The sequence below is a fragment of the Amphiprion ocellaris genome, chromosome 1 (assembly GCF_022539595.1).
Source record: "Amphiprion ocellaris isolate individual 3 ecotype Okinawa chromosome 1, ASM2253959v1, whole genome shotgun sequence".
Classification (NCBI taxonomy): domain Eukaryota; kingdom Metazoa; phylum Chordata; class Actinopteri; family Pomacentridae; genus Amphiprion; species Amphiprion ocellaris.
Window position 1 is genome coordinate 37032543 of NC_072766.1, and position 59763 is coordinate 37092305.

Consider the following 59763-nt stretch of genomic DNA (forward strand, 5'->3'; position numbering starts at 1 on the left):
ACGCCTTACTATACTATGTCGAAAAAAAAATGCGATTTTTCAACATGTTGTAAAAATGTGCCATATGAAGAAATAATGTAAAGGAGGCCATGAAAAACACTCCAGACAGGGTTTCTTTGAAAACAAATCATCATGAATTTTGGCGCAACAAAAACGCCATAGTATACTATGTCGAAAAAAAAAATGCAATTTTTCAACATGTAAAAACATGCCATATGATGAAATAATGTTAAAGAGGCCGTGAAAACACTATGGTAAGGTTTTCTTTGAAAACAAATCATCATGAATTTTGGCGCAACAAAAACGCCATAGTATACTATGTCGAAAAAAAAAATGCAATTTTTCAACATGTAAAAACATGCCATATGATGAAATAATGTTAAAGAGGCCGTGAAAACACTATGGTAAGGTTTTCTTTGAAAAAAAATCATCATGAATTTTGGCGCAAAAAAACGCCATAGAATAGTATGTCGGAAAAAAAATATGATTTTTCAAACATGTTGTAAAAATGTGCCATATGATGAAATAATGTAAGGGAGGCCGTGAAAAACACTCCAGACAGGGTTTCTTTGAAAGAAAAATCATCATGAATTTTGGCGCAAAAAAAAACGCCATAGTATACTATGTCGAAAAAAAAATGCAATTTTTCAACATGTTGTAAAAACGTGCCATATGATGAAATAATGTAAAGGAGGCCGTGAAAAACACTCCAGAAAGGTTTTCTTTGAAAAAAAAATCATCATGAATTTTGGCGCAAAAAAAACGCCTTACTATACTATGTCGAAAAAAAAAATGCGATTTTTCAACATGTTGTAAAAACGTGCCATATGATGAAATAATGTAAAGGAGGCCGTGAAAAACACTCCAGACAGGGTTTCTTTGAAAGAAAAATCATCATGAATTTTGGCGCAAAAAAAACGCCATAGTATACTATGTCGAAAAAAAAATGCAATTTTTCAACATGTTGTAAAAACGTGCCATATGATGAAATAATGTAAAGGAGGCCGTGAAAAACACTCCAGAAAGGTTTTCTTTGAAAAAAAAATCATCATGAATTTTGGCGCAAAAAAACGCCATAGTATACTATGTCGGAAAAAAAATGCGATTTTTCAACATGTTGTAAAAATGTGCCATATGATGAAATAATGTAAAGGAGGCCGTGAAAAACACTCCAGAAAGGTTTTCTTTGAAAAAAAAATCATCCTGAAGTTTGGCGCAAAAAAAGACGCCATAGTATACTATGTCGAAAAATGTCATTTTTCAACATGATGTGAAAACATGCCATATGATGAAATAATGTAAAGCAGGCTGTGAAAAACACTCCAGAAAGGTTTTCATAGTATAGCCTTTGGTCTTAAAACATCATAGTATAGCATGTCGCTCTAAAAATGTCATAGTATAGCCTGTCGTCCAAAAAACGTCATAGTATAGCATGTTGCTCAAAAAACGTCATAGCATAGCATGTCGCTCTAAAAAGGTCATAGTATAGCATGTCGCTCAAAAAACGTCATAGTATAGCATGTTGCTCAAAAAACGTCATAGTATAGCATGTTGCTCTAAAAAGGTCATAGTACACCATGTCGTCCAAAAAACGTCATAGTATATCATGTCGTCCAAACAACGTCATAGTATAGCATGTCGCTCAAAAAACGTCATAGCATAGCCTTCGGTCCGAAAAATGTCATAGTATAGCACGTCGCTCTAAAAACATCATAGTATAGCATGTCACTCTAAAAACGTCATAGTATAGCATGTCGTCCAAAAAACGTCATAGTATAGCATGTCGTCCAAAAAACGTCACAGTATAGCATGTCGCTCAAAAAACGTCATAGTATAGCATGTCGTCCAAAAAACGTCATAGAAAAGCCTTTGGTCCACAAAACATTGTTTTGTCCCGGCTGTCTGAAGTAGGTGAGGAGCAACACAAAAACAGTCCAAACGCTGGTTTCCAGAGGGTTAGACACATATTTATTTGAAAGAGTAAGTTTACAACAACACAACATGTGAGGGGGTTAAAAGCAAATGGGAGTTAGTAAAATAAAAATAAACAGAACTAAAAGTGAACTTCATGTTGACATTGATGGGCATTCCAACCAGGAACAAAGTAAAAGATCATCAATACTAAAAAAACTCTTCCTGTTCACCTCTTAAAACCCAAAAACACACCGCAGTAGCACCCTAAACTAAAACTACCAATGGGTTCCCTGTTTTCCTTTCTGAACAATTCAAAAGTCCCTCTCTATCTCCCCACACATCCACCAACCACTGGAACACATCTCCAAAGTTCTGCCGGGCCACCTCAGCTTCCCCTCAGAAGAAGTGCTGCCACCTGCCAGATGAAGGAGCCTTTTGAGAGGCAGCTGGCATCCTGATTGGACTGTACTTTGGTCTGTTCCAATCCAGCTTCAGCTCCAGAGACGGCAGGCGGGACGAGTCAACGGAGGCCTGGTGGACGAAGGCATGGAGCTGAGTACAATCCAGAAAACAACAGAGGAGGAGTGCAGGGCCAGAACAACCAGAGTAGCATCGTATGTCTCTTAGAAAACATCATAGTAGAGCCTTTGGGATGAAAAAACAGCATAATATACATCGTATATTGTACAAATAAGTCAAAGGACAGAGACATACATTGTAGAATTGTAGTAATTGTGGGCTGACTGATTTACTGATTATCAGTATTTATTTTTTTTACTGATTTACGGTAATAAATACATTTAAAAATGGTGCTACTTTGGCCCTGAACCTTGATCTACCTGTGGTCGCGCTGTCTTCTGGAGTGATTTGATTGGTTATACGTCACGACTAAAACTCCTTTAACTTAACATCTGTAAACAAAACAAAAACGTATCAACAACGTTTTCTGTTAGAGTTTGTGTTCTTCTAAGTTTAACTCCAAGATTTTAAATGCTTTCATTTACTGCAAATGAATATACTCCAAATGTCTCACTAATAATCATTATCAGCCTTAAAAACCCACAACACACCCCTCTATACTCGACCACACTTAGTACAGTCCGGTTCCCCCTTCTATAAATCTGCTTGGAATCTGCCACTTCCTGTTTGTCAAAGTGGCCTTCTACCTGGACAGGTTTTGTTGGAGCTCATGCAACAAACATTTTGGGTAACAGCACTTTAATATGGATGGATGACACTGAATTAGAGTCTGTTTTAATGAGACTGAGTTAAGATGTGTAGCTCTGTCATTAAATCGTAAATTATTTCTCAGAATTCACAGAGGAAAGTCTGAAATGTTTGGTAGGTTAGCGTCCCACATGCTCTTTGGCTCAGCTAAAGCTAACTCTCTCCAACTTCTGGATCTCTTGAGTTGCTTGTTGTTAAAATATCTTGCTGTAGGTACTGAAGCTCAGGAAGTCTGAGATGTTTGTTCAAAATAAGCTCATTCTCAAGTCTGATCAGAACTGTCCTCTTTTGTTTGAACTTTCCCTAAACTTAGGAGTTAATGACAGAGCAGCACATCCAGACTCAGTCTCATTAATGTAGAGATTAAACTTCAGTGTCATTCATTGATGTTAAAGTGCAGTTTTTCAAATGTTTGTTGCACATGCTCCCGACCAAACCAGTCCAGGTGGAAGATGATGTGAAGAGAAAGCTCCAGAGGATGAATATCACACATTTACGCTGGAAATAAATGTCCTTTAATTAGACATTGTCATGCAAAAGTTGGATTTCCCTTTAATGATGTTCAAATCTTTGTTGAGTGTTTTGTTGATGTTGGTTTCTAAATGTTTTCTGACACTCGGCCCCAAAGATTAAAACCTTTTACGGCTCACAAGCTGCAACAATTCACATATTATCAACTATCTTTCTGACTAAACTAAGATAAAAAGTGAAAAACTGCCTAATTCCTGCATCATGAATGTAAATCTTTTTGGTTTTTGTGACAGTAAACTGACTATATTTGGGTTTGACATTTTATAAACCAAAACAAGAAATGAATTACTGGAGAAAACAACAGATTAATGGACAAAGATGATGTGTTTTCCAACATATATGGCTGAATTACTCCAAGATTATAAGATATATACAATTTTAATTCAATTTTATTTATATAATGCCAATTACAGGTCATATTGTCTTAAGACGCTTTATTTTTTATATTTTTTTTGTCATATTTAAAATATGACAAAGTAAGAAAACCTCTTGACTAATCCAATTTATTATTTGGTTTTTAAGAGACTAATCAACAATTAAAATAACTTTTACCACTAAAACTAATAAACATGAGGTCAAATAGAAGGAACAGTTTTAAATACTGCAGTCCCACGACGACAAGAATGAAGTTTCTCAACAAAAACTAAATCTGCTGGTGGATTCCATTAAAGTCCGAATAAATGATAATAAAGTGTGATACTAAAGGTTTGTGGTGCTAAAAATGTCAAAGTAAAGATATCAAGTTGAACATCTGGATGGAGGTTGATAAAAGTTGACCTCCCTTCATTTCTCTGGAGCGACTCCATGGATTTTATGGATGGTGGTTAAAGACCTGCTCTTCTAGATGTCTTCCTTCAACACCTCTTCATGACAACTTGTTCTGCCTCCGACCTCGTGGAAACTCAAGAAACTCGGGAAAACCTGTCGAGACTCGAAGAACCTGTCGAGACTCGAAGAACTCGTCGGGCGGGTGAAGGTGTGGTGGGTGGTGGGGAGAGGTGGGGGAGTAGAGGGGGGAGGCCGCCACCCACCTCTCCGCCTACTCTCCGCCCTGACTCCACCCAGACTCCGCCTTGGCTCTGCCCACGTGGTGACTTCAGCAACTACGATGACAAAGGGACGACGAAATCATTTCTTTTTATCTGATCTGTAGCTCAGTGAGTTAAGGATTTGCCTGTGGAGCTGCAGGTCACTGGTTCAAGACCAGACCCTTCTTAAGTTTTATCAAAATCCTGACAAAGACAAAGAAAGAAAAAGGCCGGTGGCGGGTCTCGAACCTGCGACCTACCAGTTGGTAGTCTTCTTCTTATCCTCCTGAGCTACTCGCTCAGATACTAATTCTTCTTTTTTTTGCGCATTTATCATCTATTTTTTGTCGTGTTTGAGTTTTTTTTTTAACTCGAGTCTCGCCTCGACCGTTTTTCTCAGGAGGTTGGACTTCAGCCTTTGTGCTGGAGGGTGGAACCCTCAGTTCCAAGACTTTCCAAAGCCTCCACACCTCCCAAGTCCTCAGGACCTGAGCTTTCAGACAGTCTGAGGGCTGAAATTTTCAAAGTCCCACAGTAGTTCTCTGTTAGATTTAACTTTCAGAAAGTCCAAGGACTGATATCTTCTAAGTTCCTGAGTACTTCTCTGTTAGTTTGAACCTTTCCACAGTCCGAGGACTGAAATCCTAAAAGTTCTTGAGTAGTTCTCTTTTAGTTTGAACCTTCAGACAGTCTGAGGACTGAAGTTTTAAAAGTTTCTCAGTACTTCTCTGTTAGTTTGAACCTTTCCACAGTCCGAGGACTGAAATCCTAAAAGTTCTTGAGCAGTTCTCTGTTTGTTTGAACCTTCAGACACTGAGGACTGAAATTTTAAAAGTTTCTCAGTACTTCTCTGTTAGTTTGGACTTTATGGTTAACAGAAGTCTTAAAACTTGTGACTATGAGTCTTGATTTCACATTTAGACCATCCATCTGAGTTCTTCTCAGACTTTCACCTGTGGGTTTTTTAGATATCCTGAACAAACTTTGATTCTCTTCATTGAACAGTCAAGTTTGTGGAGATCAGAAGGTAACATTAGTTTGATAAATGCCTTCAACCTCTAGTAGACTTTATGGGAAATCAGTTTTCTGAAATGAGTTCTTAGTAAATCTGTCCACAATCGAAGAACATAGAAAGAGGAAATGTTTGAAGAAACAACTTGATGTTTTCATTTCAGACTAGAAAACACTTTCAGACCTTTATCTGTTTTTGCTCTTTTTGATCCTTTTATTGTCGCTTCTGTTTAATTTGATCTTCTAAAGTCTAACTGGTGTCTTTTCAAATGTTTTGTCTTTAGTTTGATTCTTCTTAAATGTTTCGTTTTGCTCTTTTCTCGCCTTTTATTTTCTTCTGTCTGATTTGATTTTGAAATGTTTTGTCTTTTTAATGTTTAATTGTTGTTTTTTAAAATGTTTTGTCAGCTTGTTTGAAAAATTTCCTTTTCTTTCCCGATGTTTAATTTTTCGATTAAATCTTTAAGGTTTTTCTTTTTAAATGTTTTACCACCTTTTAATGTTAAATTTTCTTTTTAAATGCTTCATTATGTTTTCTGTTTAATTCCTATTTAAAGTTTTTTGTCTTTAAGATTTAATTTTCTAATCAAACATTGAATTTTTTTTCATTAAATGTTTTGTCTTTTTAAAGGTTTAATAATCTAATTAAATGTTTTGTATTTTTTTAAATGTTTAATATTCTTCTTGTTTAATTGCATTTTTTACATGTTTATCTAAAATGTTTCATCTTTAACATTTAATATTTTTGTTTAATTTCATAATTACATGTTTTGTATCTGTTTAATTATCTAATTAAATATTTTGTCTGTTTAATATAATTTAATTGTATTTAATGTTTAATTTTCTTTTTAAAATTTTTATTGTATTAAATGTTTTTCCTTTGATTTAATTGTTTTTTTATGTAGTTTATTTCTTTAATCTTTTTTTCTGTCAAGATTTTAACCCCAACCTTAAAAATGAAAACCCTTAAATCATAATGAAAATACTTCTGTTGTCACAATCATGAGTTAGTCAATTATTCAGTTTATCAATTCAACTTTATTTGTTTAGCACCTTTCACACAGATGACAAAACTAAATGAGCAAAGAGAAAAAAAAACTATGCTAAAACTATGATTAAAACTCAAACATATTTAAAAAAAAAAAAAAAAAAAAAGATTTAACATGGTAATAAAATATGTTGTGTCCAGGGGATGGAGGGAGTTTATTGAAGTCTTCTTGGGCTCACATGGGAAATCATTTAAAATAGAAACTTGATATTGAGTCTAAGGAAACTGCAGAGCGACAGAAGAACCAACAATATCTCCTGTTTTCTCCTTTAATGAGTCGATTCTTCTTGTGCTTTCAGACCAAAGAACTACAGACTCTTCACAACCTGCTCAAACTCTTGGTATAGGACCTCACCACACGGGTCAAGAAGGTTTCCATCTCATTTCTACTCTGAAGCTCACCTTCTCCTGCTCAAACTGCTGACAAATGTTTCTGCTGCTCTAAAGTCTGGTCTCCAGAACTTCCTAAAAACTCTCAAAGTCTCTTCTGCTGCAGGTTGCTTTGTAGAACTGTTGCAGAAAACCTCACTAAACCACATGGAGGGGCCTCAAGATAGTCGTCCAAATGAAACCGTACAAAAAAACCAAACTAGCACAACCCAAACGCTAAAGTCTCCTGCAGCCTACCAGAGAACCTCTGAGAACAGAGAATCAGGACAGGAACTCTTACCTTCTGGACAACCAACGTTGGTTCACAAACAAGAATACAGAATGTGTCTGACCAAAAACCTCTGAAGACTCACTACAGCCAGGATAAAGACACAACTCAGCTGTACCAAATCCACTAATCACTGCACACATTAGCACCATGTGCTAACTGTGGCTAAAGAACCACATTTAACAAGACAACTATCCAGTACAAAGCCCTAAAACACACCAAGAAACACATTAAAGACGATTTTACTGCTGGAAGCTGCAAACCAACGCCTAAAAAACAAACTAAAGCAACAGAACCAAACCCAGTTCACTGGTGAAGAGAAGCAGAGGAAATGTTTGTCTGCAGCTAAATAAAGCAGGAAGACACTGAGCTGCTCAGGTGTTCCTGATAACACCAAGCTGCTCAGGTGTTCCTGATAACACCAAGCAGCCACCTGGACAGCCAATAGGAACACAGCCACCTGGACAGCCAATAGGAACACAGCTTACTGGAAGTCCAGAGGGCTGGCTTAGTGAAGGAAATTTAGTTTAAAGTTGAAGCAGAAAGTTAACAAAGAAAGTTGAAAACCACCTTCTGATCCCTGAAATCTCTGAGTTTTCACACAAAGAACACCTGAACATGTCAAACTGGTTCCATAGTAGAACCATCATTGTAAAAACGTCATAGTATGGTGTGTTGCTCAAAAAACATTACGACCCAGCTGTCTAGGGTTGCCGAGGAGCAACACAAAAACAGGACAAACGCTGGTTTCCAAGGGGTTAGGAGGCTATTTATTTGAAATAAATAACAGCAGCATGAATCTCAAACGTCATTATGAGGAGTCTGGATTGAGGTTTCTCACTTGATAATGATCAAAACATGAAATTTAGGTTGGTTTCAGGAAGTATTCCACCTACAAGGTCCTCAAACATCCACCTTAAAGGAACATTCCACCAGAAATCCTTGAACATGCACCTAAAATGTTGGTTTGACCGAGTATTCCATCCAAAATCCTCAAAGGAATATTCCACCTAAAACCTCAAATATAGACCTGAAAGGGTGATTTAGAAAAAATCCTTCAATGTAGACCAAAAAAGTTAGTATGGAAGAATATTCCACCTGAAATGTAGACCTGAGAAGTTGGTTTGGAAGAATATACCATCCTAAACATCCTTAAATGTAGACTAAAAGACGGTTTGGAAGAAAATTCCACCTAAAATCCTCCAATGTAGACCTAAAAGATTTTGAGGATAAAGCATTTAGAAATGACCCAAATCTCCTCAGTTTTCTTTGGAACTTGTTTTTGCTACTATTCGTATCTGACTCTAGTTATAAAATAATGAATTTTACAGTTATGGAATGTTAATGTGAAAGTTTTGACAGCTATTAGCTTTCTCAGCTTCATAAAAAAGTAACAAATGAAATTTGTTCATAGTAGGGCCGCAACTATAATTTTTAAAACATTTTTATCATCATATGTTCGATCATTCTTTTCTTAATCAATTATTTGTTTGGCCTCTAAAATGGTGAAAATGTCAATTTGTGTTTTCCAAAGCCCAAGATAATGTCTAAAGATAATTACTTTACTGTTGTAGAGGAGCAGGGAAACTAGAGAATATTGAAATTAAAGAAGCTGGAATCAATGAATATTGACTTGTTTTTTTTCCTTATAAATGACTCCATCCCATAAACAGATTATCAGGGATTGCTCTAATGGTTGACAACTGATTAATGAATTGATTGATCATTGCAGCTCTAGTTTAGCATTAAAAAGATGTGAAATATACACTCAAAAATGTATGTAATCATTCATGTAACCATGTAATTTGCATAATAACAGAAAGGTAATAAATGCTCATATGCACCAACACAAAACGACAAAAACACACAAAACAACGAACTGAGCAAAACACAGAATTACAAAAACAAGACAAAAAAGCTAGACAAAAAGGAAACACAAAGCGACAAATGAGAAAACAACAAAAACATGAGACAAACAACAAAAGTCAGAGAAAAAACAATAAAAACAAGACAAAATATAAAAATGAGACGCAAACGACACAAGCGAGAAACAAAATGGCAAAAACATGAGACAAACGACAAAAGTCAGACCAAAAAAACAAGACAAAATATTACAAAAATGAGACACAAAATGACTAAAGAACAATGAGCAATCTAGCATTTTACTTTATGAACAAAACAACGTCAAAGTCTACAAATTATTTTAAATTTATAGTTTTACAAAGTTACAATCTGCAGTTAATGTCTTCTCTGTAATTTTTGTTACAAAGTCGTCCTGCGGGCCGGATTGGAACCTCTGACGGCCGCTTTTGGCCCCTAGGCCGCATGTTTGACACCCCTGCATTAGGTGATTTCAGATGTAATGACCTCTTCCTTCTTCTTTTTTCCACAGCTCCAGTGACGTTGTGATGGTAAACAAACCGGTGAACCTGCCTCCTGTCTGCTCTGAAGGCCCGTTTGTCCTGCTGGGTTCCTCTGCTCTGCTCTGCTCTGCTCTGCTCTGCTCCACCTTTGGTTCAGGTGGAGGTGTCTGCCGGCCGCCTGTAGGGGCTGCACCTCCGCCGTCTCAGGTGGCCTGGAAACCCCCATCTGCCCCCTGCAACACGCACTGAAGGCTTTATTTTTGGAGCGGCCGCGGGCACTGTGGCTCGCTCCCTGAGCTCCAGTTCACTCCGGGATGAGACGGCCCTGCGGCACCCTGAGCCGGGATTAACGAGCAGGGAGCAGTTTGTCCCGACAGCCGCTCGCTGAAGGTAAACCAGTCAAACTCGGTGTCTGTTGATTGACAAGCCGGCGGTTCTGCGGCGAGTTCCCGACCCGTCCGTGTGTCGGGCGCTAACCTGCAAACGGTGCATAGGATTTGATAGTGGCACGTGCACGATCTGAAATGTTAAACGCATGAGGCATATCAGACATTATGTCCACGAGAGGGAGAGCTTTGCAAAGCACTTTCTAACCTGTTGTGTGTTTCTGCACAAATGCAAGCATGAGTCAGCAGTTAACCAAACCGGCACACTGGGTAGGCTTTTAACCCTCCTGTTGTCCTCATTTACGGGCACCAAAAAATACTGTTTCATTGTCTGAAAAAAATCCAAAAAATCTGCAAAAAAATTACCCAAATTTCTGAAAATTTGAAAACCTTCAGGAAGAAAATTCCAATAACTCCTTTAAAGTTTTATTTTAAAAAAATCCCCCAAATTTGGCAAGAAAATTCTTGTAAATATTTTTAAAAATTAGTAAAAATTTTCCCAAAAAATGATTCAGCAAAACTTCTAATAATTTCTTTAAGAACATTCACAAAAAAATCAACCAAAATCCAGCAAATTTCGCTGGATTTTGGTTGATTTTTTTGTGAATGTTCTTAAGAAACCCTTTTAACATTTCTTTTTTTCCACCAAAAATGTTCAAAGATTTCCCACAAATATTGAAAATGTGGACATCAGAAGTTTTACTGTGAAAATATATTTCTTTTTCTGCATTTTCAAACTTTAAAACGGGTCAATTTTGACCCTCAGGACGACACGAGGGTTAATACACTTTGCTGCAAGTTTCAGATAAATAAATCATCTCCTCCTCCTTTTTTTTTTTTTTTTTTAAACACCAAACTGTTGTTTACCTTGCAGCCAAACCAACAAAACACAAGCAACCCGTTTCCACCTCAGGTAAGACTTCCACACTCAGACTCCTCAGTGGCTCCTTAATGGAGTTCTTTGAAGCTCAACAGATTGAGGTCACGGCACAGTTTTTCCACAAAGCTAATCTTATACTTTCCTCTTTTGAGAGCTGGGCAGTGGAAGCCTCCCAGATATCCAACCCCAGGGCCATAAAAGGGGGCTTCTCATGTGTCAGCTGGCCTCTTGTCACTGCCACTGCAGGAGTCACTTTGACAACAGGGATTCACCGTAAACATTTGCTCAGAACCAGGCAAACATGTCTGGCGGCGACGACATCTCTCAGGAGGTCCGGTCAGAGAGCCGGCGCAGCTTTAAGTCACCAAACCGGTGCTGGCGAGACAGAAATCAAATTTTAGGAGAAATGGTTGGTCTGAATTACGAGGCTCAGCACTCGGTGGGAGCAGCTTTGAGAGGATTTGGGCCTCGGATTGATTTCCAGCAGACTGAGTTGAGGACGGCAGGCAGCAGGTGTTGGTGTCAGGATGTTTGCTCTTATTTCCCTCCGTCTAAAATTAGACGGCGGACCTTTTCTAGAGCCACCAGCGATCCTCCGATATTCAGACAGAAAGGGAACAATTCAGCTCAGGTTGCCACTCAAGTTGAGACAAGTAAAAGTCCAGTAAACAAACCCAGCTAGATTGAAATACTGAGATCTTTGTCTGATTTAGAAGAGTGCATGTTACATTTATTGTCTGTTAATTACACCTCAGACCTTTGACCTCCTTCATATTGTGAGCTTGTAGTGTCAGTGGTCGATGAATTTGGACTCAATTTACTGCTCGTCATGTTTTAAGCTTCTTTGGTCATAAACATTAGCTTCCTGCTAAGACCCCTCCTCCCCTCGTGAACCTCCTCACCCTCCTGTACGCATCAATCATCTCGGTTCAGCTTAACTTTTATTTCCTGCAGAGGTCATTTTTAAATCCGACTGTCTCCTTGAGAGACTATTTTCATAAGTAGATTGTCATCATTTCAAAGTAGCCTTGCCATAAGCAGCGGCTTTACGTGCCTTTCTATTTCCACTGGCGATGCTCCTTGTAACCATGCAGCATCTTCAGGACCCAATTAAGAGATCTGAAACCTGCTAATGAGCCTCTTGTCATAGGAGCTCATAGTTTTCTAAAGCCAGCTGCAGGCTTGTCTCGGAGCCATTAGCACAGGTTAAATCAGTGCAGCTGGCCGGCAGCTGAACACACTAAACTGGCAACAGAGCAGAAGACGATGAGAGCACCAAGGCAGTAAATCAACAGGAAAAAACCAAAAAGCCTCGAGGAATCAGTGATCCGTTACATGGAATTTATTTCATGGTAATCAAAGATACATTAAGACATACACTGAGACGTCATTCACAGGATAAAAGGAATACATGTCCAGATTAAACAGGAAAACATCCACCTGCTGATACTAAGAGCTGCAGTACAAAGAAACCGGACTTGAGACCTGAAGTGAACTGAAAAGGCGTCTGCAGTTCATTTCAGTTCACTTGAATGAAGGTAAAGCAGCTTCAAGAACCAAACAGAGAAGTCCAGGTGTCTCTTACTGAAGCTCTTAGTTCTACTAAGACCAGGATGACTGAGAATCTACAAACATATTTAGATGTTTTGCTTCACTACATTTTGCAGAATTAGAACAAAGAGTCACAGGAAGTAACAGGATTTAAAGGAGAATCCTGGTTCATGTCAACCTGCTTATTTCTCATTAATGGTTACTGTGGTTTGGGCTGCTTCATAGGAATATTTATACAGGGTGATCTCGGTTTACTTCGTCATCGTCCTACGGTGTTTCGTCATTACGTCCGAACTGGTTACAGGGAACTAGTTGGCGAGCGGATGAATACGTTGTCTCACGTGGCGCTTTAAGACGGCTTTGTTTACATTCGCTGGTGATACACCACCTTGATTGTGCTGCATTCACTAACTTTTTGCCCTTCTTTATGGCTCCCAAGCGTAAGTCAGACTCTTCTGATGACAGTCATCTTCATGGAAATTAAATGATCATTGGTATTCATGACTTTTCCAAAGAACTGATCGATATCGTGATGCACGTAACGGCTTTGTTTACATTTTAGCCGGAGTTCCGACTTACGGCGAAAATTGACTTATGTCGCGCCATAGGAACGGAACTACGATGTAAGTCAAGGACCCCCCCCCCGTATTGATGATTAATCTATTGATTATTTTCTAGATTAATCCGTCAGATGTTTGGTCTCTGAAAGGTCAGAAAATGGAGAAAAATGTTGTTCAGTGTTTTGTTCACAACCCAAAGATATTGAGCTTACTGTCACAGAGGAGGAAAGAAAACAGGAAATAATGAAGTTTAAAAAGCTGCAATTTAATCTTTTTTTTTTTTTTTTTTTTTATAAATAGAGCCAAACCATTTGATTATCAAAATACCTGGCCTGAATCCAACTAATCCATTAACTGCGAGTCCAGGTGTTGAGATAACTTTAGGCCCCAAACCTGAAAGACTTTGTACTTTTTCCATGAATCATTTTGAACATTTGTTTTCAGTTTGACTGAAAGTAAACAGAAATTAGACCCCTGGAACGGACATTTTGCTAACTTTATTGTTTTTACTGACAGTACGGTGAAGCTGATTGTTGCTCCAGCTGCTCTCGGTCTTTTCTTCCAGCTGATTTTGTGAAGATGAAACACCATCTGTAGGATGTTTATCAAAGCTGTAAATTCATTAGTCATATTCTCACAGCTGGAATTACTCTCATCCAAGAACCATGCAGCAAAGTTTCCTCCTCCATGAGCGAACCAGTTAGTCTTGTTGTCTTCATCTCACAGTGGACGTCAGATGTAAACAAACCACTGCACTCAGGTGGACAAGCTGGTGATCAGGTCAAGTATCCCCAGATGGAGATCTCTAATGCAGTTACCAAGATGTTCATTCCAGACGGATCATTTCTGTGTTTAACTACAGTCAGACTGAAAACAAACATTTAAAAGATTTGTGTAAAAATCATTTTTCTTTGTAAACACCCATCTTCTCATTTCTCCATTATCCACAGTGAAGATGAAGAGTGGAAAGTAACAGACACGTTAATGAGAAGTACATCAGGTTGAAATAAACTAGAATTCTCTTTTAAGTACTTTTCCAACCTTAAGCTTGAAACAGAACGGTGAAGTCGGTGAAGTCAGAGTGGCTGATTTATTTTTTACCCCTTTATCCAAACATGCGCTTCACAAATCTTCATAGAACTGTCCAGCTGTAAAAGAAGGAAAAGATGAATCATTTTAAGTTAAATAATGATCTTAATTAAAAAGCTATTATATCTAATTAATAAAAACAAGCTGTGATTATTTCGGTGGCTTCGCAGAACCCCGGCACTGAAAAGGTTCTTTCTTCATCTTTATTATGGAACTAAACTCAACATTTTCAGTTAGTCAGTGAAATAATCTGCTTCCTTATCGAGTTCATTTTGGCTCCAGTTTCAGTCTTTTGATGAAAATCTGTTTTAGTTGGTCACATTCTAGTCCAATGATTGGATCTTTAGTTTTTAGATCATCAAAGCACTTTGAAGCTCCAGCTGTTGTCATCTTTGTGTGTGGTTACCATGGTTACAGACGTTATTCTCCTCAGTCACAAAGTTAATTAAAGCTCAGAGTCCATGAAACTCAACAGACTCTCCTCAGTAAAATTTGAATTTCCAGCTCACTGAAATAGATGAACATTAACTCTCCTGTTGATAAATGTTGGCTGCTGCCTGGATGTCTGTAGTTTGTCTCACCATTTTGTTGCTGCTTCTTTAGTGTACATTGTAGATAAAATTGTTTCTTTCAACAACCCTCTGATAACACAGACGTTACTGAATGTAAACAGCTTACGTAGATTCAGCTGCGAATCTGCTGAATTTAAGAAATTTGTGGACAGCAGAAGAAGCTTTGGTCAGCAGCTGCAGTACGATTCACTGAATGTCACTTTGCATTAAAACATTAATTAGCTCATTTGTCCATTTGTCGTTTGTCCATTTTTGGACAAGAACTTACCACTGTTTTAATGAAAGTGTTCTGTGGAATCAAACCGCAGCTCCAGAATCTCTTTCATTTCGTGGATTTATCAGTTTGACCTGTTGTTAATTAAGAAGCTCCTTATATTCAGTAACAGTGATGTTATGAGAAATGAAACAAACCTGTGAACTCAAATCATTCACCAATTACAAGAAGAAACAGCAACAGAATAGCAGAGGCAAACTGTAACTGTAGGCATATGGGTTCTGTAAAGCATCTTGAGACAATCTGACCTGTAATTGGCACTATATAAATAAAATTGAATTGAATTAAACATGCAGGAAATCTGTCATGGTGGCTAAAGAAATAATTTTGTGTAACTGTATTAAAGTCATCCAGCCTTTTAGGTTCTCTTTTCAAGTTAAACCCAGTAAACTGGATGTCAGAGAACAAGTGAGGGAGTCATGACTGAAGGCTGCTCTTCACTGCAGACAGCACATAGTGGCAGTAATGCTAATAGTAGAAGGGTTTGGAAATGATACCATCAACTGGATTTACTGAGTCCATCTGCTGTATCTGCAGATCAGAAGGACACGGAGGCCAAACTTCATCCATTAAGCACACCACAGACCAGAATAACAACTGTAACCATGATAGCCTCACACTAAGATAGAGACGGTTGTAGATTCAGGGCTCGACTGACTGATGAAAAATTAAAAATGCAAACATGAAACTAAAATGTCATGAACTAAAAATAATTAAAATTTAAGGACAACGAGGACATTTTAATCAAAAGACTAAAACTGGTGCCAAAATTAGCACAAGGAGGATCTAGAGTATTGTGATTTCAGAGTAAGATTTTTTTGTTTGAAATGTTCAGATGATAAATACACTACTGTTCTAAAGTTTGGGGTCATTTAGAAATGTCCTTATTTTTGAAAGAAAAGCAGTTTTTTTCAATGAAGATAACATTAAATTAATCAGAAATACAGTCTAGATATTGTTAATGTGGTAAATGACTATTGTAGCTGGAAACAGCTGATTTTTAATGGAATATCTCCATAGAGGTACAGAGGAACATTTCCAGCAACCATCACTCCTGTGTTCTAATGCTACATTGTGTTAGCTAATGGTGTTGAAAGGCTAATTGATGATTAGAAAACCCTTGTGCAGTTATGTTAGTACATGAACATGTGAACATGTAGTTAAAGGATAAAATTAAATCGGTTGCAAAAATGAACACAGCTTTTTGATGAATAATGTGAGAGTTCTATTTCGGCTGCAGATAAATAGACTGATGAGCGTTTTCTGTCTTTGCAGGAGTGTGAAATGCTGATGGAAGTCAGCTACAGTAACGGGCTGGAGCCTGACCTTTCCCAGCAGGATCCTCCACCCTTACTGCCAAAACCGGGCAAGGACAACGCAAGGCTTCAGAAACTCAAGAAGAAGAGAGCCAAGAAGAAAGGCAGCCTCTCTCAGACGCCCATCCCCTTTCGCTCCTGTTTGTCGCCTGTCAACGAAGCGAGCACAGACCTCGAGCACAGCGACCAGTCCAGCCCACCAGAGTCGGTGTACATTGCCGACCCCTCGGTGTCCAGTTTCCCCTTTGGCTCCTTGTACGATCACTCTGCACCTGCATTCCCTCCTCCTCAGAGCAGCCCTCATGTTCAGACTGTTAGCTTCCCCCCTCCGTCCTACGCAGCTCAGATCAGGACTTCAGAAGATCAGGTCGCTCCGCTGTACGAGTGTTCCTCTTTCCTATTCGACGAGGCGACTCCTTTCATGATGCCACCTGAGCAGGTTGCAGCGCCGCCTCTCCCTCCTGCTTTCACCTTAAACATGACACCAAATTCCCATGGGTCAGTCTCAACAGTCGCTGTGTCGCAGCCCGGCCCTAAAATATCAACTCACAGCATGACCCTATCCCCAGCCGCCCCCAGCTGTGGCCCGACACCTTCTCAAGTTGCAGGCCTACATCCACTTCCAAACACTCAACCTTTATTTCCCAGCCAGAGGGAGACAAACGCCGCCTCAAAGGATGACCCTCCCAGCCAGACGTCCACTCTGACTGCCAGACACACCAGTAATGGCAGCTTTGCTTTAAGCCAGATGCCCCCCGAAATAACTGCCTCAAAAATATCACTTGTTGAAGCAGTGACGGAGACGAGGCCAGAAGCCGCACCGGCCAGGATTTATACATCAAAGGCAACATTTTATGAGATCTCTAAACCTCCCTCTATGCAGGACCTCTCAGTAACAAACCCAACCTACCAGGGAGCATCGTTATCTGCAGCGTACAGGGAGAAAACTGCTGTTTCAGTGCTAAAGACTGATCATTCTTCCTCCTGGACTCAGTGTGGAAGACCTAAGACTCCCTCGTGCACACCAGCTCGAGTATCTACACCCATTTTTGAAATCTCAAAACCGAACCCGCTTTTATTTGCTGCAAGTCCTGCTTTCAACTCATCCCAAGACCTCCAAGCTCCTGCAGTTCTCAAGGAGGCTCCGAGACACAAACCAGCGATTCAAGCTAGCGCCACAGGAGACAGGAAGCAGCCTGATGTTAATAACATAGCGACCATCAAACAAGCCAGCAACTACAAAGAGATACAGATTCAAAATACACGAAGGAGTACAATAAATCTGAGCGTTACCAACAATGAGCTGTACCAAGGAGAGAACACAGCTGCTCCTGACTTCACTCTGGTCAAACCAACTCCAGCAGAACCCGTCACCCTGAATCTAAAAACAGACCAAGTTTCAGAAAACAAAGCTTCATTGTTGCCAAAAGTTCCATCATTTCTTTCTGTACCACAGAATCTAAACCAAATGCCAACACCTTCGAGTCCGAGCCCAGCATTCTCAAACTTTCGTCCTCCTGTAATCGATGCTCGCAAGTCTTTGACGTCACTATTGGAGACTCAGATGTCATTAGCAAACTCAAAGCCCAAATCACGGTCTACATATTATGGGCTCACTCCAGCTCAGTATGCTGCTTACGGTGGAATTAAGAGCGCCGCATCACATCACAGCCCTGTACCCCAAAGGATTAATGAAGCCTCTCCAGACAAAACCCACCAAAACGAGTCTGTAGATGGATCAAAGCCTGAAAAACATCTCAACGGGCACGAGGATCTCCCCTCTTCAGTTCACAGTTCACAACCTGTGTCACCTCCAGAGCATTCAGAGCTTCCAGCTGAGCAGATCGTCACATGTAGCACAGATGTCTGTCAGGAAAGTCAATCTGAAGCTCACAGTATTGGAATACAATCACTTAAAACTACTAACGAGGACACAATAAAAGCTGAGCTTCCTCTCAGCTCGGCTCAGAAAACAATGCAACAATCCACAAGTGATGTATCCCCACCAAAAGCCTCTTACTCTGAGGCTCCAATACCAATACCTAAAGCAGGTGAGGTACACACACAAAGTGCGGCACAGTTTTCTATAGAGGCAGCGCTAAAAACTAATCCAACGCTGACTGATAGCAGTGGCCTGTCGAGTTCTTCCTCACCCGTAGTGAAAACAGATTTAAAAGCAGAAACGCAGCATGAAGCAAAAGTGATAGGCAACCCTGATAAAACATTTCCAGTTTCACAGCGGAATAAAAAACCTACAGGAGAACCCACAATTCTAAATGCAAATGAACACATAACTCCAGTCCAAACTTACCAAACTGTTGGTGGAGTCATTCCATCAACAGTTCATGGTCTCAACGCTCAACTCACTGCCAAGCCTGTTCAAACCTTAGCTAACAGCCCAAACTTGATTGTCCAAACTAATGCCACAAAGTTAGAGGCCAAATTCTCAGATAATACCACAATAAATAGTCCCTTCAACTTAGGACCACAACAATCCAACAAACTGGTTTCAGAAACCCCAATAAAGTCCAGTAAGGTCTTGCACAATCAAAAGGAAGAGGTTTACCAGCAAATCAAAGTAAGCAGTGAGGTTATTCTGCCCAGTAAGACAAACATGGGGAACATTTTGCCTTCTATTGCTGCTAATATGGAACAAATCATTGATAATACAAAAACAGAGCCCCAATTCATGAATAATCCCTCTAATGAACCAATTATCGCCAGCAGAGAATCCTTGTTGCCACATGAGCCAGTCACAGCATCGGTATGTTCTGCACACTACAGTATCTGCACTGTATCTTCAGCTGAGAAAAAGTTTATACAACCAGTCAATGCCATCTACAGTACTGTTCAAACTTTAGAAAATAACATCAGTTTCCCTCCATCAAGTGCACCAAATATACCTTCTGTAAATACTATCTTACCAGGTAAACCAACCACACAGACTAAACTACCCACCCTACTTGCTTCTGTACCCAAATCACCCAATTTCTCTGACATCAGATTCTCTTTAAACTCCTCAAACATGCCAAAAATTGAGCCTAAAATGCCAATAAATACTAGCGAGAATATACTTGTAAACACACAAACTAGTACTGGTTCTGCTGGCCAAGGAACAAGTTTGTACACAGACTCAAGCAGAACTGCACAAGCAACTGAAGCTACACTTAAAACTGAAGACACAGAAAAGTCGAGTAAAGTAAATATAGAAGGCAAACTCCCAAAGCTTATGAACACTGACACTAACAGAATTAGAAGCTCAGCAGTAGACAAAGATGTGGATCCACAGCTCATCACTGAAAGAATAGGTTTACTGCCATTAGAGCATCTTTATGCTGCACCTGTCAAAGCAGAAAACATCCAAACGAAGTCTACTGTAGAAACAAAACCAGCTGCTTCTAGTATTTCAAAACGAAACACCACAAGCAGCGAATCCAAATTATCCAACAAACCAAACCAACTGAAGTCTTTAACAGGCACTGGTCCGCCTGGACAACCAGGAAGTGTAGAAACTATTCAACATGAAGCTGCACAGTCAAATAAATTCAGTTTGGGTGGAAATATTCACAATATTCTATCAGTTGAAACCAAATTGTCCAACAGACTTCACATGGAAACTATCCCACCAGTGACTGCAGACCCAGCAGAAAGCAGTAAACCAACATTTAATACTGCGCAGGTTAGTAAACCTACAGTGCCTTCTAGCCCTACCATGAGGCATGTTGCACCAGAAAGTCCTGTAACAAAGCCAGCCATGAGTGCAAAATCACTTTTAGGTTCTGTTGATGGTAAAGTAATTGCTGAGAACAGATCACCTGAGACACCTGGATACCAAATTAGCACTAAAACTACTCTAAAAGAAGAACATTCTTTAATTCAGCCAATTATAGACAATAAAGCTTTAGCAAGTCCACACATGAAAGCAAAACATTTGGTAGCAACTAAGACAGAAACAATGACCTCCATCTCTAATACATCTGGCATGAGTGTAGACCAGCAAACCAGACAAACAGCAAGTCACATGACAGGAAGTAACACTCAGACATCAGTGAAGCAGTTTACTGAAACAAAAAGATCTACTGAAACCAACATTCATACTGTAAACACTCAAACTCTCTCACATGTTGCTTTAAATAACCATCCTGCTATAAATATTCAGCCTCTCAGTGAAGCCACCAGAGATTTTAAAGTCCCTCTGAGTCCTGCAGCTACAACTAAACCTTGGAATGCAACAAGAGCATCACCTCTACTCCAGCCAAGAGTGTGTCATACGCCTAAACAAGCCTATACCCCGACCTTACCCCAGTCCTCTCCAACTCCTGTACCTTTAAACCATTTGACAGAAACAAAACCAGCATCAGTCATAATGAAAGATCAAATAAATCCTCCTGTTACACCTGTTCAAAATAATGTACCTACAGTTCAGCCGTCTGCGAAGACAATCACTGAGAATATCGCAAAAGCAGAAATAAAACCACCACCAACAGCCCCTGAGGTTAAAGAACATTCCCAAATGCAACTACTAAAGAATATTCTAGGATTAAATTCCAGTAAAGGAGGAAAACTCTCCTCACTGAACACTGAAGCTAATGGTCCCGCCAGTCCAGTTTTAACTAGTAAACCTAATTTAAAACCCAAACCTCCTGCTAAGCAAACAGAACCAAGACCTCCCTCCACTACAGTAGAAACAAAACCCCCAGTTCTATCTACCGAATCCTCAAAGTCTCTCCCTGATCCGGCCCAGGTTAACTCACATACCAGTAATGATCAGCCTCCGACAGAGAAACCAGTAGAGAGCATTTCCCCCTCAAAGCCAGATACTGTCATGAAAGCCTCCATAGTTAAAGCCGCTGTGATTGATTCTGCCACTCCTGCCTCTCTGCCTCAGGCCTCAGTCTCAGTCAAAGCTCCGTCCCCAAACAGAGGAACGTCACCACCATCTCAGCCAAAAACTGGGCTCAAAGGCAAGGACGTTCTGAAGACCAAAGCTACAGCAGCGCCGACGGACGCCCAACCCTCCACGAAGTCAGCGACATCAACTGCATCTTCAACTACTGACAAGAAGGCCGTCACTATGGAGACGCCACCGGCACTGGCTGAGCCGAAGGCGACCCAGAAGCCCAAAGGCCTGAAGGCTAAGCTCAGCGGGTGGACTCGGCTGAAGAAACACATGGTTGTTGAACCGGAAGAGCCACAGTTTCCGGAGCCGGAGGCCAAACCTCAGGCTGAACCCAGCGGCGGCAGCAAGGAGAAAACGGATCATGTCGAGCTGTCAGCTGATCAGCAATTAAATCAGGAGGTGATCAAGAACAAACAGGGTCCCAAAGCGTTGAAGATGTGGGACGCACTCCTGTTTCAAATGTTCTCCACCAAAGAGCGAATCATGGACCAGATCAACGCCACCAAGAAAGACTTGGACACCAAAAAGTCCTCGAAAGAAAATCAGGCCGAAGTTCCTTCTTTTGTGAACCGCCTGCCAATTTTACTGTACAGCCCTCGATTTGATGCCAGGAAGCTGAAAGAAGCAGCAGAGAAGCCGCTCACGAGTATAGCGGCAGTTTTTGAGAGGGGGCTGATAAAGCGTAAATCTCAGGAGGACGAACGGAAGGACTTCAACAGAAAGGCCCGAGGATTCGGCTCAGCAAAAACTACCGATGGGACTAAAGAGTGAAAAGTGATTTTGTCTGATGTAGAAAGATGCTGTGATCTCAGATAGGACGGCTGCATAGAAACATGAAGGAATTGTGAAAAAAAATTTGAAAAAATTTAACTATTTGTGGATTTCTGTGAGAAAAAAATTTAAAAGGATTTTTTTTTTTTAAGTCAAGGCTGCAGTGAGGAGGCAAATTATTCTGGAAGGAAAAAGAATTACCCTGACGTGACTCGATGCTGGAGCTATGCCATGGTGTTTAAATTTAGGTTTTGCTGAGATAAAATTAATTAGCTGGTGTAAAAGTTACCTTTTAAAGCACTTAGTGGTCAAGTGGTACAGCTTTAATACAAAGGTGCCATATTTGCACTTTTAATAAAATCCAATTAGATAAAAAAATGAAATAAGGAACATTAGATATTCTTCTCTCCTTGGTTAGATTAGTCTTTTCATTTGATGAAGGCCTAGAAGTAGCGCTGAGTGCACGTAGCTCCTGTAGATTCTTTTAATAGATTGTTTTATTTTTTCGTGCTCGACCTTTTTCTATTTTTCTAAACAAAGTAAGGCTTTTAATATGCACCGCTGGTAGGCTGGTAGCATTTAATCTGTGTAATAAATAGAGCTTTTACATTCCTGGAACAACAGGGCAGATGGGTTTCATAAGAAGGTAAACGGAGATGGGTTAAGGGTGAAGGTCAGAATAAATTTAGGTTCCTGCAAGTTGGGTGTGAATAGAGGGTGATGGCTGTACGATATGAGGATGGGAATATGGAAAAAAAAACATGCTTGGCATAAAGGTGCAACTCTTAGGGCTAAGCTCATGTTTTTGGCCATGCTAGCAAGTCTGGAAGTGTCAGTGCCTGTCTGTTGGGCCACCAATTTGGTCTTGATTGAAACAGCTTTTGTGGTTTGACATTAAATTTCAAACATTTAGACATTTTTGGTTTTGGGTGAAACATCTTGACATCTGTCGGAAGCATCTGAAGGTCAAACTTGACAATAAATTCTCAAAACTTTGTACTGAAATTTGTCCAAAGGGGTAAATAGCTGCTAAATTAATGTCTTACTATTTTAGCCTCAGCTGTACTTTATGTTCAGTGCCAGTTCACACACCATTGCTTGCTAATATACTGGAGTAAGACTGGGAACTTTTTAAACTTGCTAAACATTAGCATGTTAGCGCCGTCACAGTGTGTAGCTGTGCTGAAATACAGAGTTGCTAGCATGGCTGTAAACTGTTAATGTCCATTAGACTCCACAGTAATGGGAGGAAAAGTCAGTCTGTAGTGTTTCAAAGAAAATCCCCCTGCCTCCCAGAAAGAGTGAATGTCGATAAACTAAAACTTTTCCAGTGACGTGCTTCAAATGTGTCATTAAGTCATGAATGTATGAAGGATTTTAAACTGCAATCCAAAAACACTGGAGATTATTTTCATCCAACAATGAGGACATGATTAAATATTTCCACCCGGAGTAAAAGATAAACTGCTGTAGTTACTGAACTGTTTTGTTGGTGGATGTTCTGAACAGCATTAGAGTCTAGATGTATGTAGGATGTAGCAGTGACCACCAGAGAGAAGATGAAGAGGCCTGATGTAGACGGACAGACTGAAGGACAAAGAAATGAAAACATTAGATGTGTGAAGCTGGTAGCCGGTATTAGGATGTTTTAGTTGGGACTCTTTTGTTTGTCTCTATTCTGGATTCTAAGAATGGTTGTTTTCCCAAAGATCGTAATGTGGAATTTTTTTTCTGAGGGCGATTGAACCCTCATGAGCTGAACACAGCCCCATTTATTACACAGATGCTTCACATGTTTTTCTTCACTGTGTGATTTTTAAAAATGCATAAAGTGTTGTGAAACTCTTGTCTTGTATTTGTCTCTTGTTTTTAAAGGTCTGGTGGGTTTTATGAGGGATTTTCTCACCTGACTGGTAGTTTTCGCTGCAGCCGCTGTCTGCAGAAACCTTCTCATACTTGCCGTGACCAGCCACCACGAATTTATATCTTTTACCAGACGAGCTCTCCTGAAGTCCAGTAGATAAAAACAGTATTACAAGTTCACAATCATTCACGTTTACTCTTTATGCAGTGATTCATGCTAACAATCCAGAACTTCTCAGACCTCCTGGACAATGTCAGATTTCACCACGTTTCAATGGGCAGATATTTGATATTTTTCTCCTCATCTTTGTTGTTAATTTGTTATTGCTGCCTTGAAATTGCAGCAGATAAAAGAGCAGCAGCTTAAAGTAATGACAGCACAAGCTGTATTTAATTTCAGTTACATTTAAAAAACTGAAAACAGCAGTCTCCTTTCTGTGGGACTCATTTATTAGTCACACTTTCTTCTTTCTTTAGAAAAGTTTTTGTGGCATCTCTGAATGAACCACATAAAAATCATGAACATAATGTTTTTATTACAGTGATAGGAAACCCACAGTGCCTGTAGTGGTCCATCATGGTTGTGTTAGACATGAGTTGTGAGCAGTAAAACTTAAGTGTCATTTTTCCTTCTTGGACTGTTTCAATTTCAGGGTTTTGCAGTAAAAAAAAAAAAAAAAAAAAAAAACATTTTACACAAAGAAAATGTGCCCTTGTCCCTTCAATTATTTAGTGACTCCTGAGACTAATCTTTTTAAACCTTATTTGTGCAAAATTATTTGTGCTGAACTTAACAAGCTCACTTACTCCAGGTCACAGTGGAAAACAGTGTTGCCGATTAATGTCTTAACAGAAAATAATCAGTAGTAGTGTTGTTAGTAGTTGGTTTAGTGTGCGTACCTTTCCTTCTCTTCCAGGAGATAAAGTGTCACCAAGACTCTCCCATAAATTCTTCTTGTTTAAAACACCTCCAGGTTTTATTTCCTGAAAACAGAACGAGAACACAAAACAGTTTAACTTTGCCACAACTTTAACTTTGCCTGCCACAAGAGGGCGAATGTCTAACGGACCAGATAAAAAGAGGCTGGAGTTTGAAGCATAAACGGGGAATAATGTGGAGTGAAAGGAGATAAATCAAAATATTAGAAAGGTTAAAGATTAGAAAGCTGTCAGACATGTAGAGAGCTGAGAAGAAAGATAAATGGACAGAAATAAACTGATTTTGATTTGACAGATCAGCAGGAAAAACTGGATTTAATGCTATACAGAAGAACTTAGAATAATGTAACTGACATTTATGATTATTCCACCATTAAAATAGTGTTTTTGTTCTTTGTAGGAGAGGCTGCACTCAGACTGTCAGCACTCTGAGTGGGAAACAACAGCACAAAGCCTTTGGCAATGAAAGCAGATGGTACAAATTAATGCAGAGTGCCGTCATTTGCTTGGAGTTATTACTTTTGAAAGAAAGAGCAGCAAACACCATGAAAAAAGTGGATCATCTTGAATTCAAACACTTGGAAAACGCCATTTAACACCTCGGTACGCCCCAGCTGCAGTATGTGTTGTAATAAACCACACAGCTGGTAGAACGTGAGGAAGGATGGCTGAGAACAAGCTTTTAAAACACCTTTCTGAGACGACTGAAAGAAGCAGGAGTCATGTAGACAACTTTTAAATGTAGACTCAAACAGACAAACAACTTTTCCAAGAGATGTAGAATTAAGCTGCACTGATTCCTTCTATTAATGCTCTAGTATGTGGGATTTAGTGACATCTAGCAGCGAGGTTAAATATGGCAAACAGCTGAATGCTAAGAAAATCTATTCAAATTAATTTACATGTGGATCTTTAAAAGCATAAATTAAACCGTGTTGAAGATGTAAAGTTGCACATTTTGCCAAATTTTCTGCATTTCCTGTCCAAACTGGTTGTTGGCATCTAAAAACGTTGCTGCATGTCAGAGAACTGACGGCTGGTGGGAACAAATGGTGAAAGCAGAGTGAGATGTTTTGTGCATGTTGTCAAAAGATAAAAAGAGGAGAGGTACTGCTAGAGAGACGAATATCCGACTTACTGCTGGTTTGGACGGCGAGCTGCACCTGCTTCCATCTTCACTTCCTTTCACCCACTGATGGATGAGATCAGCCACGCCGACTTTTAAAACATCTGCATCCTGAGACGAATGAGAAACACATCAGTGAAGTTCATCTTCATGGAGGCTACAAATGACCAAACTTTGCCAAAGTCTTTCAAATGGATCTGCAAAACACACTTCTTGTAATGACCTCAGGATACTTTAAGCACCTTGAATCTGTTTGAAATACATTTTTTTAACCTTTTTCTCCAAAACCTGCTGGTGGGTTTGAAAGGTTTGTTATTTATTTATTTATCTTTGGTAAAATTGACAAAATTACACCATTTATCTGAGCTATAAACCAAAAACAGCGAGAATCTTTTCTATGGTCCTTGAACTATTCATCTCTGAATTCTTTATTATTCAAGTTCTATTTCTAAATCTGCCAAAAATAAACCATTGTCACCAAATGTTGTAAAAAAGAAATTAAATAAAATTCTGCACTCTGGAAGCAAAATGAAAATGTAATTAGTAAAGTAACTGCAGTGAATAGAGTCATATTTTTTTCCAGTATAGGTAACACATGTAGGCAAATGTTTTACATGTTGATTCCATATTTTTTCATTTTTTTCGCAAAAGAATTTAAATAAAAATTCCACTTCTTTAAGATTTATGGCATTCAAACTGTGTCATACTGTAATAACCACATTTCTGACTTCTCTCTCCTTTTAGACACAGTTGTTCTGTTTCTATAAAGGTGAAGGGCTTTATATTGAAGTGAAAAACTAGAGTAAAAATGTGAATGTCAGGCACCTAGCTAGCTTAACTGGTTGAGTGGCTGACCAATGAACGGGGCAATAGTCCCCAAAGCAACAGCCTGGGTTTGATTCCAGCTCACAGCCCTTTATCGCAGGTCTTCCCCCGATTCTTCTCCCTACTGTCCTGTCTGCTTTTCTTCTAACCTGTCTAATAAAGCCAACAAAAGGCCAAAAAATAACTTTAAAAAACAAAAAATATGACTACGAGATATGCTCAGAAACTGCTTGACATTCAGAATGTTTAGAGACTGAACAAGGTGGAATCCAGAGGTTTCACGAATAATTTAGAAACAATTTTAAACATCCATCGATTGGACTTGATGGATTAATGAATGAAAAATATAAATTTGAGTGTAGCCAAAGTCAAGAAGCTGCTGCTGTCACCATGGAAACAGTGTGACAACACTTCCACAGTAAACATGTTCTCAGTAACATTAATGGAGCTTTCACCTGTGAGTTTTCTTCTCTGAACGACGACTAAACTTCTTGACCTAAACCGGAGCAGAAGCTTGTAGAAGTCAAAGACAGATGGAGTTTCTGCTGCTTCTCACCTTGGACGGAGCGACTGAGATGGGGTTCTGGTTCCAGGCTTCTCCGGCTTCAAACAGATTCTTCTTGGATGCGACTGGTTCTGAGGGACTCGTCAGGTCCGTCAACACCTGACAGCCTGATCTGCCTTCCTTACAGGCGACCTGGGGAAAATAAAGTGAGGTTCTGAGCATATTTTTAAACATTTTAGGTCAATTCAGAGACTCTAGTAAGAACTGAGGTGTTGTTAAACCTCGGTGTGAACCAAAGGACCAAAATAATGTCAGATTAAACTATGTGTTGATAATAATTCTTTATGTCTAGCATAGGATTCCTCTTTTTTCTGTGTTTCTGCATTAGAAATGATGAGTCTGAGATGTTTGTGCTGGACAACTATTAGGTGTTGGTGAGTTAAAAGCACCTGGGTTCAATTCTTGCTACCTTGTAAATCTATTTGTGGAGGGACGACAGGAATGTTAGATGTGAACGTTTATAAATCTTAGCAGCTTCAAGTTTACAAGGACCACAAAACACAATAAAATGGATTTCCACCACCTTTTGACTTTTAAACTCTCATGTAAACAACACAGAGCCACGATTCAAGGCTTAAATGGTAGAAAACAGTTGTGACACTAAACGTATAAACATAAATTACTGAGATTATTAATCTCCATAGAAATATGAGAGCAAATATCACTGATAACAACAAACAAATTACACTTGATTCATGTTAACAGTTTACATTATTTATAAAACTCTAAATTTTCAGATTTCTCACACTTCTCACCTAAAAGGCATCACATTACAGAGTGATTGGTTTCCAGTGTGCTCAGGAAACCTTTTGTATGATAAAAATGTCTCCAAACTGGCAAAAATGTTAATTTTTCAGGTAGGAGAGAGTGGCGTAAAATGATCCAGTTTTTACTTGAGGTGTCGCTACAGTATTGTCTAAAAATAAAACATGTAAATATACTTCAGGATGTGGAGCATCTCTGGGAATAACTGATTTGGATCTAAAACAAACAGTTTTTAAAATATGACTGTCCAAAAAAGAAAGTGTTTTCTTGCCTCAACTTGTAAATTAAGCCTTTGGAGAAAATATGTTGGGGTAAATTGTGTCATTGAAGTAAAAGTGAAAATTTTATACCTCATATGATGCTAAATCAAAGCAAGACAAATTTCATACCAAATGACTTCTTAAAAGTTGTATTTAAAGATAAAACGTACAACTTTAAGGGCCAATTTCCTTCAATAAGGCCCACAGATGATAAATTTTGGAACAAAATCCTGTTCAAAATTAACTAATTTTACTTTCATTTTTACATAATTATAGGTGGGAACCAGTGGCTCAACTTAAACCCATGACTCTGGCTCAGCTAGTATCAATCATTAAATTAATTCATCTGTAATTAATCTGTATGATGCTTTCACAGTTTTCCATATTTTTTTTTTACCACTTTTATCTTCATTAAATTAAGCTTTTTCTTATACTTGTATTGCATTTGATTTTATGAAATCATCTGGCTTAAAAAGATTACTTTTTATTTTGTTTATATATGTGGTTTATTTGACATCATGTATTCTATATAATCTTTTATTCACATGTTGCTGAGGATCCAAATATCACTAATCAGTCAGTCCACAAATATCTCCTGTCAGCTCAAGGAAAAAAACCTCTTTCCATGTGGTTTTACCTCGAGAGCGTGTGTGTACTGTTCCAGCTTCTTGTCAATCTTGGAAACAGGACCAGGCGGAGGCGTCTTCTTTATACTGCTGGTGCTTTAGAGGAATGAAGAAATGATTATTTGTGGTATCAGTGACAAATGGAGGCAGATTCTGTACTAAAGCACCAATACAACCAATACAACTATGTAAAATACTCAATTACAAGTAAAAGTCCTGCATTAAAAACACTACTTAAGTAAAAGTACATCAGCAGAAAAACAGAGTTAAAACATTAAAATAAAAGTCCTGGTTTGGTTCCTCTGACTGATATTATTATATCTGCCATCATTATTTTACTATTAGTGAAGCATCAGTGTGTCAGCAGCAGTTTACTGTTGAAGTGGAAATCTGTCTGACTTTTATATTTAGAGACAGAAGATACATGTGAGGCTCCAAACAGGATTAATGGGAGAGAAACTGAGAACAAATGAAGTTCTGATACACAAATCTGCTTCCAGTTTTTCTCTGATCTTTGATTTTTGCTGAGATTTTGGGTCACTGGAACATTTACTGAATGAGACCATATGAGAAGTTCAGAGGGAAAATCCGTATTTTGTGGAGCTGTTAACAACTCATAGACATGTTTACATTATTCTTTGTGTCAAATCTTCAGCTTAAAGTAACTAAAGCTGTCAGATAAATACAGAGACGTAGAAAATACAACATTTGCTTCTGAAATGTAGCGGAAGGGAAAATGTAAAGCAGCAGAAAAGCACCTCAAATTGTACTTGAGCTACTTTCCACCACTGCTAATGTATATTTCTGTCAGAAAATCTAAATGTTTGAAAAAGACTTTCTGCTGAGAAGAACCCACTAAAATGGCTGTTTCAACCTGCATAAATCTCCAATAATCAACAGATTGTGATTTCTGCAGTTATATTATTAACACTGTGTGCTCATTCTTGTGCATTCCTTCTAATTCAGACTCACCTTCTCCTCAGAGACTCTGTTCTCTCTGTAATCTGAGGAAAGAAAAGAAGACAAACAACAGCTAAAACTTACAAGAATTCTCCTTTTTTAAAAACCAGCACACATAAATAAGAAAAACAAAAAATAAATTCAAGCGTTGGTATGAAAAGCACAAAAAAAAGACATGAAACACAAAGATCAAGTTTCTTCTCAGTCACAGAAACCTTCTTTTCATACATTTGTACATTGTATTATTACAAATCTAATTAAGTATCAAGCAAAAGCTGCCGTGATGAGTTGTTACTCCTCCAGTTCAACATCCATCAAGTCAAGACACTTTTCAAAAGCGATCAATGATCCGGAAACCTTCACAAACATCTAGTTTCTCTTTTAGTAACTTTTTTCCTTGTATCTGTTCAATAGTTGATCTGTTGGTCTTTAAACGGTCATCAATGTTTTCCCATGAAGAGGACAAAGATTCTTCTCTCTTCTCTTGATAAACTTATGAGTACAACCTTAATGGAAAACAACCCAGAGTTTACTGATGTTTGAACTGACAGCTGCTGACTCTGGGTGTGTCTGATAGTTACACGGAAACAGACCTGCGCTGTTCGACCTTCATCATTCTGGAGGAAACACTCACCGTACATTTTCCGTCTGCTGAGACTCTGCTGTTCACTTCATCCTGAAAAGAGAAATAATGAGTTTACATACAAAACACTGCAGAGCTCAGTTACACTCAAACAGGTTGAATGTACAAAATATCTCACAGATTTGCTGTTTTTGTTTCTCTTCTCCTCCATTTTGAACTCATTTTTGAAGTGACTGGAGGTACAAAGTTGTAAACAAACACAAGTCCATCTTACACTTTACGTCTGACACACTGCTGAGTTTACAGAATACGTTTATTGATCCCCGAAAGGAAACTGCTTTTATAGCAAATGTTATTGATAGCTTACTGATTAGGAGCTTGAACTCTGAAGAAGTAAAAGTCAGCATTTAACTTATTATTGACCATATCTGCTGCTCAAGTTAATGATTCCTTGAATCCCTGGATGTACAGTTCTTAATATTAAAGTGAGTGAAACTGACTCGACCTGAAGCTTAAAGACTAATTCAAGGTTTCTGACTGATGTGAACTTTATTTGAGCTGCAACACGGTTCCATCAGTTTGCTGTATAGACAGATGCATTGACCTGAATCAAAGGTAAAAAAAACAACAACAAGACAAGAGGCTCCTGTGGGAGTTTCTAGCAGCTGGTTGCAGGTTGGACTGCAGCACCGTGTCATGAGCCAGACACAGTGGGTGGACATAAACAGGCTTTCTTCCCACCGTGTTTAGACTCTGTCAATGGAAAGCTTGTAATTAAAACAGCTCCATAGTCCTGCTTCAATTCCAGCTCTTTAAATGAACAATTATAAAGGTGCGGATGACGTAGAATCTAATTGCAAGTTTCCTCATAGCAAGCATTTGTTTTGTTTTCCTGGCACATAAACACTCTGTGTGCTCGTAGAAAAGTCTGCATGAATCCATGCAAACACCACAAATCAGTCTTAATAAAGAAAGGTAAAGTTGAAACAATAACGTCCCAACCAGTCCAGTTTTAGCAGGAAATGTTCTTAAACTTCATCATACTAATCAAATCCAATCCAATTTATTTATATAGCGCATTTAAAGACAACCCGAGTTGATCAAACTAATGCACATTTTCACAGATGTGCAGACAGAAATTCTAAGAATATAGTAGACAATATAAAGTATAAAAATAAAACTAGTAAAAATAATTATTAAGACAAAATAAAACAGTATAAAATACTGGAGGACCACAACTTGTCAGATCAATTTCTAAATTAAAAATATATATAAAATATTAGGACCATAAGGAACAGTCAAAATTCATTGCAAACATGCAAGTTTTGAGGATTTTCTTGAAAATATCTGTGAAGGAGGAATATTAAATTGAAAGAAGAAAGTTGTTCCAAAGCTTTGGAGCTGCTACTGCAGAGACTTAATCTCATTTACACACCAGCTAGATTGTTAACCAGTTAAAAGAACCCACCATCCTTTTAGGATTTCTTTTAAATATAAATCTTTGCTGTAAAATGAAGTCATCAGTGAGTGTAAGTCTAGAAAAACCAACCTGTAACCAGAAAGTCACAGATAAAGTATAAAATCAGTGCCTAAGCTGTGGAATTAAAATCATAAATACAGTTGAATGTGACATGTGAGACATGCAGGATACTTACTGGGTAAAACTGTATGAGGAGTTTCTGGAGGAGCAGCAGGAAGCATGAAAGAGAGAAAAGTTTTAATATTATTAACACATGACTGCATCATTTTATCATCAATGAGTCATGACGGGGCTGCACAGTGGTGTAGTGGTTAGCACTTTCGCCTTGCAGCAAGAAGATCCCTGGTTCGCGTCCCGGCTTTCCCGGGATCTTTCTGCATGGAGTTTGCATGTTCTCCCTGTGCATGCGTGGGTTTTCTCCGGGTACTCCGGCTTCCTCCCACAGTCCAAAGATATGCTGAGGTTAATTGATTATTCTAAATTGCCCGTAGGTGTGAATGTGAGAGTGCTTGTTTGTCTGTATATGTAGCCCTGCGACAGACTGGTGACCTGTCTAGGGTGTCCCCTGCCTTCACCTGAGTCAGCTGGGATAGACTCCAGCCCCCCCCCCCCCCCCCTCCCCCCAGCGACCCTAGTGAGGATTAAGCGGTGTATAGATAATGGATGGATGGATGGATGATTCATGACATTAATTTAGAGACATTAATGACTAACATTCATCTACAAAAAGGACCAGAGCTGACACTTTTGCCTCAGAACACTTCGATCATTAGACATCTGCAGTAAGATGCTGCAGATGTTTTATCAGTCTGTGGTAGCAAGTGTCCTGTTTTATGCTGCAGTCTGCTGGGGAGGCAGTATAAAAAACAAGGATGCAAGGCGTCTGAACAAACTGGTTAAAAAAGCTGGATCTGTGGTTGGAATCAGATTGAACTCATTGGAGGATGAGGTGGAGAGACGGGCACTTAGAAAGATGGAGGCCATTCTGACAAACATGGATCATCCACTTCATATCAGCCTTAATTAACAACAAAACATCAGTGGTGGACAGCTCCAATGATCTACTGTACCGCCCTGCAGCCTCCTCCACCTTAAAGAGACTTGATTCAGTGGATCTTGCTTCACGGCGTTTCAATTCAAATGTAAAATCTCTCACTCACCACTGTATTCTCTATGATCTGGTTGGCTGGACATCACTAAGCATTTGAAGACAACAAAACTGGAACATGTTCATCTATAAAGCTCTGCTGAACAAACTCCCAGAACACCTCAGCACCTTCTCACTTTCAGTTCTAGTAGTTACCATCTGTGTGCCTCCAAGTGGTTGCTGTTGAATGTTCTCTGGACTCTAATAGACCTAATAGACTCTGGCAAAACAGCGTTCTCTTATCATACACCATGATCATGGAATAATCTTCAAAACACAATAATTTCCACTAATGAGTTTAAGAGTATCATAAAGAATACAGTGAAGGAGGAATATCAGTGCTTTTCTTGAGAGGTCACTGCCCTTGAATAGTTGTCAACCTGTTTTATTGTTAGTTGTTTATTTATGTATCATGTATCTGTTTTATGTAACTTTTAAATTTTGTATGGCTGCTACCTTGGCCAGGTAGACATGTCTCCTTGTGAAAGACATTTCTAATCTCAGTGGGGCTTCCTGGATAAATAAAGGTAAATTTAAAAAAAATAATAATAATAATTAAAATCTGGTTGACGAATAGGGATAGCGCCTACGTACAAACAGTATTGTTGTAGTTGTCCCAGTGTGATAAAACTAGCAGATGTTACTCACACTGGACACTCCACTCTTGAGGAAACCCTGTAAAAACCTGAAACCTTTTGCAGACCACCTCTGGTTTTCTGAGATACCTTGAACGTTGGACTCATGGGGCCGTAGCAGTTTAAAGTCTCTTCGCCTTCACTGCTGCTGCACAGAGAAGCTGCTGATCTTCTGTTCACCTCCTCACTCCTCCGGTCGCTGCTCTCCTCCGATCTCTACAACAATGTACAGAAAAACCAACATGATGCTTGTACTTGCCGGTGTTTTCAGTTATTAATTTAACCTCTGTGGCAGGAATTGGTGCTGGTTTACAGTGTTCCCAAATGTCTGTTCGGTCTCTTTCACCCTGCTTTAAATTATGTGTCAAGCTTGTTCACGCTGCTCGCTCATGCTGTGTTATTTGGTGGCAAAGGACTAATGAGTAACTGGCAAAGTGCCGGTGCTAAAAACTGGAATTTGTTACAGCGTCTTACATCATTGCTGCTTTCGTCAGGCTACATTTCATCTCAGCCAAAGCGGCATTCCTCTGCTTTATTGCTTTCAGATTCGAAGCCAAATTCTATGTGCGCTGTGGGTTTTGTAATAAGCAGGCATGTGTTTGATGGAGTCTTTTATGGAGCACAGGGAAAAACGGGGCATTTTTTTTTTAGTTTTGTCAGCAGACTACTGCGTAGTAGTTGTCTGAATAACCTCCAACTTCTCAACACCACAGTGTGTTATAAGATCTGCACAGAATATCCAGTTTGTCCTGATGGAGGCACCTGGGTGGTGATGTCTGGACATTAAATTTACACTGTGAAACTTTGGACAGCTCTATGGAAGAACGTTTTTACACATGTGAACCACAATTTCTTTGTTCTTGTGCAGAAATTAAATGCAGCACAATGAGAGAACAGAAATGTTTAAATTGCTGCTGAAGACCCACGTTTTTGTTTAATTCAAGTTTTATCTTTATCTACTTTATCTATTATTGTGTTGTATTTTTTTTCCTCTTAGTATTTTATTACCATTATTTAGTTTAGTTGTTTAGCCCAGTTGGTTTTAAATTTTGTTTTCTAAATAAATTTGACTTTGAAAGCAGCATGTAAGAGACTGGAAGAAAGTTTTGGAGTCAACAGTTTGTTAGTTGTCCATTAGGTTTTTTTGTTTGAGAACTGTTAGTTTAGAGTGTAGCAAATTCAATGAGAGTCCAAAATGGAAATGATTCATCCTCTGGGGAACATGAGCGTGCTCAATGGATTTTATAGTTGTTTCACTATAAGATTTTGTCATGTCTGGTGTAGGAAAATAAACTGCAGTGTGACTATGCTGCAATGGAAAATATAATCCAGCCAACAAAAACATCAGGGTTTATTCCCTGGGTGCAACATATCTCATTATAAAAGTATGACTATACTGAAAACCTCTAAAGGGAACCTTGAATATCCACAGAAAGTCTCATTGCAATCTAGAGTCCGACTTACTTTGATGTAGATTAAGACAATAAAATACTATTAGTAATAGCAGCAGTAGAGCTAACACTCATAAAGCTAACCTTGTTTTCCATCCTCTGCTCCTCCTCTTCCTCATTTCTCTGCTCCCTCCTCAGGCTGAAGTCTTCCTTCTCTTCATGTGTGAAGTTCAGCTCTTCTTCCTTCTGATCTTCTTCATCTTCGAGGGTCTGTCGGGTTTCTGCTGACCTCCACTCTCTCTGCAAAGTTGGCTGCATCTCCTCCTCTTCCTCCCTCTGCACCTCCTGCTCCACCTCCTCATCCATCCTGCAGGCTCCTCCACTGTGGAGGAGACAAACTGATCAATGAACTGTAGATACAGGCCCAATCCGAACACAGCAGAAGAAGATAGAGTGGAGATAAGGGAGATACTAAGTGTATGAACTAATGTACAATCTGCATCACAAATCCAACAGATTGAGTTGAACTGCACCAATTCTGTCAAGAGGAGGGTCAAAGATACAACCAGAAGTTTGTGGACGGAAACCAAAAGCACCTAGATGAGCTGAAAATGGCCAAAAGGACATTTAACCAAACAACAGAATTGTTGTACGTATATTTTTGACCCAGCAGCTTTTGTCATATTTCTAGAAGACCTTACATAAATCCACAAAAGAACCAAAATGCATGATTGATTTTATTTCCTGTGACAAAGGGGCATGTGTTTCAATAATTTCATTATCAGAATTTCAAAGTTCTAAGAGTCAGTGGAAACTCAGGACAGCCAAGTGTACGTAAACTTCTATTCATGACCGCACAATTTTGAGATACTTGAACTTCGTAATTTTTACCTCTTTTCTCTCATTCATCACTGCAAGGCCCCTCTGATTTGCCTTGTGACCTTCTGGAAGGGTGCGACCCCTACATTGAGAACCTTTAGAATAAAAAACCCAGCTGTATGCAAATCATTTAAAACAAGCTCTAAGTGAGGAGCTACAGCTGCTAAATATTCAGACACTAGTGACATTTTACTTTACACTTACTAATGAAATTTTACTATTGGTATTGTTGCATTTTTAAAGAATCTGAGTCCATTTTCCACCTTGTGTTACACAGTCTACATGTGAAACTCAAGCTAAATGTTTTTTCCTGTAAACATCTGACTCTTTAGCATATATATTTAATAGTTAACTATTAGATTAAAAGCTGTGTCTAAAACTATTCCAACCAGATTCAATTCTGGTCCTTTTTGGTGTTCAAGCCTTTAAGATTATAAGTGTCAACACCAAAATAAGTCTCACGTCAAGTCAAGTCACTGCTTTTTACACAGAACTTAAAACAACAGCTGCTGTACCAAAGTAAAAAAAAAGATTATGATTGGTGTTCCGAATTAATCCAACAAGAGAGTTAAGACCCTTTAGTGCTATTTATGGTGTGATTGTACCTGATCACATCATAAATAACACATTGATAATTTATAAATAACTGCTGATTTTTTTTATATTTTCCCCAATATGTCATTGACACATTAGGGATTAAAACCCCACAAAATTACATTTTTAATTATATTTTCTGTCACTATAACTCACATTAAGGCAGAGACCCTACAGTGGCAATAATTATGGAGAACCTAACTAATACACAGCTAAGACCCTACAGTAATGTAAATTGTTATTAGTAGTAGTAATTATGGAGATTAATATAACAAATTTAAAACTTTTAATCTACAAAAATATACCCAACATATCCAAGGATGCCTTGGATTGCCATAAACAAACTTTGTTTTAATTTGTTTTATATATTTTTAATGTTGTTTTTTGTGTGCGTTTTCTTTTGCTTTATTGCCCAGTATTCTATCTTTTGTAACACTGTTGTCATGTCAGCTAATACTGATAAACTGGAAGCCTTGTAAAAAGACGTAATGCAACATATCCAACTAAAGCATCTAAAAAACAATAATATCCTCCGTCATCCTTAAGAGGAAATACGGGGATCTGGAAACCTTTAATGGACTATTTTAATAAGGTAAGCTGTTTACAACTACAAAGACATCCTATGACATCATTTATTACCATCTGCCAAAAGTACAATTATATAAGGGACTAATAAATCCATGGAACTGCATTTATGCATTTTATACTGCACTAAAGAATGCATGTGTTGTGTGAACGCAGGCATCTACAGTTTGTATTCATGTAAAAGAAGTTATAAAAAGAGCAATTATGTTTGCCTGCAACATACAAAAGGCAGCTCCTAAAATTATTAGCAACTTCTAAGGTACAATTATGATAAATTAGACAGTATTTTCCAAACCCGGAGGGCACCTGGTGTCCATTAAATGCTCTTTAAAAGTCATTTTAAAGCTTCACCGTCACAAAATCCTTTACTGCCATGATTTAACAGACTACAACTCCTATATTCAACATCCTATACATTCAGGATAAAAACAGATCATGTAACTAATGTAATGTTCCAACACTTCATTTAAGAAACCATGACTATGTGACGTCAACATGAGAAGCCAGGAACGTAAAATCAGGTAAAATATTCCCAAAACAGCTGCTGCAGTGTCTTGTTGAGATTAAGAAAAAGGTTTCAGGAACGTTTATTTAAAAAAAAAAAAACCTGTGAGACAAAAGCAGACAGTGAGTGGAGAACCCACCGTGGCCTCATCGTCCCTGCAGCCAGGTAGGACGTCCGGTCAGCTGGTCGTCCAGCGACGTGCTGCAGTCTGGTGTCCTGCTGCAGGAAGACCGATGAGCTGTAAGACGTCCTGGTTTCCTTTTTGTTGCTGGACATCTAGAAAGCAAAGAATAAAATATGTTAAGCCGCAGTGATGATAATCTGTGTCTGGAAAGAAGGACAGAAGTTATCATGTCTTCTGCGAATTTACTTTAGCAACATGTTTTAATGAATAATTAGCCTGGAGCTTGACAACATTTTAAACAGTGATTTCAAGAGCCCATATTCTGCACATTTACAAATTCCTAATGTTAAATTTGGGGTCTATTAGAACATGTTTACATGCTTTCATGTTCAACATTCACATTATTTCAAACGTGGCCCATGCAGAAGTGGCTCTAGTGAGGAAAAAATGCGAGGCAGCTGCTCATTATTTGTTTGAGGGTCAAAACTAGCTGCTAGTCAGGTGTTATGCAAATGTGTTGTAAAGTGTATGTAAATAAAGGAAGAAAAGCTCTGATATCAAACAAGGTGTTGCAGAAAGGAAAAGAGAATAGCTTCCTAAGAGGTGGACTGAAGATGTTTTACACACACAAAAAGACTAAAAGACATTTAAGGAAAGGGAGAAGCCCTAAAAGCTTAATAAAAGCTCATTAAGGGCATCAATAGTTGCACGTTTTAGTAGCGATGCAGGGAATTGAAATATTTCTGCTTATGAATAATACTTACTTGTTAGGATTATTTGAGTTATTTTGTCTTTCACAGGGTAAACTGCTCAATTAAAAGCTATTACAAACTCCTCCTGAAGAATGACAAAGTCTGGGCCATCATTCTAGTCAATGTTTTTAGTGAAATTTCACAAAATAAAATCACAATTATGAGTAAAAATTTGCTTCAGGATGCATCAAGTTCGGAGCATGAATGTCTGTACAAAATATCATGGAAATCATGACATAATTAGACTAAATGATCGACATAAAACCACAAGACTAAAAACATATAAATAACCAACCCAGCCTGCTGCAAAACCTGCAAAAATTGAACCAACAGCTGAGAATCTTTTTTTGTTTTGACACTGGCAAACACATCAGACATCAATAACAACACCAACTCCTTTAAGAATTTAACAGCTCTTGTATTGAAGTACTCATCTGCTGGACCTTCTCTGCAGGTCTTGTTGAAGCTTCATGTTTCCAGCTGCTTCGTTCTGGTTCTCCTCCTCCGTCCTCCTGCTGCTCTTCTTCCTCCTGCTGTTTCTCCTTCTCTGGTTCTGCTGGTGCTGAAGCTCTCGGCCGTCTGGTCCTGCAGTCGTCCTGAACCTCCTGTTCGTTTCTGTTCTCCAGTCTGTTGCTCCAGTCGCTGAAGCCTTCGTCCTCCTCCAGAACCAAGCAGCAGCTGGGCTTCAGCTCCTCATCTGACCTGAATAGAGAGTTCAGAACAGTTACCTCTTAGTGGGCAGTGTAACTACTCTGGTCTAATATAGTGAAGGCCACGGATCAAATGGATGTCTTTTAGCATTTATATTTCTCCTCAGTCAGCCGACACCATGAAAACTATGAAAATAAAGGACAAACAAACATTTCAAATACACAAGGTATCATAAAAAGTGTCTCTGATTAAACAGATTCCAAAAATAAGTTGCAAATACGGCAGCTTACGACAACAATATATTAAAATCATCCACACAAAGCATTTTAACAAATCATGCAAACAAATATGAAACAAACATAACTTAAAAGTCACAATTACAACAGAATAATTATGTAGAATAGTTAAGTTTTTAGGCCATATCGTTTCCCTCTGCAGCTCTATTGTATGACTCTCATGTACATTCTGGAGGTACCATTTTTAACATCTTATTTCTTGTGCTTTGAATCTGTTTTAATGATCATTCAAATTTCAATATTTATGAAATTATGACAAAGTAATAAACTTGAAACTAAAAATCTAAAAATCTTTTGGACAGTTACAAGCACACTGACTGAAGATGCTGCCTGGACTTGAATTAGTGGGACAAAAGTTCAGTTTCCAGGCCTAGATGAACCAGTTCACAGCACATAAAACCAGTGGCAGAATATGCTTTACTTAAGTAAAAGTATCAACAAAAAAATGTAAAAATACTCCATTACAAGTAAAAATCCATCTTTAAATATCCTACTTGTATTACGTATTATGTACAGAGGGCTAATAGGTACCGGTTGGTCCCTCTGACTTACATGTTACCTCATGTAAGTGCAATTTTGAGGTACTTGCAATTTAGTTTCTTCCATTTTATACCACTTTATCCTTCCACTCCACTACATTTCACAGTTAATTATTGTCCTTCCAACTAAACTACATTTATCTGACAGCTCTAGTTTCTTTTTAAGATGCAGCTTTTACACAATTGATAATTTAACACAACTTAAAATCCAACACAGTTTAAGATTAAATCCGTTTACAACCCCTTTGCGTCTTCCACAACACTGTTAACAACTCGTAGAAATTTCAGAGTTCTATGAGCCAACAGCTCCACAAAATAGTGATTTTTTTCCCCCTCTTTCCTCATGTTTTAATTTCAGTAAGTGTTTCAACGACCCAATTAATCAGTGAAAATCAAAGATTAGAGAAAAACTGAAAACATATTTGTGTATTTTTCTTCTTTCCTCTCCCATTAATCATTTTTGCAGCCCTCAGATCTATCTGTTGCTCCTGAATATAAAACTAGACATGAAGCACTTCAGACCTGCAGACAACAGTAACATGCTGCCGACACACTGATGATTGGCTGTTAATAATATAATGATGTCAGATATAATACATGTATCAGTCAGAGGAACCAAACCAGGACTTTTATTTAAGTACGATGTTCCATGCAACACTTTTGCTTGTAATGGGGTAGTTTTACTTTGTTATATTCCTATTTTTACTTACGTAAAGGACCTGAATATCTTTCCACCTCTGCTAATTAATCAAGTACAAGTTTGAGCTACATTTTTCAGACAGCATGAGAACTTCCGCTACTAATATGAACGAACTAACAACACGGTTGACAGGGTTTGAGTGTTTATCTGCTGCTTGGTTTCTTTTTCAACTGACCGAGAGTCTCTAATGTCACTCAAAGGTCTGTACAAGTGTTGAAATAAGGCTGGCAGGTGGTAGACGGACCTGCAGCTTCAAGCTCCACGGCAACAGAGACAGGAACCATGGAAACGACAAACAGAGACACTGCTGCCTCCTGTTTCAGGTCAACTCAGATCAGCAGCCTGAAACTCATCAGCAGCTACAAAACAGATGAAAGGGGATGTTTTCTGCAGACAACTTCCAGCAAATGTATTTAGACATATTTTCAACAGCACTGTCATGAAGTTCATACATGGTGGCTGCCATTGCACTGCTGGATATTTAGATTTCTTCTGCATAAATATTTGCACAATTTTCTAAAATAGCTAAATAAAATATGCAAGATCATAGTGCTATTTAATGTAACTTCTGTAATTAAAGCTTATTTATATTTTTTAGATTCAAATCTTACTGTTCATATTAATTCAAGCAGAGAGGGAATCAGTCACACTTTGTTAGTTTGCAACTGTTCCAACAACTGCCCAGCACAGTTTAGCATAATTAGGTAAGATGAGTTAAGGAAGAAATTATCAGTTTTTCATGTGGACATGTAAGAAAGTTTACCTGATTAAAGCCATGAAGCTAAGGAGTGAACAATGCAGTATTTGATGTGTACTTTAGTTCATAGTTTCAGGCGAGGAGGATGTTTCCCTCGAGATGCCTCCTCTAACATTTCTGATCAAACAACCAGAAGCTGATGCTGCAGCAGCTGTTTCAGCTCGATCACCTGCAGCATCACTGCACTGTCTAACAAGCATGTTCCCCTGTAATCAGCACTGCAGTTGATGGAGGCTGAGCTGTCAACATGATGACAGTTTACATCTGATCTGTGCTGCAAACCGCTTACTGAGAGGAACAGGAAGCAACATCCAGAAAAATGTTCACAAACCAAAAGTTCTTTTTGGTCTAACTGGCATCAGACTAATTTATTAAGTTTCACTACATGATCTAATGAACATTCAAAAGTTATTAGTCACAACTTAGAAACAGATTTGTGACTGAACAGCAGAGCACTGAAATGATCTTTAACTGATATAATTTGGACCATCAGTGAGATTAAATCTTTGTTCTCAATGATATATTTGTTATTTTTAAGTTACACAAATTGTTCATTATGTAAAAGAAACATGGTGCATTTTGTTTTTTTATTGCAAACCTAAATAAATATATCCATATTGCATTATTGAAACTACTGTGCACTTATGTGAAGCAGAAATTCAACTAAAAGTGGCATCTATGTGTAAAGTTACTTACAAATAGCTGTAAGTAATGTTGAACTGTTTCTTATGAAGATGATTTAGAGATTACGTAAAAATCCTTTATTTATGCTAAGTTCTTAAGAATGATTGATCGTGCAAAAAAGAAACTTTAGCTGTACCATAGGAAGGGATTTATTTTAGATTCAGATTTCATATATCTGGTTGTAGTTTAATGTAAGAAATGATGTTCAGGTCTGACAAATGTTTCACCAAATCCCAGTAGCAGAGGACATTTGAATAATGCTTGCATGCTGTTGCGATACTCATTGTACTTTTATTCATTGAACATTTAAAAGAAAAGCATTTGTTTTGCACTATTCTGCAGAATTTTATGCATCGTTCTTATTATTTCTATGTGCTCAAATAAAAAAAAGTGAAAATCAGCAGCCACACTACAACACATAAATTCAGCTACAGTACAGAAGGGTGTATTGTGAAGCAAGTTTGACATAACCCGGCTTTGTTTGTGTTAGCTTGTTAGATAAAACCTAAAACCCCAGTCAGAGATAATGGGCATCATGAAGCTGGTTATCAACTAGGTTTTCTTACTCTGTTCTCTGGTTATTTGCACATTACTAATTGCACAGTTTTTATTTTTTTTTATTTATATTTTTCTGCCTACTTTCACACCATCTACACAGTTTTTAGCTTTAGCATAACATTTGTACACAATGATGCCTTTTAAAAGTTTTTATATCTCTATATCCCATGTGCTCTGCTCTTATCTTTTATTTCTCTATATTCTGTATGTTTAACATGCTGCTGGTTTCTTGATAAAGTACCTACCTACCTACATGAATGGGGGAGTTTGATGCATCATTTTACTCTGTTTCGGCACAAAATGAACCAGTGTTGTGTAAGACAGGAATGCTGATAGAAAATTCAAACTTCATACATTTCAACACGATACTCAAGTGTATTTAGCTCTGACACTGTCTTATAATGACGAATACATGGTACTTATACGTAGTTTTTGGCCAAATCCAAGTTGAATTAATGTTACTGACTGAATGTTCTCTGAGATCAACACTAATAGATTAATTAATTAATTTCCTATTCTGTTTTCTACTAGCTGCAGCACCACCATTAACAATGTGGAACAAGCATAAAAATGTATGTATGCATTTTCTGAATCACTACCTGGATGCTTGTAGCTTCCTGTGGAAAAATGGTGCATACAGCTTACAGTTGATTTAAATCCCAAACTCTGAACAAACTTCCTCTGGATCAGGTTAGCTGTGCAGCACCAGTTGCCATGATGATCTAGCAGGTTAAAAGATCTCTGTGACACTGAAAACTCTGACTTTAGATTCAACAAACCTCACTAACCAGCCTGTAGCTCTGTTTCTAGTCTGATATTTACACATCTGTAGGGCCTGTGCTGAGGCTTGCAGTGAGTCTGGTGTATAAAGCTGTGGCAGTACTAAAGCTTTGTCGTACTCACTCTGTGTTGTGTGTGCGCTCGTTGTGTTGGAGGGGCTCTGGCCAGGAGGGGCTTCCCTCTCCTCGCTGCTTCTCCCTGGCTCTCCTCCTCCGTTCACGTTCCACCTCCTCGGCATCCTCCTGGCTGCGCTGCGCCGTCACCCTGCAGTCAGAGAACACCGGCAGCCCGTCAGACTTTCATATTCACTCTTTATAAAACTCATCTGGACATATTTAGTGTCTCCGGACATCTTTACAATCAGTTCCAACAGTGTTTGGCTACACAGCGTAACCTATGGCTTGTGAGGTTTAGGGGATTAAATCAGAGATCAGTGAGCCTCTGGTTAAGTCACCATGAAGCAGAAAACCACAAAGCAGTTATTCAGTAGATTTCTTGACATAACTGTCATCTGTTTGTTGCTACTTGGTCAATTTTGGACTTTTCTGCTGCTGAAGAGCAAGTAAGGTCAAATCCCTCAATCTCCAGATGCACCATGGCCAAACGTATGTGGACAACAGATATTTCACCAATATGTGATGACTAAAACAAATCATTTGAAGTTTAATATGCTGCTTAAACAACCTCCGCTCTTCTGGTTTCAGTTTGTGCAGCAGAGAATTAGTGACGTAGTGATACATGAGGTTGAGATCATGGTTCAATCTAACATCAAACTGGGAAAACCATTTCTTGAAACAATGCTGTTGTCTAAAATATCCCTCAGAGACCCAAACCATAAACAACACTTATATATCAAACGTTAAAACTGACATACCAGCTACTCACGTAACCATGTTGGCACCCTAAACGTACCTCATTTCCTATTTGCTCTCTGTCCAGTGAAATGTATCTGTGGAAAAGTTCACATGAGGACTTTTCATGTAATAATTTAAAAATCACAGGAAAGAACTACTTGTTGTATTTCATAGAAAGCTCATTTAGTTCTGCTGTCCGACGAGCTTTAGTTTCCAGTGGGCGGAATTTGATAACAATAACTCCTTTTATTGTCCAAGCACATCTGGAGGAGCTAGAGCCAGCTGCTGTGCTCTTTCACTTAATCGCAACCTCTGGAGAAAAAATTACAGAAAGAGGAGGAGGAAGAGGTGACGAGATGCAGGAGAAGCAGGACAGAGCACAGAGAGAAACTTTATGTCACGTCTCATAGTACTAATGGAGAAATGGAGAAAACCTTGTCAGGAAATTGGACTAAGAAGAACTTTGGAAATATTCAGTCAGCTACTTGATTGACTGGAAGTTCAATGTCACCTGCATAGCTCTGGAATCAGCACCTGTTGTTGGCTTAAAAAAAAAAAGAAGCTTTTCCAAACTGTGCTGTCATTGGTTTTAAAGGAAAATTCCAGTTTACCACAGCTTGGATCCTATTTGTTAAATGCTAAGATTTGGGAGCACAGCAACACAGCTAAAAAAAAGATTTGACAGGAAAACAATCAGAGATTTCCATGTAGATGTGCAGGAAAAACAGATGCCATTTAACAGATGCCACAGTATTTCACTTAGAAACAGGTTTTGGCTGACTTTTCACTACCTACAGATATGATTAAAAGAGGCTAAAAAATATGCCTGAATGAATATGTAACATTGAGGGAAACTTTTTTTTCCTTGTGGAAAATCAGAGGACAGTAAGTGCAGCATCTGCCCTGATGCTTGCTGAGCTCTGATAAGCTCAGTGCACATTGTAAGAGATAGACAGATAGATAGATAGATAGATAGATAGATAGATAGATAGATAGATAGATAGATAGATAGATAGATAGATAGATAGATGATAGATAGATAGATAGATAGATAACACCTTTTTTGATCCAGCAGCAAGGAAATTTTCTGTTACAGCAGCAGATAGAAAAAACAGTACACAGAAAAGAGCAGCACATAATGACCACAGTACACAGATATAAATAGGTACTTTCTCCTTATAGAACAAATATGTGTTTACAAAAAAATTCTGTAAAATTGCACATGGTGTCCATATTTACATTTTTATTGCACAGCGAGTTAGTGATTGAACAGAACTATTTTTTGTCCACAACCCAAAGATATTTAATTTACTGTCATAGTGGAGGAAAGAAACCAGAAAATATTCAGATTTTGGGAGCTGGAATGAGAGAATTTTGACCTTTTTTTCTTTAAAAAAATATTCAAAATGATTACAAATAGGCAGCTAGTCAAATAACTGCTGCACTGCTGTTAGTTAACAAGTTTTATTTTTACTGTATCACTGTTCTAACCTTCTGTTGAATTCACTAAGACCCTCTGTTTATATATAGATCTGTATCTTTTGCCACCAACAACCTTTGGCATCTTTGTTTGGAGATCTCATTCTGTTTGTGAAGTCCTGCCGGCTGCTGTTAAAAACAACTAGTGAATTCAGTGATGATCAAAAAGCTGCAGCAGCATCATGGAACAAGAACCGGCCAAAGCCTTGAGCTTATTGGTTCTCATTAATAGAACACATGACAAATGTAAACCATTGTCTTTGTTTGGGCCAGTTGTGGGTCAATTCAACGGAAAACACAAAATATGTGATAAATTTTTCCAACATGTCAACCCCATCGGTTCTTCAGAAATCTGTCCAGATGAAGTCATCATGAAAAGTATCTTTGTAGTGCAAAAATCTAATTCAACTATGAAAGACTGAGGAAAATGTCATTGGTTAAGGCTGTTGGTGAGGACACTGGCCATGAAGGGCTCAGAGTCAAACAGGCTGTGGTCACTATTATGTGGGAAAGTGACCTACATAAGACCACACTCACTAGAGATGCACTAGGAGCCATATTGGCAAGAGTCAGTCATAAGTTCGCAGTAAATCGATGTGATGTGTGACAGCGCTGGTTTGGCTTCGCGGTCAGGCAATTTTTTAACTGGAAATGGGTCAACTGGGATCAGGTCTGATTGTCTGGACCTCATCATCGCTGCCTGAGTGCAACAAAGGGAGAGAAGGAGCATGAAATCCTTTAAGAACCATATTGATATGTTGCACATTTCAGCCCGCTGACTTCAATTTATTGCAGTATACGTGGATTAAACCATTTCTGAAAAGCATTACACAAGTTTTAAGACTGATTCTTTTAGAGCTTAAAGGAATCAGCTACTGTCAGTTCTTAGTTAATGAGCAAACTAAGGGACATATCAATGAACAATTCTTTGCTTTTACGCAATCTTTCATACTTGGCCAATGAATATCTTTTGGGACTGGTCAGATAGACAGACAAAATAAAAAAATAGAGAGTAAATGCAACATGAGGCAGTAGGAAAGGACTAAAATCTAACATCTAGTCAGGTGGTGAAAGCAAGCAAATATGTTGATTTCACACAGATTTTACTCTGAATGATCACAAAGTTTGTAGGAAGTGAAATTAAACTTACACTGAAACTTGGCGTTCTTCCTGTTCTCCCCTGTCTCCTTAAAATTACACAAATATAATGCTAAATTGTTTCCCAAATTAACACATGGCGACAAACATCATGGCTTCCTGGATTATGTTCACAGCCAGTAAATACTTTCCAGTAAATTAGGACTTACGCAGTTATAATGTTGCTCTTAAAAAGCACAGTAAAATGGCTGATTGGTGTTGATAGAGGGCGGCAGCTGTGTGCCAACATTTACACAACAAAACTACTTTGATTAAAGTTAGAGAAACATGGTTGTTTCAGTTAAAGCTACAATGAACAAAAACACAGTCGCTGCTTGTGACATTAATCAATTTTGTCCAATCTTTCAATGTAGGGGCAAACGTATGTTGCTCTAAGACATAGCATCACTACAACAGAATAGATGGAAAGAAACAACCAAGTATGGCAAGGGTTTGGGATCATAGACCAGAAATCACAAGGTAGTAATAAGTGTCTCTGCCAATTGCAACTTGTTACGTATAGTCAATGAGAATGTCAATGCTGCTTGTTGAATTTTGTCCTGCTCTTTATGAAAAGCTCAGCAAAGTTGGTGGACATTTTGGGGGACAGGCTCAACAATGTCGAACAACCACAGCATCATATGGCAATGTTTGGAACAATTTCTTAGACTACAAATGTTGGAGTTGTGGACTATCAAGTGCCTGTCTTTCTCCTGTCATCTGTGGCATCATGACATCTGAATAAAGCTGCATTCTAACTTTTATAGTGACTCAGACAGTGTTCAGGATTTTGTCACCTGCTGAACATCTCAAAAACTTTCCATGCCCAATTTGCTAAATTTAACCATTTTTTAACCAAAACAATAGAAATTAGATTTTTAACTTCATCTCTGAGCCAGAAAAGAAGAGCATTAGCATACTGCCTAATATATTTTGCTCAGTGAAACAATGTAGATAGAAAAGGTTGGAGTAATTCTACTGAAGCTATCCCAATAATGTTTACAACAGAGACTACTTTCGTTTTTATATATATTTAAACTTTTTTTTTAACTTCCTGTTTACAGGCTGTGAAAGTAAGTAGCTAGCTAGAGAAATTTGCTTCTGTGAGTTACACACGTACGTCCATGTAGATTTGTTATGAAAAATGCAGCTTCTGCCAACGCTAACTACCGCATTACTGGGTCAGTAAAACTAGTAAAAACCTGTTTGGTTCAGCTAACAGCTTCATTATCACCTAACCGCTGAGAAATGTAGTTAAACTAGCGATGATGCTACAAACAAAGGCAATATATAACATTTCAGCAATAAAAGACATAAAAACGACTAAACCACTGTTATATTATCAGCTGAATTGTGTACTCACGTTATCCAAAAATACTTACAACACCGTTAAATCTCGGAGAAATCCGTAGTTTCACAGTCTATGGTTACTTGTTAGTGACGTCGTATTTCCGTTAATCACCTGCAGCCGCGGAAGAAGAAGAAGAAGAAGAAGAAGAAGAAGAAGAAGAAGAAGAAGAAGAAGAAGAAGAAGAAGAAGAAGAAGAAGAAGAAGAAGAAGAAGAAGAAGAAGAAGAAGAAGAAGAAGAAGAAGAAGAAGAAGAAGAAGAAGAAGAAGAAGAAGAAGAAGAAGAAGAAGAAGAAGAAGAAGAATTCGGCACACTAACAAACTAGCAACTTTTTTTTTTATCTTTTTCATCCTTTTGTTTATGATGCTAATTATTTAACTGTGATTGTTTTGACCACATATACCAGTACTAAGCTGCCCCAGGATTAGCTACAGTAGCGGTATAACCAGTCATTTAATGGTAAATTACCAGTTAACATTCATTAGCTAGTATTACTTGCGGCTGCTTCATACGAATAAAATGACATTACGTGAATTAGTTAGCTGACTAACGTAAATAAAACTTGAACACATAATGTGATTTCTGCATGAGTTACTTACAATTAAACAATGTTTAGCTGTAATGATGTAAAGACTCCAACTCCCATGATCCCACGGCACTGTTCTGTCATCAAACTACATCTATTGAGAGACCCCTGATGGCAAAAACTACAATGTGCGCTTAAACGTTAATAAATATGTTTTGTTAGATTTTATTAGCAGAAGTCGCAGTATATTATATTATATTATATTATATTATATTATATTATATTATATTATATTATATTATATTATATTATATTATATTATATTATATTATAGATTAATTTACATGTTCAGCAACCACATTCTGTGACTTTTCATTGTATTAGACAGAAACAAGTATGAAATATGTAATCCTTGCAGCATTTTTCAGCTGAGTCATGTTTAGAAATACAAAAAAAGGAGAGTGACAAATGAATGGAGGAAAAAGAAAGTGTCTTACTAAGATGTTGGGTCACAATGTGCTACCAGAACAGCTTCAGTGCTCCTTGGCAGTGATCATTCAAGTCTCTGAACTCTGCTGGAGAGATGAAACCCTCATACACACAATATGATTCACATCATTTCCATCAAAACATTCAGTGACCCAGGCCAGCAAAATCCCCTCACAGCATAACAGAGCCACCAGATCCTCTCACTGTAGGGGTCAGATCTTCAAGTTTTTCCTTTGCTTAGCCACCCATCTGTTGTTAAACGTAATAAATAATTAATAGGAGACAGGGTTGGTCTGTTTCATATAAAGTGACATCAGATGGGAAGCAGCTCCAACAGACAGCACTGATCTGTGTGGATGATGGAGCAGAGAGAGGCCATGAAGAAGAGCAAAAACTTACATCTTACTCGTGGTCTAACCAAATATATCTTGTTTTTGTTTATGGTCTGTAGTTAGTTGTTATAGTTAGCCGTTATCAATGAGCAAACTATTGTTGTAACTAAACTGCCACATTTGTCACATTTTTGTTCATTTTTACCTTCACTGTCTGTGCAGGAAATGAGCTGCCCCTGATTTACATTCAGCCGCAGTCGTATTTTTAATCTGACTGACCGACATGCAGATTTTCATCAGCCAACTCATATGGAATGGATTATGATGCAAATGCAGCATATGTACAGAATTAATGTTTAAAGCTCTGCAGGGAGCATGTAGTTACACACTAACATCCTCCCAAGCGGGAAACTACACTGTGAAAAAAAGGTCTATAAAAAAACGGTGAAAGTCTGGCAGCAGTGGTTCCAGAAAGAAATGATGTATTTTTGTTTACAGATTAATGTTTTACAGGTTTTTGCTATGGACATCATGTACAGTTTTGATTTTTGTTTTTTTAACAGTTAACAGACTTTTTACAGTTAACATCTGTAATTTAACAACACAGGGAAAATCTGTGAATAAAAATAGATTATTTACCATATATATATATATATATATATATATATATATATATATATATATATATATATATATACATATATATGTGTGTGTGTGTGTGTGTGTGCGTGTGTGTGTGTGTGTGTGTGTGCGTGCGTACGTGCATGCGTGCGTGTGTGCATGTGTGTGTAAATGTATTGTTAAATATAATAAAAGAATAAATAACTATTTATCACAAACTTTTAATGTGGACGTTATTAACAGTTTTTAACAGTTAACAGACTTTTTACCGTTAACATCTGTGATTTAAAAAAACAGGGATAATCTGTGAATATAAATAAATTATTTACCATTTTTTAAACCTTAATGTTCACACTTTTGTCTTTCAATTAAAGGAAATTAAAAGTAAATACACATATATAAATAAATATATATAGAGATAGATTTTAATTATGGTAAAACAGTACAAATTTATTGTTAAACATCATAAAAGAATAAATGACTATTTACCACAGACTTTTGATGTGGACATATTTACAGTTTTGGCCTGTTTTTTTAAGGTTAACATGTAAATTTCTTTTTCTGTGGTTTTATTATTTATAATCAGTAATTTTTTTTTCCAAATTTTGAAAGTTATCTTATGTGCTCTTTAAAGCATCATTGCTGCCAGACTTTTCACCATTTTTTATGTGATTTTTTGTATTTTTTTGTTTTGTTTTGTTTTTTTTAAACAGTGTGTTGTGTTGGGTTTCACTGTCATGCTGCTGCAGTCTGCTCTCTCAGGTCAGTCTGGGCTGCGTCGTCTCTTTGGGGTCTGCTGGGACGTTTAACACGACGCTTAGAAGCCTTAATGTGAAACGAGCAAATTATGGAGGAGATCCGTCTGATATGCATCACTTTTTCCACCATTTACACAATGAGGCAATGCAGGCTGGAGGACGGTGTTTCCTTTGTGTGTGTGTGTTGCTGAGCGAGAGGTTTCAGCCAGATGATGTCATCGCCATAAAGGAAGTTGCAGCTATAAAAGACGCCATTGAACCCAGAGCTGAGTGTCATTTTCAGTGAAGTCACACCGCAATGTTCCAGCAAGGAAACAAGAAGCTCGCTGACAATGAGAAGAGGAGGGCAAATACAAAAAGACAACACAAGAAATCAGGCTCCTGTGGCTGCTGGAGGAGAAAAATCACAACAGACGGCTTTAAGTGGATGAATTAGACCAAGTGGAGACCCACAGTACAACAGTACATATTTACAGAGAGCACCAAACAACAACAGGAGGGCAAAGAGACAATAAATGATCGCAGAGATACAAAAAACAACCACAAAGAGACACAAACTGACCACCAAGGGCAACAATGGCCAAAAAAATCAATAAAATTAGACATAAAATGACCACAAGGACACAAAGTGACTACAAAATGCATGCAAAATGATCACAAAGAGACACAAAATTAGCACGAAGACTACAAAGAGATGAAAAATGATCACAAATAGGCACAAACATGGCACAAAGAAAACAAAATGATCGCAGAGATACGAAAAACAACCACAGAGACATAAACTGACCACCAAGGGACACACCAGTGATAAAAGGGACATAAAATGACTATAATTAGACATTAAATGACCACAAGGGGACACAAAATAAAAAAAGTAACCACAAGTGAAACAACAGCCATAAAAGGAACATAAAATGACACAAATTAGACAAAAAATGACCACAAGCAGACACAAAATGACTACACAGAGATGCAAAATGAGCACAGTGAGACACAAAATGAAATCAAATGACCACAAAAACACACAAAAGGACCACAAAGAGACACAAAGTGACCACCAAGGGACGCAAAGATCATAAAAGGGACATAAAATGATTAAAATTAGACACAAAATGACCACAGGGGGACACAAAGTGACTACAAGGAGATGCAAAATGATCACAAAATAAAATTAAATGATCACAAAAAGACATGGAATGACCACAGAGAGACACAAAATTACCACAAAAGACACAAAAGTGTCACAAAGACACAAAATGCAAAAAAAAAAAGACTAGAAGTGACACAAACAGACAAGAAACAACCACAAAGAGACATAAACTGATCACTGAGGGACACAACAGCCATTAAAAGGATATAAAATGACTAAAATTAGACACAAAATGACCACAAAAAGACACAAAAGGACCATAATGACACAAAATGCCAAAAAATACCCAAAGTGATCACAAAAAGACACAAAATGACCACAAAGAGACACAAAATTAAATTAAATGATTACAAAAAGACACAAAATGATTGCAGAGATACAAAAGACCAGCCCAAAGAGGCACAAAGTGACCACCAAGGAAGACAACAGTCATAAAAGGGACACAAAATGACTATAATTAGATATTAAAATACCACAAAATGACACAAAATTCAATGAAATTACCACAAGGAGACACAAAGTGACTACGAGGAGATTCAAAATGATGACAAATGAAACTAATTGATGACAAAAAGACACAAAACAAATGAAGAGGGAAAGAAAACTATTACGACAAAGACACACAAACTGACCACAAATGCGTCATTGTAAAGAGGAGACATCATGGAAAACAAAAATGTCAGAATAAGTTGTTTTGCTGTTATTTAGTGCTACTGAAGCAAATCTTTCTCACTTAACCTCTTTCTGCAATCATTTTAAACCTGTATACAGTTGATTTATTTCACATCCCTCTATTTAACTCTTAATAAATTCTCATATAAACATCACACAACGACGTTTAGTAGCTTAAACCAAGAAGATCATTACATTTAGAAGCATTAACTGGGTCATTTATGAATCTCCTAGGAAATGGAGTAAATTAAATACCCAAATATCTTTGACAAAAAGGCATTTTTGGTTTATTTTACAGTAAACTTCCTGAAATACGTACTTTAAAACTCTTCATTTCAGTAAGTTTATCATCCATAATTGCACCAAATTTCAAGCGTAAATGTAAAATCTTTGTGGTAAGTTGGGTAAATATGAGAACTTGTTCTCAGCTGAACCTACTTGGTAAAACAAAGAATTAAAATGTGCTTTTCCATTTTGTGTTCAAATAAATGTCATTCACTCATCTCTCAGAGACATATTTCACTTCTTCTCATGTTTGTATTTATTAAAATGCACTGAAATTTTAATTATTTAGATATTAAGATTAGTTGTAAGCTATATAATGCTGTATTTGCTGCTCTCAGCTCCACATCTTCTTGTCAAATTTAGATTTGCTTGCTTTAAAAGACGATCAAAAGCACAGATATCTACATAGATGCACATGCATTCAGTAGCCACTTTATTAGGGAACACTTAATTAAATTTAATGCAACAGTTCTGCCATAAAGTAATTTTTTTTAATGCCTATAATGTTTATTTTTTGTTGACACTTGTGTCATAGTTAGCTGTGCTGGATTCCTTTATATTCACAGATGTTTCTAATATTCTTCTCCTCTCATGTAAGAACACATATGTAAAAACACAAAATAATGACTACAGCACAAAGAAGTAAAACCATAACAACGAAAATATGATTAAATGTGTATATTTGCTCTAAAAACTGAACACTGCATACTGTGTAACTTAGATGTTGTGGTGTTCTTTGTGTGTTTGTGTGTGGGCGGTCTGGTTCATGGTTTTTACACATTTTAATTACACCTTTCATGTATTTCATTGTGTTTTATGTCCAGGTATGTGTGCAGGCTGCAGAGTAAATTTCCCTATAGGGACAAAATGTCGGTACAAAAACAAGTAACTGTGTTTTTCTGCTGAAGTTAACTGAGCAATTACACTTTTACTCCATTTTTACTGCAGACATAAAATCTAAATTTAGGCAAAGGTGACAGATTCTGGGCAGAGGTGAGGTGAGAAAAGCCTGCAAATACCCCCAAACACCCCCAAATACCCCCCATGTGTTCCACCTCATATAACACGAGAGGAAAAACTGGATTTTGTGCATCTGTGGACATAAACTGCCTCTCTTTTGAAACCTGTAGAATATTAGCATTGTAATAAATTGCCATGTGATGCTAAAAGTTTCAGCACACTGAGTGTTTAGCATCAGTGTGGTGAAGGCAGAGTTCATTTAAATATTTAATAAACTGATGAGTGCGCTGAACTTGGAGGTTTTTATAAGCAACACGAGTCTGTAACTGTGAGAAAAAAGCAGCAGAGTGCAAAATAAAAGTTTAAATATTGAAGTGAAATACACATTATGCTGGAGCATACAGTTAATACAACTGTTTGCCATGAAGTGATGCCTGTAATGTTCAGTTTTTGCTGACTGGATTGCATCATATTCACAGATGTTTTCAATATTCTGCTCCTCTCGTGTTAATACATAAATGTAAATTAATTAAATAATGCAGTTGACTCCAACACCAAGAATAATAAACTAATTATTAAATATTTGCCCTCTTAACAGAACATTACATAACACAGGTCTATAACTCTTAAATAAATGTAGTGAAATACAAAATAAAAGTTTAAATCCTAAAGTAAAATACAAATTATACTGCAGCCCATAGTAGGATAAATGTATATTGCTTCAACATCTGGTTTAATATGTTTAATTATGTTTGATGGCTGCATTAAAGCTGCAATTCTGCTGTTTGTGAGACTATCTTTTAAAAATTGTATTTAAAACTGGTATTACGACAGTTTTACCACAAAATGTGCCTTTATGATGCCTATAATGTTCAGTTTTTGTTGATTGGATTGTATTATATTCACTGACGCTTTTAATATTCTGCTCCTCTCATGTAAATGCGAAAAATACATTTAAAACACCTTTAAAATAGTGCATTCAACTCCAGCACCAAGAACAACAAACAAATTATTAAATATTTGCCCCCTGAACTGAACATTGCACGACACAAATCTGTATAATAAAAGTTTAAACACTGAAATAAAACACGAATTATACTTTAGCACAGCTGAGTGTATGTATTTTGCTTCAGCATCTGGTTTAATATTGTTTAATTACTTTGCTAAAGCTGCATTAAGCTGTAATTCTGCTCTGTTTGTGAGATTATATTTTAAAAATCGTATTTCAAACTGTTATTACGACAGTTTTGTCATAAAATGTGCTTTCATGATGCCTATAATGTTCAGGGGTTTTTGCATCATATTCACTGATGTTTTTAATATTCTGCATCTTTAAAAGAATGCAGTCGACTCCAACACCAACAACCTCAATAACAATCAAATGATTCAATATTTGCCCCCATAAGCAAACATTACACAACACGAGTCTGTAAAATAAAAATTTAAACACTGAAATAAAACTAATTATACATAATAATTATATATAAAGCAAATTCTACTTTAGCACAGCTGAGTGAATGGATTTCTCTTCACCATCTGGTTTAATATTGTTTAATTATTTTGTAAAACTGTAATTCTGCACTGTTTTTGAGTTTAGACTGCAAATTTTTTAGTTTTTAAAAAAATTTTTTTGTATTAAAACTTCTCACCTGATGAGGTTCTGCAGAAGTTGCCTACTGGAGCTTCTCCTTCTGCTGGACTCTGACATGGTTCTGGACTGAGCTGCTCCTACTCCTGACACTGGTGCTGGTCCTGTTGCTGGTCCTGTTCCTGATCCTGGTTCTGGTTCTAGTTCTGGTCCTGGTTCTGGTCCTGGTTCTGCAGTCCTTGCTCCAGCTGCTCTGTGTTTCTTCTGTCCCTGTTCAGCTCTCTTCTCCCTCCATGTGGTTTTCATTGAGGCGCTCTGACTCCCCCTCCTCACCCTAACGGGGGTCATGTGACTCTCCCACGGGGGAGAGTAAGATGATATCATAACGGCGGCTCGGTGACAATATTATAAGGCCGTGCTCTGTGTTTTGTGAGGGGAAGTGTCACGGTAGGAGGCTGTAGAGAGTGTAACTCTGTTTATTTTCAGTCATTTTATTGATGCGTTTCAACAGCGCAGCACAAATGATTCTTTCTGTTGTTATTTCTGAATGAAAACTTTGAATATTCTCATCATGTTCCATGAAAATATGTTAATTTTCATTCATTTTATCAATCAGTCGTGACTGTTCAGTGATTCATGAGCCTAAAAAGCGTCATGTTTCCTTTCAGCACCCGTGTTAAATGTTAAATGTTAAAATTCAGGCTGACTTTTGGTAACTGGTGAGTATTTATTTCTGTTCTCAGCATGTTTAACAACTGGTCTTTACCTCAATAACATTTCTTACTGCAAAAACTGAATTGTGGGTGCATTATCCTCCATGCTGACCTGTATATATGTAAATGTATCATGTCATAACTGTACATATCCATGTGTAACTTTCACTATGTCATAATGTACATGACCTTTTTTATTATTACATCTTTATTGTTTTAGCTCTGTTGTACTTTTCATAATTCTCATGCTTCTTTCTGCCTCAACTGCATCCAGCTGCTGTAAATTGTGAATTTCTCCGGTGAAGGATCAATAAAGTTTTCTTTTCTTTTCTTTTCTTTTCTTTTCGTATTGTCTCATGTCATATCTTATTTTATCATATCTCATCTTAATCTTATCTTATCTTAATCTAATTTCATCTTAATCTTATTTCATCTTATCTTACCTCATCTCATTTCATCTCATCACGTCTTGTTTTATATTTTCTGATTGTATCATATCTTATCTCATCTCATCTCATCTCAACTCATCTTAATCTTATTTTGTCTTATCTCATCTTATCTTAGTGTTATTTTTATCTTATCTCATCTCATCGCATCTCATCTTAATCTTATTTTATCTTATCTCATCTCGTTTTAAATTTATATATCTCAGCTCAGCTCAGCACATCTTAATCCTGTCTTATCCTATCTCATCTTATCTCATCTCATTAATCTTATCTCATCATATCTCATCTTAATCTTATCTTATCTAATCTTATCTTATCTCATCTCATCTTGATTTAATCTTATCTCATCTTAATCTTATTTTATCCTATCTCATCTTATCCCTTCTTATCTCATTTTATCTCATCTTAATCTTATCCTAGCTCATCTTATCTCGTCTCTTCTCATCGTATCTCATCTTAATCTAATTATTTAGTTTTATTTATTTTCTCGTGTTTTACCCTGCGCTATACGCTCATATGATCATTCTGTTTTGTGCAATACGGTATTCTTACTCCTTTTGTAAGGTTGTGTGGTTGTTTTGTGCTTGTTATGTATTTGTTGCATATCTGCAGCTGCACCCGGCACTTTTAACCCAAGATAAATTATCTTTGAGACAATAAAGTTCATCTCATCTCACATGTTTGGACCAGAAACTGATTCAGAAGAAGAGTAACGACACAGAAAATCCTCAAATTTGTTTTGTTTGAATCCTCTACAGTTTGGATCTGTATTTTTGAGGCAGTTTCAAAGTGGAAATTAATTTAAATGTGCTTAATTTTGCTCACGTAAAAGAAAAATATGCATAAACTTTCTGTCAAATCTGTTGTGACATTGACTTTCTAATCTGGTACACACCAATTAAAATGAAAATCTAACCGAAAAAGTGGAGATACTACCGTGTAAGTGCATAAAAGTGTTCAGAAACAGCAGAAAACTGATCTGAAATGAGTTCCGATGTGAAGCTCTTTGTTGTGTTGAAGTCAAACAGCAGCCTCAGAACCAGTGTTGGATCTGGTTACTTTCTGCAGGTTATGAATAAGAAATGGCAGCTGAGAACAGGAGCAGCTGCTGGAGGCCTCGCAGGCTGTTTGTTTACTTGTTGTTTGCTTGTTTACTCGCGTTCAGACAGTAAGCTAACCATCTGTTTCTGCAACTTTCAGTGGAACTTTCCTGTTTGAAAACTCTCCGTCTGTCAGTCCAACTCACACAGATGTGCATTAGGTCACTCAGGCATTTCCAGCCAACACTGATTTACTCACACACACACACACACACACACACACACACACACACACACACACACACACACACACACACACACACACACACACACACACACACACACACACACACACACGCATTCAGTGTTTTTTCTCCTCCGGGAGCCTGAAACACTCACAAACACTCCACAGGCCGGTTTCCACGGCAACACTCCCACAGCGCTCAACACAGCATTGGAGCAGCTTGGAGTGAATCTGATGGACGCCAGATTCAACACTTTCTACAGTTTTACCCTAAAGGAGGAGTTTCAGTTTGGAGTTAAAACAAAACTCACACTTCAGGTTCAATGTTAACTTCATTCCTTTATTTCTTTAATAAGTTCATTAGCAATAAACCTTTGATCAGTTTCACAGCAGCTTACACTGTAAAACATGAAGTTTTAAAAAACAATTTTTAACATTTTTAAAAAACATTTTCTTGTTATTCTACAGATTTTCCCTGCTTTATTAAACTATATCTCTGCTGTTTCCACACAACTTTCAAACTATTTCACAAACATGAGATTCACAGGCTCCAGCAGCCCTGTTTTTAATTTTCAGCCTCACTGTCGACTCCCGCACAGCTGCATTTAGTGCTAATTCAATCCCAACACGTCCTTCTGTTCGCTTTAAAGGATAAAACCTGGTGCAGCGTCAGCAGTAATCAGGGTGTTGTGCAAATGGCAGTATGTCAGAATGGAGGCTTTCCAGACATGTTCGACTGGGAGGAGGCTCGGAGGAGACCCAGAACTCGCTGGAGGGGTTACGTATCTCATCTGGCCTGGGAAATGTTTCAGGATCTCCACGAGAGGAGGGAAAATGCTGCTGAGGAGAATCAACGAATCAACTCTGGACAAGTGGATGGAAATGGATTGCAGAAGCTTTTATTGTGAAATAGTTTCACAAAATGCCTCACATTTGTCACCAAAGTTGCTAGAGGCTGCAGATTATCAAAAAAAGTCTACAAACAGCAGGTCCTTGGTATTTTTTTTTTACAAGACACTGATGTCAGAGTCATCGGGGGCGGGGGGGAGCAATTTATTTAGATTTTTTTGTAATATTGTTCCTCTGAGATTGCATTGTGATCAAGGGAATCTTTTTAAACTTGAAAAATGCACTGGAATGTCTACGAGAGGCAGTGACGTTTTTTATATGTATGTAGACTTAAAATAAGAATGGTGAAAATCTGACAGCAAAGGAATAAAAATACAGATTTTCGATTTACAGTTTTGGTCTGTTTATTTATGATGCAAATTAATACATTTTTGTTTGATTTCATTAGTTCTCTGTATATTAACAAAAGTGGAAAAATCTGTAAAATAATAGAAAAAATTATTTTAAAATTACCACTTTTTCAGTATCTAATATACATACGTTTTCTTTCAAATAATTGCAAATATTTCAAAAATTTTATGTATATTTCTTTTCTAATTTAAATACTGTATAAAAAAGTGTAA

At 37.8% G+C, this 59763-nt stretch overlaps 2 protein-coding genes across 5 annotated transcripts; one reads left to right on the plus strand and one right to left on the minus strand.

Moving 5' to 3' along the window:
* Positions 1-9842: 9842 nt before the first annotated feature.
* On the plus strand, positions 9843-23925 carry LOC118471636 (mucin-2-like). Of its 3 annotated transcripts, XM_035957318.2 has the most exons (4): positions 9843-10170; positions 11041-11079; positions 16368-18459; positions 21297-21602. In XM_035957318.2, exons 3-4 carry the CDS (start codon positions 16377-16379, stop codon positions 21464-21466), a joined length of 2253 nt encoding a protein of 750 aa, XP_035813211.1. In that variant the 5' UTR covers positions 9843-10170; positions 11041-11079; positions 16368-16376; the 3' UTR covers positions 21467-21602. The 3 variants fall into 3 exon arrangements, with proteins under 3 accessions (XP_035813211.1, XP_035813210.2, XP_054871357.1); XM_035957317.2 differs by having other exon boundaries at positions 9853-10170; positions 16368-23925; XM_055015382.1 differs by lacking the exons at positions 9843-10170; positions 11041-11079 and adding an exon at positions 11230-11559 and having other exon boundaries at positions 16368-23925.
* Positions 12374-56181, minus strand: LOC111581987 (non-muscle caldesmon-like). 2 transcript variants are annotated; one of them, XR_008603279.1, is made up of 16 exons: positions 55910-56181; positions 43772-43912; positions 39127-39385; positions 37947-38083; positions 35389-35626; positions 33944-34069; positions 32247-32270; positions 30643-30684; positions 30021-30052; positions 29060-29144; positions 27389-27529; positions 26020-26118; positions 24843-24926; positions 23986-24085; positions 12656-14305; positions 12374-12502 (listed from the first exon to the last, which is right to left on the minus strand). XR_008603279.1 is itself a non-coding variant. In XM_035957319.2 (15 exons), the coding sequence occupies exons 1-15, from the start codon at positions 56152-56154 to the stop codon at positions 14280-14282; spliced, it is 1779 nt and encodes a 592-aa protein (XP_035813212.2). In that variant the 5' UTR covers positions 56155-56181; the 3' UTR covers positions 12374-14279. The 2 variants fall into 2 exon arrangements, 1 of the variants encoding a protein (XP_035813212.2); XM_035957319.2 differs by having other exon boundaries at positions 12374-14305.
* Between the last annotated feature and the right edge of the window lie 3582 nt (positions 56182-59763).

What these genes read in the sequence shown, in the direction of transcription:
- LOC118471636 (XM_035957317.2), top strand. Translation starts at nt 16,377, where the DNA reads ATGCTGATGGAAGTCAGCTACAGTAACGGGCTGGAGCCTGACCTTTCC.
- LOC111581987 (XM_035957319.2), bottom strand. Translation starts at nt 56,154, where the DNA reads ATGAAAACCACATGGAGGGAGAAGAGAGCTGAACAGGGACAGAAGAAA. An exon ending in AGTACACACACGCTCTCGAG is followed by an intron (nt 27,530 to 29,059) that starts GTAAAACCACAT and finishes TATTTTCCCCAG; the next exon opens with GTCGCCTGTAAGGAAGGCAG. An exon ending in CAGCGAAAACTACCAGTCAG is followed by an intron (nt 14,306 to 23,985) that starts GTGAGAAAATCC and finishes CTTCTTTTACAG; the next exon opens with CTGGACAGTTCTATGAAGAT.